At 42.3% G+C, this 70,893-nt stretch overlaps 3 protein-coding genes across 5 annotated transcripts in view; 2 read left to right on the top strand and 1 right to left on the bottom strand.

Annotated features, from left to right (window-relative positions):
• The window catches only part of TMEM263 (transmembrane protein 263), a 12,354-nt gene extending 3,811 nt beyond the window's left edge, over window positions 1–8,543 (top strand). For all 3 annotated transcript variants that reach the window (XM_042890028.1, XM_042890030.1, XM_042890029.1), the window contains 2 exons: window positions 1,634–1,703; window positions 5,956–8,543. In XM_042890028.1, the coding sequence (XP_042745962.1) occupies window positions 1,640–1,703; window positions 5,956–6,242 (351 nt within the window). In that variant the 5' untranslated portion in view covers window positions 1,634–1,639 and the 3' untranslated portion in view covers window positions 6,243–8,543. The remainder of the gene's footprint in view (window positions 1–1,633; window positions 1,704–5,955) is intronic.
• A 1,747-nt stretch (window positions 8,544–10,290) lies between these two features.
• MTERF2 (mitochondrial transcription termination factor 2) lies at window positions 10,291–15,517 on the bottom strand. Its single transcript, XM_042889946.1, has 3 exons — window positions 15,512–15,517; window positions 15,394–15,439; window positions 10,291–12,564 (listed from the first exon to the last, which is right to left on the bottom strand). The coding sequence occupies exons 1-3, from the start codon at window positions 15,515–15,517 to the stop codon at window positions 11,357–11,359; spliced, it is 1,260 nt and encodes a 419-aa protein (XP_042745880.1). The 3' UTR covers window positions 10,291–11,356.
• A 2,363-nt stretch (window positions 15,518–17,880) lies between these two features.
• Window positions 17,881–52,690, top strand: CRY1 (cryptochrome circadian regulator 1). Its single transcript, XM_042889900.1, has 14 exons — window positions 17,881–18,076; window positions 37,351–37,459; window positions 40,440–40,582; window positions 41,896–42,080; window positions 43,225–43,313; window positions 43,968–44,108; window positions 44,616–44,927; window positions 47,109–47,260; window positions 47,365–47,567; window positions 48,351–48,452; window positions 48,775–48,870; window positions 49,853–49,924; window positions 50,046–50,153; window positions 51,905–52,690. The coding sequence occupies exons 1-13, from the start codon at window positions 17,919–17,921 to the stop codon at window positions 50,147–50,149; spliced, it is 1,866 nt and encodes a 621-aa protein (XP_042745834.1). The 5' UTR covers window positions 17,881–17,918; the 3' UTR covers window positions 50,150–50,153; window positions 51,905–52,690.
• The last annotated feature ends 18,203 nt before the right edge of the window (window positions 52,691–70,893 follow it).

The raw sequence follows: 70,893 nt of genomic DNA, 5'->3' as shown, positions 1-70,893 counted from the left end.
GGGTTAAATTATTTTTCTGAGGCTTTTATGAAGAGTTGTTGGCGAAGTTCTTGGAAATTCAAGCAGTGAATTTCATCTGGGATTTTTTGGGAGCTGCAAGCAGGCTAGATACTGGGGATTCAAATACATCGTAGGGGTAGTTTTTTTAATCAATACAGATTATTCTCTGTACTAATTCATTTGTGTTTCCCTTGAGTCATTTTGAAAATTATTTTCACCGTTTTTCCTTTTGTTTGAGGTAAGGCTGGCTAGGTCTTCTTTTTAATAAGGAGACAAAAGCAAAGAAATGGCTTGGTGCTGAATCTGGTCTTTTCTCAGAACTCATTTCCCCTTCTGTTTCTTCCTAGGATCTGTCAGGCTCTTTTCAAACTCACTGAGTTGTGATTAAATAAAAGAACAAGGAATTACATAACTGCTTTTTTCCAAATTGCCTCTTAGCTTTCATGTATTTAGTCTCCCATATTGATGTGCTGTTAATCACTTTCCTGTTTCTCTGCTTCCACATCAAAGGACAGAAGGGCACCTGCTTGCCATTGCCATCAGATAAATCGTGCTGGCGGTAGATGCAGTTGCTCACTTTCCTGTTCTGCTCCTTGTATCAAGGTTCCCATGTTTCCTGAGCTGTGAGCCGATCCCCTCAGGGCTGATCGTGAAGACTTGTTAATGTTCAGTTTAGGCTTTCTGCTTATCCAGAGATCTATCACTCAGCATGTGGGTGCTGGCTCTTATTGCGCTGTTTTGACTTCACAGTTGCGCTGTGAGGGTTTGAGCTGCTCTTTTCCAGGCTGACTGTTCTCACCCTTGAGTTGTGGGTCTGCCTCATCATCCCTTCTTCAGATCCACCCTCCTGAGCTGCAGAAATGGGCATGGCAGGAGGGGCTGAAGTTCTTGTGCTGGTGGTCAGCGAGTGTGTGCAGGGAGGAGGAAAATATGGAAGTCCCCTGGCAAGGCAGGAAGGTAGAAGGATGTTGAGCTGCACTAGAAAGCAGCTTATGGTGGGTTTTGTGTGGTTTGGTTGTTTTGTTTTAATGTCACCTGAAGTGTTTTCTTTGGAATGCTTGCATATAGGTAAACTGCTCCAGTTGTGCTGCCGTCACCACATGGTGTGTGCAGTGCAGCTGCTGGGTATCTGGAATGTTTTCATTATGTTTCTTTCACCTTTTGTTGGTTTTTTTGTTTGTTTGTTTTTTCTCCTGGCCTTTATTCAAATCCTCCTGCAAGCACTCCTTTCTTTAAACTGCTGCTTCCTAGGTCCTAATGGGTCTTACAGGCAGACTGCTATTGTTTTCCAGCATCCACCACTATGATTGCTAATCTCTTTCGTAGCACATAATCAGAAGCTGTTGTATGGTGGTGGCTGCTTGATGTGTGCTTGGTGTAGGGTTGCTGCTCATGCTAAGGTGGCTGACCTGCTGGAAGGCTCCTCCTCAAGTACTGAGTCTGGTTGAAGAGTTCAACAGCACAGTCTCATAATAAAAAGTGCAGTAATCGGGCAGCAGATACCAGCTTATCTAGTAATGAGGAATAAATTCTTTGTCTGTGGAACTGATGCTGTATGACTTTTAGATTCACAAATTGTATTTTTGCTTTGGCAGAAGAGTTCTGTAGCATATGTGAACTTATGTTTTTTTAGGCAACAATGAATCAAACAGACAAAAGTCATCAGGAAGTCCCGTCCTACCTCCATGATGAACCACCAGAAGGTATGTATTAGTTTTCATAATACCAGGTAAGTTTACAGAAATTCTCCAAAAGATCAGATCTATTTTAAAAATGGATCTGCAAGTTGAACTCTGTTAACTGTTGAATAATAGTAAACAACTCAGTCCTGGTTTGGGATAGGCCTGGGTTCTTGTTCAGTTCTGTGTTGTCCTGATACAAACCATTGAGTTCACTGTGGTTAATAACTCTGCTGGTAAGTTAAAGAGATGGGCAGATACTGAAGGATGTAGTTTGCAGATCAGTTCCCAGAGGTCTGAATCAATCCATATATGAGGTGAAAAGAGCCCAGCTACCCTTTTGGATGCTTGCTGAGTTTGTAGTACTTGTGACTTTTAGACAAGATGGATCTGTCTCTATTTCTGGAGAAGTACTCCATGTTCTCTTTTTGTCCATGATAAAAATTAGTTGTGGTTCTCACTGGTTGGCTTAATCTCATGGTTTCATGAAGATGACAAAAAGAATGCAGGGACATCTTGGTCCCACAAACCAAATGAATTTTAAATGTCTTGTTATATCTGCAGAGGAAATAAAAATTCTGAATGAGCAGTATTCCCTTCTAGGCTGTGGACTGTGAGGATTTGGTTTGTGTAGCGTGGCTGGGGGCATACTGGATCCAAAACCACTCTCAACACAGAGGTCTTCTATGTTTCGTCTTCTCTCACCTTAATACCAAACATATGTAGAGGTCAGCAAGTCCTGATTGCTCTGTTTCATTATTCTTTGGTTTATAATGACACTTAAAAGCTTTAGTTGTTTGCAGGTTATTTTTTTCTCAGCTTTTACTTATTGTGTAACTGAACAATTTACTTCACTTGAACAGCAGAAGAGGTTCAAGTAGGATAACTTGCTGTATTCTTAACAGAGGAAGTACAAGGACAAGAAGATGAGAAAAAAGGGCTAAATACATTTTGGCAGTGCAGTGGGGTTTTTAAGGATATTGTTAAGAGCAAATACTTGTTAAGCTCTCGTAGGGTTGTCAAGATCCTTGAAGCATTTCTGAGAACAGATGTCTGGTTGGAACCTATGCCCTAATATATCTTATATTCAAGTCAAACTCCATAAGCTTATTTTCCTTTTTTGTTTTGTTTTGTTTTGTTTTTTTTTCTTCCTCCTTGAATTGTGTTCCACACATGCCAAACCACGTGTATAGAATTTGAGTGGTGGCCTGACTGGTAAATTATAATTGATTTTTTTTGTTGAAGAAGACAGTATAAAAGTGTTTGGTTTTTTTGTCTTCCTAGCATGTTGAATAGTTTCATAGAATCATTTTGATTGGAAGGGACCCTTGAAAGCTATCTAGTCCAACTCCCCTGCAGTGAACAGGGACACCTGCATCTAGGTCAGGGCGCTCAGAACTCCCCAACCTCACCTTGGCTGTCCAGTTTGTCCAGATTCAGAGTGTTAACAGCAGAGCCTGGTCATTGCTTGCATATGCAAGGTTTTATTTAAAATTTGTGAGTAACTAGGACTTCTGCATAGTAGCTTAATACAAAAATAAGCATTTGAGTATTGTACTTTAAGCAGGTGGAGGGGGTTGGTGTAGCCAGAGGGGGTGGAATGATACCCAACTAGTTATAATGGCAACACCATCCTTGAGGACTTGTTTTCCCTTTCGCTTTTGTTTCATGTACAGTCTTCAAGGTTTATAAGTTTAGTTGAAACCCTTGGAATACCCTTGAACATCCTTTTTTTAAAATGTTATACAAGGTCTCTGTATGCGATATGCTTACAGCATCACAAAAAGGTGGATGTGGATGGGACGCTACCAGTTCAGTGTTGGCCAAAAGACCAGCTCTGTGAACTGGCTGCCAATGTGAATTTTTAGAGGAAAGGCTCAATTCTGAAACCAACTTGTTGGATATTATTTTTTAATTTTATTTTTTAAAGGCAGAAGTAGTTCCAGTTTGCTCAAATGACGCTTGTCCAGCATGCTGCCTGGAGAATTTAAGGAAATGCACATGAGGAAGCTTTCTGCTCATACTTCTGTGGGTAGTACTGTTGTATTTTACCTTCTGCTTTGCAGGTGGCACCAAATTTGCAGGCTACATTCATTCAGACCTTTGTTCACTGTCTGACTGTGAGCAGGAAGGTGGTTTTGAGGTACTGTGGCAGTCAGCCCCTGTGCTGGGAATTCATGGCATTTTCTCCTTGAATCTAGGAACATGCTGTCTTTACTTTTCTTGTGCTGACTAGGATCGAGGAGACCAGGAATGCATATCCTAGAGTAGTAGTCAGCCAGCAATAAAACCTTTACTCTAAAGGCTTTTTGTATGTAAATATAAATTCTTGTCTCTGCATACTTTTGTTGTCAGTGTGTGCTGGAGATGTCCATAGTGAAGGCTACAGGAGTTACTTGGTTTTAAGTAAAAATCTGTCAATTAATGTTTCTAGTTTCCACAATCCATTCTGTTATCTGTGTCAATTTCTTGACAGAGACCAATATAAGATGGAATAGAAGCATTTGTAATATTTTTTTCTTGCTTCCTTGAGTTGCGCTATTCCTCCCGATGCCTTTTTGTGCTGAACTTGTCAGTTCTTGGATTTAGACAGCATCTGTTTGAATTACTCTGGGCACACCCTTTAACTCTCAACTTTTTTTTTTAATTAATTCTGACTTCTGGTTCAGTTCTTGACATTACCATGAACTCTGGATGTACGTAGGAAGTCATTCAGTCATTCACTGTAGTTTTCCTCATAAGTGCTGGGACAAACAGTGTCAGGTGTCAGCAGCTAAGAGAGCCTGAATAGTTACTGGAGAACAGAGACCTGATTTGCTGGTCCTCCTCTGGCACATCTCAGGAGGTACTGACAGGTCTTTGAATTTAGATCTAATTTTTCTTTTCTCCAGCCTCTCTGTACATTCACTGTCTTCTTCTGAGCGTGTTCTTTCTGTCTCAGACTCCTTCACCTTTTTATTTAAGGTTACTATTTCCCTAGCTCTGCCCATTGTGATTCTGCTTGCTCTCTTTTGCTTCCTCCTCTTGTTTTTTCGCTAAGAAAGGAAATCTATCCACTAAATTCCATGTTCTACCTACTGTTATTTATAAATCATGCATGTGCATGCAGAACTCAACAAACAGTTGGACTCCTATCCTTATTTCTTGTGAACTGCCTATCTCTTGCCATCGTGCTATCTGAAACTTTATACTGGTATCTGTGGTTAGTGAGGAATTGACAAGGCAAGAGCTGAGACACACCTATGCAACACTGCTGCAAAGACCAGAGATTCCCCAAGGTTCACACCAAGAATATATTGTAGGCCAACAATATTGTGTGCCAGTTTTTAGGTACAGTGAGTTATGTTCTGTGCTGAAATAAAATGTTATCATAGTATTGGAGCAAACCAAACTGCCCCAAAAGTACTGTTCTTTGAAGATGAAATTGTCGTTATGCAGTAGTGGCACGTGGATTTGAATCTTAGGTCACCTCAGAGGTAAAATGTGCATCTCCTCAGGATTTAAAAGCCTGCAGTTAGAAGTATGAAGTACTTAGTAAGCTTCAAAGGGGCTAAGTAGTGACTCCAGGAAGGCTTTCTATTACTTCAGTATTTTCCATTAGTTTGAAGCTGTGTAATTGTACCATAAACAGAAACTGTGAATTGAGTTATCCAGCATGCAGCAAGGAACCATTATTCAAAACACAGCTTAAACATAACATAAAGGAGAACCAGACTTGCATGATCAACAATGGGCAGGAAAAAAAAGTGATTTGTTTCTGTGTCATAGTGGGATTTCTGTTGGTTGGAGCCTGTCACTGCCTGCACAGCTGTTAATGCCTTTGGGGACCACTTTTCATGAGCTAAACTAGAAGTTATTTTGTTGTCACCTTGCCCTGTGGAACTGGAGGGGAGCAATGTTGCCTTGCCATTAATGAGATCCAGAAGTGGACTTCTTGACTGCAAGACTTGGCAGCATCAAAGAGGCTGGTGGTTGTACAGGCAGGGACTGATTTATTCACTTAAAACTATGTAGGAACTGCGTACCTGATGTTTCTAGGCCCTGTGTTGACTTGCATTTTAGAAAACAGCATTGAGGTGTATGTATCTCACTGCACTGCACTTTCCTCTTTGGAACAACGGTGTTGTATGAGCATTCAAGAAAAATAAACAGTAAAGTAAGTATGTACTGCGTGCAGTGGTTGTTAGACTACAAAAGGAAATACTTATGAATAACTCTTTTGAAAATGCTTTAATTGTGGCACCATGATTGACTTGATTGCCGTTTCCTCCCTCAGGTTCAATCAAAGACCACCCACAGCAGCAGCCCGGCATGCTCTCTCGTGTGACTGGTGGCATCTTCAGTGTGACAAAGGGAGCTGTGGGTGCCACGATCGGGGGTGTTGCTTGGATTGGAGGGAAGAGCTTGGAAATTACCAAAACAGCAGTCACATCAGTGCCTTCAATGGGAGTGGGGCTGGTCAAAGGAGGTGTTTCTGCTGTGGCTGGAGGTGTTACAGCAGTAGGATCTGCTGTTGCAAGCAAAGTGCCTTTAACAGGAAAGAAAAAGGACAAGTCTGACTAAAGCCAAAACAGAGACATACTTGATTTTCTAGAATATTACCTTGGTGGCATTAAAATCTTCTAAGATTTGGACCATGAGAAGCCACGTGTCTTAGACACTGTCTTCTGAAGAGAAAGCTGATTTCATCCAGAAAGGACAGAAGAAGCTTGGCTAGCACAGCATATGAAGATTTGTTACGGCCTAGTTTCAAGCTTTGTACCTGGTGGAATGTTACACTTGATAATTATAGGAGCGAGTGTGTGTGTCTGAAGGGGTAATGCATACTGAATAAGTCTTCTGCAGTTTTGGACTGAAATGTGAACTTAGAAACTTAAGTTGATAATCTGCCGTGCCATCAGTTTGATGAGGTGCCACTTACTGTCCTCAGTGGCTTCCGCACCCTCCTGCTAAGGATCCTTGAGCTGTGTAATGGCACCATGGGATGTGCCTCAATAGTTACAGTTAGGAAACAGTACTTGCAGACAGCCTGACAGTTTTCAATGACTGCACTCTGCCATTGCAGACTGGAAGCAAACAGATTGGAAATGAGAGGGAGATGGGAGGTGAGAATGTTTGACAGCATGGTGCAAGGGATAATGACACTTAACTTAATGCCTTACTAGAAAAGAATCTCACTTTATTAGGTGAAGCTTTGTAAAGAGCTCTCCTGTTGTTTCTGTGCAGTTCATTGAACAAGCTTCAGAGACTGTGGCTCAGATACCTGAAACTTGCTCAGTTTTTACTGAATACAAAACTGCTAAATCTCAGGTGTATTTAATGATAGGCATCTGTCTCCTGCAAGTGGAAACTTGCTTTGATCAGCTTCTGAGAGACACCAGAAAATAATGATGGCTTAATGGAAGTGAGCAAGTGGTTATGGTCATCTAACACAGCTATGTAACTTGAAAAATTGCTCTGTGTAGCTGGAAGCCACTGAAGAACCAGCACAACTGTTGTCTCAACTCCATGATGTGCCAGGTTAGCTTCTTGCTCTGTTCAAACGCAATAATTTTTTCACTACATCTTTATCTCATACTTAGCATTTTGAGTAAAATGCAGTACTTTTATTTAAACCAAAAAAATGGTATCTGAGCTCCCTTTAAAAAAAAAAAAAAAAAAAAACCAAACCATCTGAGTAAGCTGTTTACTGACAAATGCCAAACTTTGACACTCCTCCTATGGGAACATCTGTAGGTCCTCTGCAGTGTATGAGGCAAATTGCACTCCAAGGACACAGCTTGAGGTTGCCTTAAAGTAGAAGCTGCTGGTGATCTTTTTTTGTATGTGTGCTGACTTTGCAAATAAGAAGGCTGTGAACGTTGTATATGCAGTATTTTCTAAAAAGTTGTGTTCCTTCCAAAAACTTCTAAGATTATAAGCTTACTTTTCAGGTAGCTGTGGTTGTTCAAGGGTATATAGAAACTTTTTAGAAATTAAAGAAAAACAAAAAGTATATTACGTGTCTAAAACTTGCTCCTGTATTCATGGATGTTCAATGTAAACTGTGCACATGATGGTAGAGTGGTAACCCTGTCTTTCTGAGCCATTGGTACTTCAGCTGCAGTCTGGAACAGCTTTACAGGCGATCAGTAATGATTATGTATTGCTAGGTTCTCTGACTGGGGCAGTGGGGAGAGCAAAACCCTGCAGGTGGACCTCTGCTCCTTTTCTTAGTTGCACCAGTTGCTTATCTCTGAACTGCTGGAAGTGTGTCATGAGGTAAGGTCAAGCAATAAATGCAGTCCTTAACTATTTTTATAGTCAGAAGGTGACGGAATGCCGCGTAGTTTGCAGATCCCAGATAGCTGCAGGAATGAGCACCTCAGACACCAGCAGCAGTGGAGCTGCTGCAAATTATTGAGCCTGGTGTAGTTTCCAGTGTACCCCAGGGCACTACCAGTGAGCACTGCACACCAGCTGTTTGGGAGCATAGCAAGATTTGTAACACTCAACCCAACCCTTCACTGTTTTCTGAACACTCAAACATTGAACTTGTCTTACCCCTTTTCTTTTTATGGCATTCTTTAATTTTTATGCTATGAAACTTGCTGCAGAACAAGCGTGTTAGGAGAGATGCAATGTTAGAACTGTAAAAGGTTGCCAGCGCTTTGGTATGTTTTGTTCTTCGCATGTCCTGTAGTTGTTACTGCTGAATCTTGTAACTGAGATGCTTTACCATGGCGTATGGTTTTAATCTTTGAGAAAAGCTTTTTCGTGTATTCTGCGTATTTTTCATTCACTTAAGAAGGTCCCTTCTTTAAGAACTTGTTCTCACTGTCCTGACTCTTGTGAAACATTAAATTGTTGCTGTTTCAGACATACTGAAAGTTTCCTTAGTTACTTTGTGGAGAAAGGCTGACAACAAAAGGCAGATCAGTAAATGCTTTTGTCTGAATCTTCATACTGCATCGGTGGCCCAGGCAATCTGCACCTAAATAGCACCAAGCTGCTGTTAACAAAACCCACACTTACTGTGGTGTTGGCCGTGCACAGACGTAATGCAAAATCATCTTCACTGTTTGGTTTTTGTTTTGTTTTTCTCCTGGGAACTGAAGATTGGCGATACCCACTTTTAAGACTGTAGGAAGTTGAATAGAATATCAAACTTTTTTTTTAACTCTCACTTTCCCAGCCCCCCTATTTCAAAAGGGGAAATGTTTATGAACATGATTTGTATGCATGACTGCTAGTTTTGCAAAGAAAGGCTGGGCCACAGACTTTGAGAAGGTGGGGGATCAGCCTGTTCTCCCAGATAACAGCAATAGGATGAGAGGGAATGGCCTCAAGTCACGCTGGGGATGGCTCAGGTTGGATATTAGGAACGATTTCTTCCCAGAAAAAGCAGTGCTGCAGTGACACAGGCTGCCCAGGGAGGTGGTGGAGTCATTGTCCCTGCCGGTGTTCCAGAACTGTGTGGATGTCAGTGGGCATGGTGGGGTTGGGCTGATGGTTGGCCTAGATGATCTTAGTGGTCATTTCCAGTGTTAATGATTCTATGTTCACGATCGCTATAACAGCAGAGATTAAGAAGAGGATTTCAACACTGTAGCAGTCACTGAGTAATGTTTTGGCAATCAAGGGCTCATCTGAGGTTTTGTTATTGAATATAACTTGGGAAGAGCAGAGAGACAGGCCTCAGGCATACTTAAGGATGAAGGGCTGAATGAGTTTTGGCCGGCAGGTATAGAAAAGGAGTTTTTATGCTTTTGTTTTGAAACTTGCAGAAGGGAAAATGCTTTTGCAATAACTGGCAGTGACTGTTGAGGAAACAGGAAAATGACGTATTTCTTTCATTGCTACTGGGAGTACTTTACATGATGGGAATAGCAGTAGCAGGAATTGTATAACCGGACACCAGTGGAAATGCTAAATTTTTTTATGGAAAACATTCTCTTATGTCTCAGTTTTCTTTTCATCCTGAATGACTGCTTGTTTCTCGGGCTCAGCATTACAGTAGATGGTATTATGAATACCTCTGAAGAGCTGAAATGCCCCCTTGTGTCTGAGGGATGGAGGCTTTTGAATCGAAATATGGTGATCACAGTAAAAGCTGAGTGCTGGAGGACAGTCAAACAGTGACAAAGGCTAGCTGCTGCAATCTTTTCATATGGCTCTCTCTGCTCCCTCCTATAAATCAACTGTGTGTTTCGAAGAGTCAGCCAAGAAATGGCTTAGTAAGGCAGGTGAACATCTGTGGTGCCTGGTGGTGGTGTCACTTGAGTTCTGGCTGCCACCACATGTGCTCTGGCCACAGGGTGCTCACCTCCACGACCTGCTGGCATCCCGTCATGGCTTTGACCAGATTTTGCACTAGTTAATGTGGCACGCTGCGTGGCATCACCTTGCAGCTCACTTTCTAGATAAGTAATTCAATACCACTGTTCTTCTGTGTTTTAAAGCTCCTCTTCAAGAGAAGGAACCCTGGATTTGGATGGCCTGGCGTGGGGGTGTGGTTGGTTTAGCTCTTGATGCCAAAGGGGAATCTGTATAGAACAGCTGCTTAAGCAAGTCTGCCTTTATTTTTTACGTGTAATATTGCTGATTCTAATTTTATTGAGAGGAACTTTAATGGTGCTACTATTTTTTAATTATTATTCACAGCCCATAAATGAAAAGAAATAAAAATCCCCCAAGGATTTAAACACTTTAGGACAGGTACTATTTTAAAAGCCAGCACTTGTCAACAATTACAGTGATACATGAGAAACCGTCACCCATATACTTAGAAACTACGGCAGCTATTTGCAAATCTGATGGTCACTTTAAATCACCTGTGTGCTCAGACTCTAGTTCTGTTATACCCATACAAAAATGGGACTTTTCCCTTTCTCTTTTAGTCATGTGAGACTCATCTAAGTCACTCTGTAGCCTTTTCTCTCCCCATGCCTTGCTAGAAAAGAAGAAATGAACAACCACGTAACAGCAATAAATGTATTTCCTTCTGCCCCCCATCCTTTTGCAAAAGGAGTCAGTTTCTATAGTCATGAAAATTTCAAGGAGGTTGTCTTATAGTTTCTTTGCGGTATGGTTTGTAAATGAACACACTACGGTATTACCATAGCAGCTGCTAAATACAAATGCTGTATTCTGCCTGTTTTCAGACTATGCTGTAGCTGGGTCCTGCCACCCACAAGTCACATCTGCTTCAATTCTTCAATTCAGGATGCAGGAGCTGTAGCCACTTCCTGCAGCAGAAAGGAATGGAACTCGATATACATCTCCAAAGGCAGTGGACCAGTGGGTGGATTCATATTACTGGCAAAATAATCCTCCTTTTCTTTCTCAGATAAAGATTAAGCTAAGCACTACCACAGACAGTGCAGAGATGGAGCTGAAAAGCCACAGAAGCTAGAGGCCAGGCAGATAAGGAAATCAGAACCAAAAAGATACGTAAGATGCTCCCAGGGGGAAAAAAAATAATCCTTATGTAAAGGATTAATCAACCTTTCCCATAACCAGCATTAAAAAGCCACAATTTTATAATGAAGTTGTGCGTAAAGCCCGCTCCACGACAAAGGAAAGCATAAGGCTACAACCTGGTTAAGATGATTTTTGCTTCAACTCCTATCAAAGAACCAAAACTTCTTTTCTCTTTGATCATTCTCTATTGCATAATTTTAAGTACAGTTTTCAAATTAATCTTCAATGTTCAGAGGAGCAACAGGATTAAACATCGGTCTCTCCTTCTTTGATTGTATCTTACCATAATTTGCTTCAAAGTCTTTCTTAGTACCATTCAAGTTTTCTAGATTTCCACTCTTTATATTGTATCCCAAAGCAGAGAGTTTTTTAATCCTGTACTGAACAATTTGTGTTGTCAACTCCAGCACCATTGGTGTCTCTCTAATCTGCGCTATAGAAATTCCTTCCTTCAGCAGTCCCTCAAGTCTTTCTTCCAGAATAGGAACGGAATAGTAGAGAAGGGCTGGGCATTTCAGCACCAGTTGTTTGAATTCTTGATCGCTGCACTTAAAGACATTTTTGGAGAAAAGCATGCTCTTCTGCATAGTGGAGGGTGTAAGCTGAAAAATAAAACCTTTAAGTTTGGACAGCAGCTGTAGGACTTCGTGGTCGGTGAAATCACTCTTCTGTAGAAATTCTAAGTTTTCCTGAATTGCCGAGGAGGTACTTAACAAAATAAATGGATTTTGGCTCAGTAACTTCAGTATCCAGATCTTCATATTTGCATCAGAACCTCCTAAACTTAAGTAATTTCTCTGTAACGTCTCTATCATGTGTTTGTTTTTCTCAGCTGGATTGTGGAAGATATTGGGTGCGCTCGTCAAGAACCTGGTGATTATATTATTTTTAAGTCCCAGTTCCTGAAAAAACAGAATATTTGCTTTCTGGTTCTCGTGATACCCAGTAGTGAAGAAAGAATCTGGAAACTGCTCTATTAATTTAATCAGCTGGTCTTCCTTCTGGCATACCAGTTGCCACAGAGCTCTTTGAGAGTTCACCTCTGCAGGACTACGCAGCACTGCCTCTGGGCAGCGTTCCAAGATGCTGGCTATAGCAGGCTCATCAGCACCCATTTCTTGTAGAATTCTGGCAATTTCTGGAACATAAGCCACCTCCTGGAGAAGGACCCATTCCTTTCCTCTGCGTATTTTCTTAATATCGACGGACAGTCTGTGGAGGTCCTCAATGGTTTTTTTATTTTCCTCTCTAGGCTTTGTATCAGTTGTGTACGTTGAATGGATTAAGAAGCTTCTGTTTGTTACCTCAGGTCGTAAGGGCAAAAAATTCAACGCAGGGCTACTGCAGTGACATCTTGCCAACAGAAATGTGACTGTATCTTTTGCACTGCGAGCAACTCCTCTCAACATCATGGAATGCAGCTCTACGCAGGGAGAAAAAACAATGCTTTGAAAACACATTGAAGACAAATTATACCTCACAGTGTTCTCAGAGCCGTTGATATTTAGACTGAGATGACATAAGAAATTACTCTTAACAGTATTTTTTTGTTATTAGCACAAAAAATCAGCTTTTGTGCAGAAGGGAAAGAAAAGATTTTGGAAAGGTTAATGTTCTGATTGATGCCTCACCAGAACATAACGTGTGGATGCAACTGTGCTGCTATGGGGGCAGCACTCTGTCCATGATATGCTGCAGTCATACGAGAACAAAGCTGTCAGCTATTTCCTGCTAGTGACGGTGTTACAGCTCACTCACTCTGCAGTGGAAAAATGTTACATGCAATTTAATTTGACAGCAATTGTACTAAATGAATAAAAACAAAACAAAACACTAAAATACAGCTTAAAACATACTTCTTAGCTCTTCTTAATGTATTTGCTTAACTGCTTAGGCATTGTTTAGAGCATGATATGTTCCTTCATGTGTCAGAACACTCCCAGGTGCTCCTTCAGTAGCAGTTACAGCCTAACTGCCTTATCAACTCATTCTCCATGCAATTAAGGAAAGAATCATCAAACCCATTTGTGTACCTATGCATTTTTCATTAGCTGAATCTGTTAACAGCGGTTCAGTAATCACCCTGATAGTTGGGAGAGGAAGCCAGCATAGTGCCACATCTTCAGGCCTTTACTTGCCTCTACATTACCCTCTTTCCACCTTCTGCTTTCTGTCCTTGCCTGCCACCTCCAGTGGGCCCAGAGCCATCGTGCAGCCCTTTGGGTAGTGCACAGCCACTGTGCGGCTGGGGATAACCTAGTGGGGCAGCTTTGCTGGTGCTGAGTGCCAGGTATCATGAACAGCACAGGCAGTGCCCCCTGCTCGGCTAGAGGAGCTGCAGTGGCAGTCGTGCATGCATAAATATCACAGAGTGTATCCTTAACTTCCTAGGGGGTGGTTTTGTAACACCCTTTGGGAAGCACCGAGGTGGAAGTGAGAACTTCTGGTCTCTGAAATGCTTGACCTAATTGCTGCTGCTGTTAACACACTGAAAATTGTCCTAACTCAAAAGGGGGAAAGAAGATACAATTATGTTGGGTATTGGACAACCCTATTTATACAGTCACATTCAGCTCTTCCAAAGCATACTGTGCTTCAAAAAGTACCCACTGAGTATTAAGTAAGGCTTTTTTGGCTGGGTTTTTGTTTGTTTTTTTTTTTTTTTTACTTTTTTTTAGAGAGAAAAGACAGTTACAATCACCCAATCTGATCTCTTGCATAACATAAATTAAGAAGCTTCATGCAGAACAGCTATGTGAAACCCTTACAATCTGATTTATATCCATCTTTCACGAAAATTCATGATTTGTTTAGGGGATCAAGTGACAGAACTTCAGGTATGGTTAAACATTTTCTAGTGATAAAATACTTTTTTGTCAATAATGTGTATCACTGCTTTTAAGTTGACGCTTTTCAGTTTATAGTTTTATATTTATTTATTACGTTGCCACATCATAAACTAGTAGATTAAGACATAGAAAATGCTGAACTACACTCAAGCTTGCCGTTAGCAGAAAGCTGTTCACCAGTAACTTGGTTGTTAGTCATATTTCAAGTTTTTGAGGCACGACCTCACAGCTCAACTAAGCAGTATGTCATAACCCCAGGTTTAATGGCTTTATCTTCATACACTTTGTGGCTTGAGAATTACTGCCCAGTGAGCTCTAGCACTGAATGAGTGATTCTCCAAGTAGCTGTGAAAGCAACCCAAAGTGCAGGTAAGCCACAGATTTTTCCAGTGTTGTTTCCTTTTGTATCCTGAAAAAGTGACTTTCACCAGGACTGAAAACTGAAGCCTCTCCTCCAGAAGAGATGACACAACTGGCTGTGTTTGAGAACTGAGTGATTCTATTCCATTCACTGGGTCCAGTCAAAGTAAGCAGTCTCTGAAAGGTCAGTGCTTTCTGCATTAATGTTTTAGCTCAGCTGAAAACTGCCATCTAAATAAACTATTGTTAAAATTGTTTGGGGTGTCAGGTGATACTTCCAAAGTACAAACAGGGAAAACAACTAACCATTACTTTTATTTCAATGTGTAATCCAGCTGTTAGGCTAAATTGCCTTGTGAGTAATCAGACACTTACAATAGAGAGTCATCTAACAGATTAGTTATAGAGCTTTTTAAAAACAAGGCCAAATTCTGCAACAGTAAACTGCGCTTTTCTTTTTCAAAGTCTGACATGGAAATTCTTGTTAAGTTTGCTTTAGAGAAGCTTTAGGTTGTCTGGAATTATATTTGGCATCACAGTCATTTCTTCCTTGGTGATAGTGAGAATGGCAACCCTGTACATAGCGGGGGGATTGAAACTCGATGATCACTGTGGTCCTTTTCAACCCAGGCCATTCTTCACTTGCTAAACCACATCTGACTGCATACCCATGAACTTTTGTAAAACAGTGAGCAGATTATAGTGAAAAGAGATGAATAGATGATAATGTTACGGCGTGCAGCAGGAACTGAGAAGCTTAGCGGTCACACTTGGTGTTTGAAACGCATGTTGGAGTCTGTAGATGACAACAGCACCTGTTGTCACACAACAGTCCTGAGTATTTAACCTGTGCCTATGTTATGTTCTCATAAGCTCATGCCGGACAGCGGTTGATACCTGTATCGCAACGGGGTTTGCAAGTCTACGTATGGAGAGATTACAAACCCAAAAGGCAGCCCAGATGGACTGCTGGCTCTCACCCAGCTGCACCCCCTACAGCACAGCCCCCCTCGCCCACACGGCCCCTCCGCCCCGCGCCTGACCTGGCTCCTGCTGAGCGCTGCGCGGCCGCGCCGGGCCCGACCCCTGTCAGCGGGCGGGGCGGGGCGGAACGAACGGAACGTACCATAGCGTGGGGGGGGGCGTGCGGAGCCGCCGTACCGCCATGGCGCGCACGCGGACGGCTGTGGGGTGTGGATCTCTCCCGTAAACAAGGACTTTGCCATCCTGCAGCTGCAGATTTAGCGTGCTGAAGTGATGTCTTGGTGCTTTTTGTTCTTAGAGTGCGGTGAATGCGCTGCGTGGTCTCCGTGTGGGAAATGGCCTCAGGTTCCTGAGGAGAAGCACGCTGATGCCTTTAGGGGAGGCTTCTGTAACCTCAGTGCGTGTCTTTCCATGTGATCGCTGCACTTGTTACAGAATGAAGCAGGAAATTCATAGATGTGGTCATCGGGCTAGCAGGGGGTGCTGGTGGTGTTTCAGAAGCTGAACACGCTGTGCTGGTGAGGATCTGCTTCCTCTGGGTGATTTGAGCCGTGTCTGCCTCGGATCTCTTCCGAAGTTAGAAAACAAATCAGTGACACACAAACCATTTCTACTCGTAGACACGTGAGCACTTTCATACATAAATTACTGAGCTTCGAGGCAGGGGGGAGATCAACTTTTTATACAGGTAGATAGCAATTAAACAAGGAGGACCAGTTTTAAACTAAAAGGAGATTTAGGTTAGTTAGGAAGAAATTCTTTACTCAGAGGGCAATGCAGTGCTGGCACAGCTGCACAAAGAGCTGTGGGTGCCCCATCTCTGTAGACTCAAGGTCGGGTTGGATGGGGCCCTGGGCAGCCTGAGCTGGGGGGTGGCAGCCCTGCCCACGGCAGGGGTTGGAAGCAGATGATCTTTAAGGTCTCTTCTAATCCAAACCGTTCTGTGATTTTACTGTTTTTCAAATTAGCATGGGATCCGCATGTTCGTATCCTCCAGAGCATTAAAATTGCCACTGTTGGCTCTGGAAACCCTTCTGTTGTCTGTTGTCACGTTCAGTAGCCTGTGTTAGATCTAAGTGTGAGAGAACTGCAGAAGGGCCACTCTGTGAGCCCAGTTCGGGCTGTTTCCCACCGCGCTGCTCTTTCACAGTCAGTGTTGGTCAGTGTGTACCACACAGCAGCATACAGTCATGTTAAGAACAGGGACCTGAAGAGCACTCCTACTACTTAAGGTATCGTATACTTGATGTATGTACTTCATGTTCAATTCCTATCATGTCACACCGTTGTCTTATCCTTTTCCCTTTGTGACCCTTCCCTCTTGATTTTGTTCTCGTGGCCTGCACTAAATGAGCCCAATTAGCAAACAGTGCTCCTTCAGAAAGTTACCCGCAAGAGAGCACAGCAGCGAGATGAGTGAGATCTTTGATTAACCATGGCTTTATTTCTCTCCTTGCTCAGAGAGCCTCTGGAGCTTACACACCTTAATTAATACATTCTTCACCTCCCTTACACTTCTGACCCGCAGCCCAACGGCCTACCAAGGAAGGTACGGTCAGAAGGTGCTTTATCCCAGGGCTTGGCACACTGCAGCTGTCGTTCAGCCTGCAGTGATCACGGCTCGGGGAGCGGCGGTTATGAAACCCGCGAGGGAGGGCTGCGGGGAGGTGAGGGCGGACTGCCGCCTCTCTGCTCGGCGCCTCAGCCCTGGCAGGGACCGGGACGAGAGACCGGGCTCCGAGCCGCTCGGAGAGAGAAGTTCCAACCTTACAAACAAACACCGCGTTGCGAATAACTAGCAGGCAGCCTCGCTGTGCCCGCGTACTTGGCAGTTTTGTAATCGCCGCTGGGGGAGGGGAAGGGGTGGGTGCCGTGCGGGCTGGGCTGGCTGCGTAGGCATTACATAAGCGGCCCGTCGGTGGGGACGGGGGAGGCGGAGCGGGGATCGGTACTCCGCCTCGGTGCCGCCAGACCCGCAGCGAGACGTGAGGGGTGGGATAGGGGTGAGGGTGAAAGCGGGGGACGCTCGAGGGGAGCAGCGCGGCACCGCGGCGCATGCGCGCCGCCTTCAGCGGGAGCGCGCGGGGCGCGATATATAACAGTCGGCGGGCGCGCGCCCAGAGGGCCGGCAGCTCCTCAGCGAGGCGCCTAGCGGCCCAGCGCCACGCCGCCCCCTCGCGCCGCCCAGGTTGGGCGGGAATCCCGCCGCGCTGCGCCACCTCCCGCCGCGGCCGGCAGCGAACACACTTCAGAAACGTGAGGGCCGGCGGTCACGTGGGGGCGGAGGCGGAGGCGGCCAATCGGCGGCGAGGGGCGGGACGGAGCGCCCGGCGGAGCCCCGGAGCAGTCACAGGGCGAGCGGCGAGGTGGCGGCCGTCGGCGGCGCGGCACGAGGAGAGTGCGCGGCTGCTCCCCGTCCCCGAGCCGTCCTCTCCCGCCGAGCCGCGGGACTCCGCGGGGTGATGCGTCCCCGTCGGGTGGCCACCTCCGCCGGATCCTAGAGCGCTCGCGCCGCTCTGCCCCCCGCACCGCGCGGGGCGGCGGCCGCCCCCTGCTCGCCCGGGCGCCGGGCCATGAGCACGGCATGGGGGTGAACGCCGTGCACTGGTTCCGCAAGGGGCTGCGGCTCCACGACAACCCGGCGCTGCGGGAGTGCATCCGGGGCGCCGACACCGTGCGCTGCGTCTACATCCTGGACCCTTGGTTCGCCGGCTCCTCCAACGTGGGCATCAACCGCTGGCGGTGAGTGCGGGCCGGCCGCGGGCGGGGAGCTCTGGGCGGCCGTGCGGGGAGATTCGGAGCGGGGCGGCCCCGCGTTGCGCGACGCCGCGCGGGGCGAGGGACGCTCCGTGCGCGCCATATAAGGAGCGGGTAACGGCTGCCCCGGTGGGGCGCTCCGGGCGTCGCTCGGCGGCTGCGGCCCCGTGCGCGTGCGGTGACCGCGGGGCTCGGCACCACCCGTCCCGTCGGGAACGCGGCGCGGGGCTGAGCGCTGCCTCGGACCGAGCGGGCGCGGCGTGACGGCACTGCGCCACGTCATGACCGGGGACGGAGTTGGGATGGTTCCGTGCTCGGTTCCGCTTGGTTCTCCTCGAGGATGGTTTCGGACCCCGTTACTTCTCTTGCTTTGGATTCTACTTGTGGTCTGGTCTCTGGTTTTCAGGGGATAGAAATACTAAGGTTTCTTAGGTTAACCTTTCCTGGATGGACACTTCCACTGGCAACAATAAGGCTCATAGCATTCAGTAATAACTTCAGTTATCATTTCTTCCATGTCCGAGGTCCATTACGCATTTCTATCACAGTGGCTTTTTGTTTGTTTTGAAGGGAAGAACTCCTTTCGCATAATGAGCCCTAATGCTCTCAGTGTTGATCGTTATGGACAAAGTATGGTCAGTGCTTAAGTTTTAAGAGAACCCGGGCAATGGGAACAGGCCTGGGTGCTAAGGGAATCACATGTCTTAGGAATACTTCATAGGCTTCTGATGTGTTTTGCAACTGAAATACTACATAACACCAAGCCATTGGGTTGTGTTCTGTGAGCTGTGAATGGTGGATAGGTATGAATCATAGAATGGCCTGGGTTGAAAAGGACCACAGTGATCATCTAGTTTCAACCCCCCTGCTATGTGCAGGGTCGCCAACCAGCAGACCAGGCTGCCCAGAGCCACATCCAGCCTGGCCTTGAATGCCTCCAGGGATGGGGCATCCACAGCCTCCTTGGGCAACCTGTTCCAGTGCGTCACCACCCTCTGGGTGAAAAACTTCCTCCTAATATCTAACCTAAACCTCCTCTGTCTCAGTTTAAAACCATTCCTCCTTGTCCCATCACTATCCCCCTTGTAAACAGAACATGAGCTTGGATTTTAGCAAAAGGAAGCTCATGTCTGTAGTGCTACAGACCTGGTTCTTTAGTGGCCATTTAATACGAGCTTCAGCTAGTGCCTTCCTTGAGTACCCTTGTGTAAAACACTTCATCTGCTTTGACTAAATTGTTCACTTTTGCAGTTTTTGGTGTTCTAAAAGACAGTCCTCTACACTGCCTTTTGTTTTTGAAGAAAATTATCTTTTTCAATTGATGGCTAGGGGGATTGTTTTTCTTTGTTGTTTGGTGTTTCTAGAAGAGAGAGATTTTTGTTTTCTTTTTTTGGAGGGGAGCCCTCACCACCACCACTCCTTTTTTCTGTATGAACAGAGGCCTACAGAAGGAGAGTGAGTTCCTCTCTGCTATCCCAAGCACTTTTCAGACAGCCTCCTGGGACTTGTACAGCTCAGGGCACATGCTGTACATGGCTTTGACTAGAAGATCCCTCTGCTTTCATAGCCCAGTTTTGTAAGCCCTTCCCTCCCCCCTAAGTCTGAAGAAATACATTAATTTTTGTGAAGTAGGTGACTGACAGAGCTTTGTTTGTTAGAATGAACACCATCAAATCATATTTAAATGAACGCTTAGTAGTTTGGAATGGGTCCATTTTAGGTTCCAGTGGTTTTAACGAGCTATTTTTAACTGATGGCAATGCACACTCTCATAGCATGCACACCCGAGACTTATGATGCGATTTTTTTGGCTTGCCAGTCTTGTTCTGCACTTGTAATTGATAACCAAACATTTTATCTCCTTGGTCACTGGATGACTGTTGGCAAGATGCTTGCATGTCTGTGCTGTAGGGTGTTGCACTGGTCAAAAATGCATATTGTTTGAGATTAGGAGCAGCAACCTCTCAGCATTTGGAAGATGAGTCAGATTTAATCTCTTGCAATAGTTTTACCGTGATCTTTCATTGGTTTGGGTAGGTTTACACCAAGAGTTTATGTTATGCTGAGTTAATGGTTCCAGTGACCTGAGCAAAACTCTTGTTGGAGGTATGACTAACAGTGAACATGAGGAAAATGGTGTAAGAACGCTAGGAAAACAGGGGGTTTATCTTCTGTTGGAAACAATATTGTTACTCTGCAGACTCAACAGTTGTGGCTCATTTTGAAAATGTGTTTTAGATTTTGCAACCTTGAATACATTTCTGATGAACTTTTCTCTTTAAACAGTCATGTAACACTCATGAACTAATATTTTTGTGTAACTGCACTATTGAGCAAGCCTAATTACCAAGCAGTCACATGGCCTTACTGACCTCCTTTCTCCTGGCATGCAGCCTACCTGTTCTAAAATCATGAATGCTATGTAACAGACATGAGGGCCTTCATCAACTTGTTTCATTTTTCTGGTTCTCTTCAGATTCTTATTATTGTTCATTCTCTTGAGCTGTTAAATAAATCATGATGACGTACTTCCATTGAGACATGCTTTTCCTGCGTAATGAGTTCTCCTATGTCATTCACAGACTAAGTCTTGTGTGAGAGTGGTTACCCAGTATGAGGAAGAAGGCAATGGAGAAATGCTAGGGAAAAATGCTAAATAGAAAACTGCTCAGATTTTGATAACTGCCCTTAAACTTTTGGCACCAGACACAAGTGTTCATCTAATTGTGCCTGCAGAATAGGCAGAGAATGTAACTTAAATGCTCAAACAAGTAACCATTACCTATGTAAGAAAAAATGTGCTGGCATGTTCTCACAGACTTTTCTGTATTAAGGAGAATGGAATCTCGTGTGAGCGACATGATTGAGGAGAGGGTTTCTTTAGCCCTAGTTCTGTACAAAATGGCACCTGATCAAAATATGGAAAAAGAAATGCAAACATTCCGTTAGTTGCTGGATAAGGGTTTACTTTGGCTAATTATTGACTGGTTTTAGTTTGGTTTTTTTGAGTCTGCGTGTATGTTTTTTGATATGGTAGTGTATTTTACAACATGGATAATGTAATCTTGCCAATCCTTGAGCTTCTCTATTTAATCATTCCTGGAGACAAAAACTTTCTTTTTTAGAAGAAGAGAAATAAGGCGTTTCATATACCTTGTAGTGAGAATATTGATATGTTCAACATCTCGCTAAGTTTGTTGCTGTTGTGCCAGCTAGACCTGTTGATTTAGGAGAAGGAAGAGGTGTGATCTTTTTTGATGCTTATACCTCGAACTGAAGACCAAGACGAACGTTTGATTTCCAGGACATTCACTGCCATTCATGGGAATCGAAGATTGTTTTGAAAATTTAATACTTGAGCATCTTTTTGAGACATTGGTTCACATTTGCTGCGCTTCACATCTGGTTTTGAGAATACGCCCATAGTTTCAGGTCATGAAGGAAGTGGTTTGCCCTCTGGATGCTCCCTAGCAGTTTTAGCAGGTACGCAAACACAAACTCGCTTTCCCACACTGAGCATTTCACCAAATTTAACAAATAATAATACGCGGTTTTTGCCTGTCTGAACAGATACGCAGACAGACAGAGTGCAGTTTAATACTGAAATCATTCAAAATAATTTTATTGACAGTTTTTTTCCTAACACTCTCGCATAGAATAAACAGGCCTGATTCAGTGAATGTCCCTCTGTTTTCACGGTCCAATGCTTAGGATTAAAATCTCATTGATTTATGAAATACTGAACATCCAGGCAGTCATCTAAAGTATATGCATAGATGACAAGACTTGTGGTCCTTCTTATACCAAGCTAGATGTGCATCAGCCTCGGGAGAAATGTTAGTTTATGTATATTTTGTAGATTCTTGGGGTTCCTTTTACATGAGCCGATCTCAGCTGCTCTAGCTCACGTTTACGAGGTCCTCAGGTGAAGCAGGGTTTTCGTGCTCTGTTGCAGACATACCTGTCGTGCCTTTCAACAGGTTGTATCAGTGCCCGTTCAGTGCGTAACTTGCAGAACTTTTGTTCAGCCAGCCCTTTAAATTGAGGGTGATTAACCTGTAGATTTCTAAGTATTATTTTGGAGTAGTAACTTGTTTTTAGAGGTCACTCGCTTAGGTTAGAGTATTATGATACCTCCTGTTAGATTGGGGAAACACTCTGCATCCTACCTGTAAATTGCCCACCTGCCCTCTTTCCCAGAAGGGCGCATCTACCTTAAAAATGCCCACAGTGCAGCGATTCCCTCTATAGTTTTCAATGTCACATGATTTAGTCCTGCAATTTGCAAAGTACGTCACTGAGCCGTGCTGACGTATGTCCTCGCAGCTTTAATCCCACACTGCTGATGAAAGGGCTGGTTCCACCCTCTGCCAGCGCAGCCCTCTAGTGAACCAGGTTAGCTCATTGGGCTGTCGAGGACAGCTTAATGCCTGCTTTTGGTAGGATTAGATTGTGCCACAACAAGGCGGTGGTAGCCGTGGAGAGGCAGGAGTGGGAGGGACAGCTGCCTTCCTCCCATGGCTTGGTTGGGGATGGAGATGACAGTGTAACTGTAGCCTGTGACGTTTGTGCGTGGTAACCACTGGGTGTTTTTCAGAAGGTGATTATTCTTCTTCTGTGGTGTCTCCATTTGTTGACACCCTTTGAAGTTTTATTGTTGAAAATAAGTACTGGCCTTCTTACTGTGTGAGGAGAAAGCCAATTTATTTTTTTTTTTATTGTGCTATCAGAAGGTGAGAAATAACTCTGCTGGCTGAGAAATTACCCTATGCTCGCCTGTTTCTCATGGTGAATAGCTTTGTATCACCAGATTCTGTAACGTAACTGTTATTAAACCAGGAGGCAAGTCTGTGCTGGTTGCTCTGGGGAGAGCGGGTGGTACTGCAAACCAAATCTTACATAAAGTGCTCAATACATTGTTTTTTCTGGGTGGTGATTTTAGGCCAGAATGACTCCAGTCAGCCTTTATACAATGTGCTTGGTGGCTGCAAGAAGGATCTTGCAGGAATCTAATTCCTCAAGTAAAGCAGTTTTGGAGACCTGGTTTTATACTACAGATCTACAGGTTTAAACACTGCAGGAGAAGATCTGAGTAAATTATTCTTGATATGTAATAGGAGCATATGGACTTTGTGACTGAGATCAAGGGAGATGTGCTCTAGAAACAAGTCCATACGATTACTTGTCTTCTTTGGGACTAGAATTTTTTTGTCTTACTGAAGTATCAATAAACTGCATTCTTTACTTGATTAGGGGGAGGTAATATGTCTGTAGCTTAGAATCACAGAATCACAATGTTGGAAAGGACCTACAAGATCATCTTGTCCAACCATCCTCCCATTACCACTGCTACCACGAACTAACCCATATCTCATAGCTCCTCGTCCAGGCGCCTCTTCAACACTGCCAGGGTCGGCGACTCCACCACCTCCCTGGGCAGCCATTGCAGTGCCTGGCCACTCTGAGAGAAAAAGTTTTTCCTAATGTCCAACCTAAATCTCCTCTGGTACAACTTGCAGCCATTTCCCCGGGTGTAGCGTAGCTTGTGCTGCTATGTCCTCTGGTCATGGAAAGGAGAGGATGACAAACCACACTCAAGTGCTATCTGTGCAGACAGCTTTTTTATGCAGTCAAGAATACAGATTTGTTTTTAACTGATAAACATGTATCATTATCAATGATTTCTGCATCAGTTCTTGAAGACAAATTTTTACTTTGTCTTAAATTTTCATGTAAGAAAGTGTATTTCCCTCCAGCCTGTGAAAAATGTCTTAAATGCTACAAATAGCAGATACTCTTGAAACATATTTCATTATGCAAATATTGCAGGAGAGCTGTTCACATTGTGCCACCTGAACCGTTTCATTTATGACAGCTAATCTACAGAATGAAAGCCTTATTTTCAAGGAAAGTGGTTCTCTTCCATACCCACTCAGTTCCTGGCAGGCTTTCAGGTCAGTTATATAACGAGAGATGGGAGGAAGGTCAAGCTGCTGGTGAAGTCAGCCGTTTTTTCAATGTAGAAGTGGCACTGAGGTCTGTAATGTATTAATTTGTATACTGAAAGAAACCCTTCACTTCAGGGCTTCTTGTGATTCTAGTGTTCCCATAGCAGACTCAAAAGGCAGAAGTCAGTTAAAGCCTGGATTGGTTGTATAAGCCATGTAGAGTTTGTGGCTTTGTGTTTTATAGGCTTAGTATGTTGCATATTACCTTTTAGCAGATTTGATAGCAGTTCCTGTGGTTACACCTAGAGAGGACTTGAACTGTGGGGTATTTTGGTGAACACTCTTTAAGTTTTCACAGCTTTAAACGTGGGGCATGGTTAGTTCATGTGCTTCCATGTACTTGTGGCTTTCAGGTTCTTTGCAATCTAGGACAACGGGTGAACTATAATTGCAATGTTCTTCTGACCCCAAAGCCTCCATATATTTTTCAGGTCATCTTTAAGCAGTCGCTTCCATTACTTTGGAGTTTAATGTGCATGTGACTGTTGCTTTTCACAGGGAGAAAGGATACTAAAGGATAGTGCAGAAAGGACCAGGGAAAATAGGTCAGTATTGCAGAGTTATGTTTTGAGTGTGTAAATGGAGACAAGTGCAGCAAGAGTCTGTATACTTTTGGAGCAGTTATGAGCACTCTAATTGCTCGCAGTTTAAAGAAAATGTTAGCTTTGTAGGTGTTGCTGGGGACAGTAGCAGAGTTACAGTTGATGTAACTTACTAAAGTACGCATATTTTTTTTCTTGAATGGTGAACTGAGATCTATTTTCTTTTTAATTTGCATTAGTGTTTGAAAGATCTGAATGTCTATATTGACTGTCTTGAGTAGGAAATAGGGATTTCATACTGTGACTTCAGAAAACAATTCAAGTATCAAAACTGCTGGTTATGATTTCTTGAAAAGTGCTAACGCAACAGATTTGTTGCTATGGGATGGAACTTGTTCAAAGTACCAGAGAGGGAAGGGACTTTGTCAGTTGGACATTGATCTGGATAGTAACTATTTCCGGCAAATCTGATTTCTGAAGTGATGAGCATGTCATGTTTGCTTTTGAGTTCTGCGTTGCTTCTTCCTGTCAGGAAGTCAGGACCTGCTTTGAAAACTTCCATTACCTCCATGCTCTTTGATTCCTCTCCTGTTCAGTCACATACATCTTGCAGCGTGAGTTTGTATGCTTGTGGCTTGCGCACCCACAAAAAGGGAAAGCTGCAAAGTTCTTGTGCTGTGGGTTTGATTCCTCCCAGGATACAAACTCCTGTCCTTTACAAATGAAAACCAGAAATACTGGGTGGGTGGGGAAAAAAAATCCGGAAGCTCAAATGTGGAAGCTGTAAAGCATGAATGTGGATTGTTATTGATTCTTTGCTAACAGAGAGGAAATACCTATGGCATGAGCTACTTAGAAACAGCTCCTGGTATGAATACTCGGATTTTTGTTATCTTTTTCATCATGCTTGCACTTGAAAAGTTTGGTTGGTAACTATGTTGGCTGTAATCTGCTGTATTCTGTAATGTGTGGAGCTAGGTGCTACATCAAGCACCTAATGTCCTGCAGCTTGGGTTGTGTAAATGTGCAAGTGCTAGAAGGAAGTACTGACCATGTGATGTCTTTTCCCAAGTGTGGAACCCATGGTCTGGGAAATGTGTTGATTCTTTTTGCAGTAGAGAGCCTATGCGTGCCAGCAGTTGTGGAACTTTTTTTTCCTTAATGAAGCTGCCAATGCTCTGCTTACCTTGTAGGTAAAGGATAAACTGCTGCTTGTCTTGTGTTGGAATAGCAGAAGAAGGATCAACAGAAAAGTGAGACAGCAGCCATTATAGGGGAAAAACAAGTACACTGATAGGTAACTCTTCCATGTAGGCCGCTTCATGCTGAGCGTGGTGTCAGTCACAGTTATGCTATGCACTGCGCCACCATGGCAAGCTTATCTCAGTTTTGCAATCTCTGCAGTTCTGAAGTACAGGAGAAATGTTTAAAGAACTGTGGCACTCCAGCTCATAGAGCAGCTGACCTTAAAAATAGCTTATATTTGTTCTCCAGTACATTGGATGAATTGAAGAATGGAGAAAAATCTTTGTGGTGATCTGTTGTGAGTTTCCTCTGAGCTGAAGGTTTGATTTTTGCTAATAAATTCCATGGTATCAAGGGATTTTTTTTATTTTTTTATTTTTTTTTTTTTCCTCTTCTCACATTTACCATTTTTGGGAATAAACAAATGACTTATTCTACGAGTGTATTTATGTGTCTGGTTGGGTTTCAGTGACTGTCTCTTAAAACTGTCTTAAATATACAAAGAGAATAACACAGCTTTTAGCGGAGATGGATGGCTGTTTTCCTTATTGCTCTCATGGGAGAGGCATGACCATAAATTGAAAAGTTGAGATGCGCTTTTAAAATAAAATATCTTTGTCATCCAAGTTTCAGAGGGGTCTTTGGATGGAGGCGAGGTTGCATTTTGGTTTTGTTTCTCATGAATAGTTGTCAGGTGACATTCATGACATCTCCACCATACTTTTAACTGCCAGCTCTGAGGCTTGTTAGTTTGCCAAAGAAATCTTCTTCAGTTCTGCATTTACTGACAGTCTTACCAGAGTTCTGTGATTCTTCTATAGGAGACAGCACAACAGACCTTGCAGTTTTGGCACTGGAGGTCAGGCTTTCAACCTGAGCAGCATTACTAGTGATCAGATGCTGCTCTTGCAGCAACAGCCTTTCTGTTGTTTTTTTTTGGTTTTTTTTTAATGATTTTACATTTTTATCTTTTACTGCTACATCCTTCTTCCAGAATCCTATCTTTGCAAGTGCTCTGGCTGCTGTTGTACTGCTCATCCAGTGTGCTGGTAAATAAATATTTATTTCTTTAATGTTCTGCTTGAGGAGAATAATATTTGTAGGAGTACAATCATTACATATGATTTGTTCCAAAAATGAAGGTTTAGAGAAAATTCAAGAACTTTTCCACTTGCAGTGCTGCTGTCATCGGTTCTGGTTTTCATCCTTCTGAACTTAGAATGTTTAAGACAGCTTAAGGTAAAGCCTTTGGAGGAATGTGGTGCATGTGCATTGTTTTCTTGCATTTGTAGCATGAGAGATGTGTGTCAGAACCTTTCTACTAACTGAGTTTTTAATTAGGATGTGCTGGGTGGTAATACATAGCTTGCCTTTTGTTGGATTGTGTTGACTTCCCCTTGAAAGTGATATTTTCTTGTGCTTACCTCATAAAATTTAACTTGAGCGTAAGCTTTTGAACTTGGGGTTATATAGGCTGATCAAAAATACCACTGTGCAAGTCAGTGTCATTGAAATGTGAATCTCTGTGAGCTTAGCACTACAAAGATGATCTTTATTTTCTCCTCGAGGTTAGGATACAGTTCAGTGGAGTACCGGTAATCTTTTTTTCCTTTGTTGTAAGGATAATGCCCATCCATGGCAACAGCAAGCAGGGAGTTAAGTCTTTTCAGTGTTACTTCCTGGGTTTGGTTGTATCCTTGTATGTTCCTACTGCACCCTTCCTGCAGGGTTGAATAAGGTTCAGAAATGCGTTAGTTTACCTGTCATTGACAGAAGTTTTTTGCCTTTTGTGCAGATTTAAAATGATCTTTAATGACAGCTCTAGATGGAGTTTATTAGTTTCTGAGCAGCCTGTCTATATAGAAAGAGTGCTGCCAGACATTGGCGCTGCCTTGGAACACGTAATTCACAAGTAGCTGTTCGTTCTGACAGCTTCCCTTTCTATTTTTTGTCAGCTCCCAATTTTGCATATTGGCTCGGTGCTTTTTGAGTATTAGATTTCGTTTAACCTTTTGGTGGCAGTGCTTCTAAATACAACATAGGAACAGAACCCATCTGCTTCTGGTAAACGCTCACAGCTTTTATCTGTCTTTGTTAGGAATAAAGTTCAACTGCAAGTTATAAATCCTCTCGCAACCCTTCGGAAGTGAACTAGAATTACAGCTCCTACTATAACAGTTACATATAACTAGAAAAGTAGGTCATTGTGGCAGGGAGTAGTCCAAACAGCCAACTGGTTGCTGCAGCAACGACCTACTTTAAGAAACTATTTTTGTTGATTCATACCGAAATGTTCTTACAAACGGCATAAGGAAATGATCAGGTTATGAGCAATGCAGTAATGGAAGCTGCGGAGTTCGGAGGCTTCTTTTTGTTTCTTTCTTCCCTCCTTTTTCCCTTCACCTTGAAGTGTGGGGATTAAAGCAAATAAGGTTTGTTTTTCCTTCAGTTTGACCTCCAGTGAAGAAGGAAAATCTCTTGTGCAAGGCTCTGCATAGCAATAATACCCATCAATGGTGATTAAGCAAGTTTTTAGTTCAGAGGCTACAAATGTTCCCCTATCATTTTCATCTATGGAAACAGCTTTAAAGCAAAAAAAATACTACATGGTTTCTTAAGAGAGGCATCTCCTTCCTGGAATGCTAGCAGTTTGCTTGATATTTCACTGTACTTCTTGGTTTTTAAGCGCTTTGTCTTCATTGAAAGTTATCCACTTTTGGGAAGGTGGGCTTAGAGCGTCCTGTCCTGTGCCTTCCATTTGTGTGTTTACATTGGCAGCGCTCCCTTCTGCATCTTCTGTGGTGCAGTTAATTCTGAACCTCGCACAAGCAAACTGGAAAAAACTGATAGTGTGGAGGATTTGTTTTCCAGCTGTCTGCTGTTATTCTTTCTACAGTCAAGAATCAATGATAGTGTTGTTCTTTGGCAATTCATTTGCTTCAAATGAAAGCAATGGGTAGACAGCTAAAATAGGAAAAAAAACAGTTCTTATAAAGACTGCATTTTTCATAAAATAATTCATCTGAACCATCTTCTTGAGAGATGGTTGACTATAACTTTTTAGTGATGTAGTACAGTTAAGTGGATGCTGCAGTAACTTAATTTAGATGAATTAAATTCAGTTTCTTTAAGTGAAGTATTACATGTTGGCCCTTGTCCTTGGTGTTGGTCCTAAACCAACAGGCAGGTTGGATAGTGTTTATCTAGATGTTTATCTAGATGTTACTCGATTTTATTATTTCAGCTATTATCCCGTGAACTGCATTTTGGTTTTGTATGCCAGCGCTTATGTTACTGAGCTCAGTGCATCCTTTTTGTCAGTTTCTGACTTTGATATGTAAGGCCCCTGCGGAGTGAAGGGAACCATTGCTTGCTCATACAGGGATAGAGCGGGGGGTGCAAAAGAATATTTCTGAATTTGTGCAGCTTCATAAACAAAGCTGTTATTTGGGGCTTTTGATGTTTCTTAAAAATGTAGATTCTTCCTGTGTTTTTTTTTTTTTTCTTTTTTTTTTTCTTAGAAATGTGAAAAGATTTCTGTTTATTTACCTTGTATTTAGAGGAGATTTCAGTTTTCAACAACCTGTTCAGAAGCTTTTGGCCATGCTGGTTCATTGGAGTAGCAGTGGGAAGTGAGGATGATGCTGAATGGCTGACCAGCATGACACCAGCAATAGATGAAATCTGGTTGCTTTTAATGAAGAAATTCACATATTTTCTGTCTTCCAAGCATTTTGCTAATTCTTGTGTATGTTAGTTGACTTCATCTCTATCCTTAATCTATTCATTTGATATAATAAGTTGTTCTGGTGTGGGAAACAGAGACTTGTGATTTATATGGTGTAGTTGAGAAATATATTTATTTTACTCACTGTTTCTTTTTCTGGTAAAATTTATAAAATCTTATTAGCAATAATTGTAACCTTATAAAGGTCAATGTAAGGGAAGTTAAAGTGAGGGTCAGTATGGGACTTGTCCTTCTGAACCAGGCTGCGGGACGGTGCCTTGCTGTAGCTTCAGTCTCTCTTATTCTTTTGAAACAAGCCTTGGCAGTTATTTTCTCACAGACAGCGTGGATTCTGGAGAGTAATGTGACTGAACTACTTTATTTAGCAACAGGAATAAAAATAAGGCCAGCTCTGGTTTAATTACATGAAGCCTTATGAGCAGCTCATTTAAATAAGGCTATGTGGGTACATGAGAATAGGGAGCTGTAAGTTTATTTAAGCGTGAGCATGGCTGTACTGTCAAGTAGCTACATTTTATAGTTTGCTTTTAGGTCCTATTTCCTCAGCTGTCCACACTGCAGATATGGCTGCTTGCTCCTGACTTTTCTTCTATGGAACCAAGTCGTTTCATTCTGAAAAGAGTCAGCATAAGGAATTAAGTCATGAGGACTTCAGCAGATTGGGATTATGAAGCTGGAGAAAAGTGAACACAGAGTACATATGTTAGAGTGGAAGACTGTAGAGAAGAGACTTGAACTGTGAGCCTGTTCATCTCTTATCACCAGAAAGCTGACCTTTGTAACCAGTAATTTGAGTTGCTTGTTGCTTGTTAAATGGGAATGAGTCTGGATGAGTAGTAGGTGTTCTTTAAGTGTGGAGCTCAGATCCAGATCTTTACAAAGACTAGATATGCTATTTGCTGTGAAGTAGGGATCACAAAATAGGAGCCAAATATAGGTTGCTTTTGAGGAGGTTATGCATGTCTCTTGAATTAGGACACCTTTGATAGGACATCTCTTGTGTACTCCTTTCCTTTGGTTAGTGCTACCTTTGAAAAGGTAGCTCACTTGTGAAGAAATTAATGAGAATGGTACGGATGGAAATAGAAGATCTATGTCTTAGCGTAAGGTAGATTAGATTCAAATTATTTTGTTGTTTTATTTAATAAAATGATATTGCATATTGTAGTTGTATTTCCACCCAACTCCACATGTGAGATCATAGAATCACAGAATGGCCTGGGCCACAGTGTTCATCTAGTTTCAACCCCCTGCTATGTGCAGGTTGCCAACCACCAGATCAGGCTGCCCAGAGCCACATCCAGCCTGGCCTTGAATGCCTCCAGGGATGGGGCATCCACAGCCTCCTTGGGCAACCTGTTCCAGTGCGTCACCACCCTGTGAGTGAAAAATTTCCTCCTTATGTCTAACCTCCTCCTAATATCTTAGTTTAAGACCATTCCCCCTTAGTCCTATCACTATCCACCCCTGTAAACAGCCATTCCTACTCCTCTTTTTACCCTCCCTTCAAGCACTGGAAGGCTACAGTGAGGTGTCCCAGGAGCCTTCTCCCAAACTGAGCAAGCCCAGTTCCCTCAACCTTTCTTCACAGAAGAGGTGCTCCAGCCCTCTGATCATCTTAGTGGCCCTCCTCTGAACCCGCTCCAAGAGCTCCATGTCCTTCCTGTACTGGGGGCCCCAGGCCTGGACACAGTACTCCAGATGGAGACTCAGAAGAGCCGTGTAGAGAGGAACAATCGCCTCCCTCTCCTTGCTGGCCACCCCTCTTTTAATGCAGCCCAGAATACTGTTGGCCTTCTGGGCTGCAAGTGCACACTGCTGGCTCATGTCCAGCCTGATGAGATGGTCTTTGCTGCTTAGCTTCTAGAAGATCCACTGAGAAGGACTCAACTTGAACATGTGCTGAGGTTAACCACTATAAAGCAATACTTACTGTTTGAAACCCCTTCTTTCAACCTTTTCTGAGGAGTTTAATGTGTTGTTGTGTTGTTTGCTTTTCTTTAAGAGCATATTTCACATCAGTTATGCATACCACAGCTCTACTTGGGCTTGGGTGCATCTTGTCTCCTTCATCCATCACTGCTTTGCTTTGGCTTAGAGATAATAACAGTTGTCAATCCCAGAAGAAAAAAGGCCAGCGATGCAGTTCCTGGTCTGTGCATGGATCAGCTCATACCAAGTTATGAAAGGTGCTGAAGTCCGGAGTTGCACTGTGAAGGAGCCATTCTTTCTCTGCTGTCTATAGGACAAATCTGAAGGAGATTAGTTAGCTCTGTGGCCAGCTCACTTCTGTATCCCCTGATGAATAAAGACAACTTTTTCTTGCTCTTGTGTATAAGCACACTAGCAAAGGTATTACTGTGTATCTTTTTGGGAAATTAAGTCATATACTGTATTCATTGAAACAACGTAATATAATAAGATGTGCCTCTATGTGACCTTGATTTGGTAACAGGAAAATACTGCTATGGCAAGCTGCCAAAGGATGCTGTGGAGTGTACATAACAATTAAATCCTGTCTGAGCTTAATCTTCTTATGGTTTCATAAGAATATACTGCTTGCACTAAGATGCGTTGGTTAGTGATAAACAGGAAAACGCACTGATAAAATATTAAATATATCAAATTTGAGGTACTTCTCAGTGTTTTACAGTTGCAGTATTAGATGAAATCTTGTAGAAGCTAATCGGAGAAGTGTGTTTACCTAAGTGATACTGGAATTTCATAATGATCCAACTGAGCGTAGGGAAAAACAGAAGATGTGTATGAAAGGCCAAATCTCTCTTTCCATGCGTAAAGACACATGTTCACACGATCTGTTAATGCAATCGGAGCCTAATGCTGCAAACTGTACTCATTCAAATAGAAAGGTGTGGTTGATGCTCTGCAGTGTGTAATATTCTTTCTTTTTATTGAATCCTATTCTTTATGAAAGCGGCATCTGATAGAAAAGCTGAAGAAAAATTGAATAGGAAAATAAAGGCAGTGACCACTAGGCTGCAAAACATAGTGCTGAGAGACAAAGCCTAAGTGGTGATTGAATGCCACAGTGCTGCAAATCTCTTGTGTGACACTGCTTTTCTTTGTTGGAGAGATGGAAATTAAGGACTTGGCCTGACGACTATTGGTTAGAAAGGAGGCATTTGGAAATACTGGTTCAACAGTATTTTGGATGGATTGCTGGAATTTGTGCAGTCATAGGTAAAATATTTAGCGAGTGAGGAATGGAACAAGTTTTAGTTCGTGTCAGCCCCTTCCTGCTCCCTGGCATTACCAGAGGGGTGGAACGCTTGGTTCAGCTGAAGAAACATGGGTTGATGCTCTTACCTGCTGAAGTAATCTGTTCAGCCTTTTTAACTAAGTTAGGTTGTGCGCTTCTTATATTTAGTCAAAGTGATAAAGGAAGTGCTTTCTCACTTTGAAAGGACAAAGTTGTTTCAGATTGCAGACTCAGGAACACGTGACCTGTTACTATAGAGAGCGATTTATTGAAATAGCTCCTAATTGCCACACTTGGGGAGAGAAGTATAATAAAGTTCAAGCCTAGTAACTGTTACTTCAAAGCTGGTGTTAGGAAACTTTGCTCCGGGAGTTCATATACTGAAGAGAGATTACTTTTTAATGAGATTAGAGGGTTTCATGCTCATTCCAGTTCACAGACTAATTTTGAAGTATGTTAAGCTGAAGAGGGAACATATTTTTGATGGTTTTGGTGAGAAAACTCAAATAGGTTTGCTGTCTGTCCTGGAGTGCTGCTCCCAATTCTGTTTAGATGCCTGCAGTTGAGGAAAATGCCCGCATCTTGCTGTCCTGCATTGTACTCATGCATGGAGTTGGTTCTTCAGAACCACCATGCTCACGTGTAGTCAAGTGCTACCATTCAAAGTGGAACCTGGAAAGTAGTTCTGTAACTGTTCTTTCCAGATCCCGTAATGATGCACTGTAACAGTGTGTAGAGTGCTGAGAATTAACGTTCTAGTGTTTTTTGTTTGCTTAATATGGGGGAGGTGCATGTTGTAGATACCTTATTACTCCTTCCCTGACATACATGCGTACGTTATCAATGGAACATGGATTTGTTAAGAGGTGCATTATAATGCTTTATATATGCCAATATTAAGGAAAGCAATGGGCTTAGAGTTTCCTGCTGGAGCTGGTATGACTGTCAGCTTCCTTTCACGTAAGTGCATGTTAGATAAAAGCAGGAATCCTGAAATGTAGAACTTTAAATTCGAAGTAATTTGTGCCCAGATGTATCTAAAACTAGATGTTAGCATGCCTTTAATCGAACTTCCATACACATGAAAAAGATGGGTACTGAGGTCATGATGAGTTGTTGATTCAACTGCAAATTTATTAGTGGTGGTCATGCCTAGAAATGAGCCTTCTTAAGTTACTGCTTCTAATTGAGCAAGGAAAATCACAGAATCATAGAATGGCTTGAGTTGAAAAGGACCACAATGATCATTGAGTTTCAACCCCCTGCTATGTGCAGGGTCACCAACCACCAGACCAGGCTGCCCAGAGCCACATCCAGCCTGGCCTTGAATGCCTCCAGGGATGGGGCATCCACAGCCTCCTTGGGCAACCTGTTCCAGTGTGTGTAACCACCCTGGGAGTGAAAAATTTCCTCTTAATGTTTAATCTAAACCTCTCCTGTCTCAGTTTAAAACCATTCCCCCTTGTCCTATCGCTATCCCCCCTTGTAAACAGCCATTCCCCCTCCTGTTCATACGCTCCCTTCAAGCACTGGAAGGCCACAATGAGGTCTCCCAGGAACTTTCTCTTCTCCAAGCTAAACAAGCCCAGTTCCCTCAACCTTTCTTCATAGAAGAGGTGCCACAGCCTCTATGTAAGTAAATAAAAAAATAAAAAATAAAAAAAATAAATTAAAAAAAAAAACCAAAACCAACAAAAAACCTGCATAAAGGGTTTTTTTAATAAAATTTCTCAAATTTTAATGAGAAAATGCCCTTCAGATGTGGTATTGCATGAATATGGTTGGTGAAAACAAAATAGATTAGTTTCATCACTTGCAGCACATCTTGTTAAAAACATCTGGACCAGATGGAAGGTTCAAATAGGCTTAATAAATTGCACGATCATTCTGAATAATCATTTGCTGTAAACTGAACCCTTGTTCTCCAGTTCAAAAGCAGTGTTCTTTTGCACTGCTGTTACTACAAATACCACAGGGTCGCTAGGGCTTAATTTGGTTTTTATCTCCGAACAGTGTGTTCTCAGTGACAGTCGTGCAGCCTAAGCTAGGACTTGGTTTGCTTCTGTTTTTGTTTGGGGAGAGGAGATAGCAGGGTGTATAATTTCTTCCCTGCCCCCCCCAGCTCCCCTCTCTCTTCCTCCATGTATTTGACAACTCCAGTCTAGACTGTTGGTTTTTCACATACGTGAAAGTTTTATAGAGATAGATAGATAGTAGGGATAGTAGAGAAGATTTGTTAAACCAACAATATAGAGATTAAATGGTATTAAGGGCAAGTTTAGGGACCTTGGATGTGAATTGAAGACTGGGTCAGCGCATGTAATCTTCTTGAATAGGATTTTGTGTCAGTCCAGACTAAAGTTGTATGCTGTGGTTTGTTAGGAAGAAGGTGGGTTGAGAAAATAGGGGGAAGTGAGATGTAGATAGGATAGGAAAAAATGATTTCCTGAGAGCGTTTTTTGCATTGAAATAGCTGTGAGCATTTTATTTGGTCAGTTTCCTTTAATGCCTTTCCCCTATATTCTGTGATTTGAAGTTTAAAATCAGAAATAAATCTGCTGTAGCATTCCAAAGCCACCTGGGACACTATTGTTTGTGTTTGTAGTGGGGGTGAAAAATTTGTCAACGTGTATATTCTTGGGAAGCAAGACTGAGAAAGATTGAAATGGACAAAATTCATGATAAGAACCTGTAATTCCAAGTTCAAAACAAAAATGACAACAACAGAAAAACACTCTGTACTTTCTGGAGTAGGCCTGGAAGCTACTTTGGCTTACAAACTTAGGGCCCACATTCTCTTTAAGTAGAAGCGTATGCAATTCTAGTCCGGAATCTAATATTAAAATGACTTCTTATACAGATGTTTCTTTTTAGAGCATATCTTTCTTCATTGTCTAACTGCCTTGGAGGCTTTTTCGGATGAAAATTTAGCAAAGTGAGAATTGGGCATCATTTTTTCTTCCTGTCATTAAACACATAACGTAGTTGTCAGAAAAGAAGCTGCTGTGCTCTTACACACGTGCTTCCTCTGTCACTTGCTTATGTTACCCTTTCAGGTCAAGTGAGCCATACATTTCTGGCAGTTCTTGGTCATGTGCATACTATTTTTTTCATACATTACCTCCAACTTTTTAAGGGAAAAATGTTAGTCATCACTTATCTATTGTAAAAACTCTTAAAAATGTAAGAGGGGAGACAAGTCGTCTTTCACAGTTTCAGTAGGTCTACAACTGTTGCATGTTATATCTTATAGTCTATAGCATTTTAATTGCAATGGGTTATTTGGGTGCCTGGTCTTGGTACCACACAGGGCACATGCAGCTCAGTGGGCATCTCCACATAATTGCACCTGTGCTGCCACATCCCCAGAGCCACCTTGGCAGTGTTGTCCCTCAGTTGGTCTCAAGCTGTTGTGCCACCTACCTGTAGTGGTGGTGTGGCAGGTCCTCATAGGAATGATGGCCTCCAGAAGGAAAGTCTCTCCTTTGCCTCTCAGGGTATCACTTTTGGTTGATGGTGGGGAATCCGGTGACACATGCATGCACAAAACTTAGCAGCTGCCCTGGTCAGCGCATGATTTGCTGTACAGTAACATCATCGTGGTAGAGGGTTTGAACAGCTCCTGATTAAAACCTTACTTTTATCACATAGGTAATGTTGTGGGGAAAACACTGAGCTGGTGAGGAGACTGGGATGCTCAACTGAGTATCCCCATCATCTCTAAGTGTCCACTAGCTGCAGTTTTCTTGTCAATTTTTTTTGTCTCCCCCACAAACAATCTTCACCATTAGTTACCTATAGTTACTGCATCCACTAATAATTCTTTGGTGTGTAGATCTGCCTCAACATCATTTGTGCAAATGCCCGTTTGACCTGAAGACATGCAGATTTGCAGAACCCCATTCTCTCCCCTTTTTTTCTTGTTTCCTGATTTGCTCATTACAAATGCAAGGGAGGGTAGAGCTGGTTTGTGACATTTCTCCTTAGAAAGAGAGCTATTTTTGTAAGTGAAGGCCGAAGGCGTGCTTCTCACCATCTAGGCTCCTGACATGCTGTTTTTAGTAACAGTTCAGGCCCCTGTGTTGTAAGGGGCACTTGGATTAAGTTTCATTGCTGTATGCCAATAGCTGATTGTCTCTTTTTTTGTGGTGTGCTATTTTTTCCCCCTTCAGGGTGACAAGACACTTAGAGATTCAGTTAAGACTTGATTATGTTTTAAAGTGTTCCAGAACTGAATAGCATTGAGGTGAAAACTTGAATGAGAGCTCAGTTTGATTTTTTTTTTTTTTTCTTTTCAATTATGTGCTGCTTAATAAGAGCTATTGAATTACTGTAAGCTAAGTGTAACTAGGATGTGGACATGCATGCATCATCAAAATATGCATGAAATATGGAAGATCTGATAACAGATGGGCTATTCCTCTTGATCCCTGTTTCTACTGTAAATTTGTTTGGTCTACCTCAGAAAGCAAACATTTCTTTCCATTTTTTTGCAGGTTTCTGCTTCAGTGTCTTGAGGATCTTGATGCCAATCTACGGAAACTGAATTCACGTTTGTTTGTTATTCGTGGACAGCCAGCAGATGTTTTCCCCAGGCTTTTTAAGGTAAATGCTAGAAATACATACAACTGAAATTCAGGTTTCTTGTTACCATACATTTTGTTTCTGTCCATACATATGACTGTCAAACTGGTTTCAACTGGAAGTATTTCCTGTTCTAGTATACTGAAGTGCAAGTTGCTTTCCATGCAAATGCTTAAACACTTTTGCAGTTTCAGGGCTTTTTTTTAATATTTGGATTTCCCTCCCTCTCTACTGTGCATATCATCAACTGACCCAAGTTCTTCTTAGACTATACAGTTTTAATTTTTTTTTCCTCTCCAGAAATAGGATTAATTTATCATGTTTTGCTATGTATAGGTCCTGGTCTAAGTTTTCTTTCTGGGTTCCCTGTGAAAAAAAATGCATGCGTGAATGCAGAGATTCAAAGTCTGACCTGTAAAAGCAGTGCTTGATTTAGACCAAGGTGCTGGTGTGCTTTTTAGCCATAAGAAGTGGTTCACTACATTTTTCACAGGAGATAGGCTTGATCAAAATGCAGGGTTAGCTCTCTTGTTTCTATATACTTCAGAATATTTTTCTGAAGTAGCTTATGCGTAAGTTGCAGTTGTTCTTGATGAAAACGATGAAGCTGAACTTAAAAGTTGAGAATTTTCAATTTTATTTTGTCAGATTCCTGTTCTTTACGTGGTAATTAATGATATCAAACTCCTTTCATCGTAAATTGCTTTTTAATTTTTTTTTGCAGGAAAGAGTTTTATCAAGAAATCCAAACTTGAGAAATTGCTACTGATAGTAATTTCTTACCGGATAATAGTGTCCTTAAAGTAATACTATAATAGGATAGTGGAAATGAACCATAGAATCAAAGAGTGGTTTGGGTTGGAAGGGACCTTTAAGATGATGTAGGTCCCAGCTATAGGCAGGGACGCCTCTCTCTGGACCAGGCTGCTCAAAGCCCCATGCAGGCTGGTCTTGAATGCCTCAAGGCTGGGGGCATCCACAACCTCGCTGGGCAGCCCGTGCCAGTGTCTCACCACCCTCACAGTAAAAAATTTTTTCCTGATATTTAGACTAAATCTGCTCTCTTCCAGTTTAAATCCATTTTTCCTCGTCCTGTTCCTACACACCCTTATTAAAAAGTCCCTCCCCAGCTTTCCTGTAGGTCCCCTACAGGTACTAGAAGGCCACTATCAGGTCTCCTTGGAGCCTTCTCTTCTCCAGGCTGCTCAGTGTGTTTGCATACTGATTTTTAAAAGGTTTTATGGAATGACTGGATTGAGGTGATTGAACAAGATTGGAAAAAATGTCTTTTTCTGCAAAGACTATTTTCTCAAGAGATTTAATTATCAAGTCTTCAACACCAGGCTGGACAAGTAAGAGACATTGTTTTATCTCTTGGGCGTGTTAGTCTTTCAGCTGAAGTCTACCTTGAGCATGTATGTATGTATCTCATACAGTTACTCTCGTAGCCTCTTGTGCCAGAGCAGAAATCTATACATCAGGTACTTGCCCTGCAATGGGTGATGTGCAACCTTGAATCAAGTTTTTCAGATCATTCTCATTAAATGTCTCATAAAGGTGATCAACAGTTCTGACACATTTTATCTGGAAGGTGATATCTTCAAGCCAATAATGATAGAAGGTAGTGGAATTTCTGTAAGCTCTTGTGTCAGAAACCTAATCCAAGATGCCTGGGGGTGAATATTTCATGGCTATTTTTTTTAGTAGGGCTCTCCTTTTCACAGGTTGAAGGTTAATATTTTTCAAAAGACAGAGCACTGATATATTTTAATTGTTATTAAGGACTAAAAGGACTCTAGGATTTTTGGTAGAGCAGGAGAGATTTGTGTTCTTCTTTCCTGCCCACTTTCAATCCCTACGAACACCTTTGCTTCTCTTAAGACTTAATTTAGTGTCACCCGTTCTCAGCACTACTGCTGGTATTGCTACTGAAAGCACAGTAGGTTGTCATCTTCTGGAGTAGTGCACAGAGACAGAAGTGCAGTGTGGTTCTGGCCCTTGGGTGCTTTTTTTTCATGATTTCAACGTGCCAGAGGAAAGAAGGGTTCAAGAAAATGTGCTGCCAACTGTCAAATGGATGGTTTCTACACCACCAAATGTAAAATAAACATTGTGTAAGAGTGAGTGAGGCTGCTAAAGGGTTTGGGGCCTGCTGTGTCAGTGTTGGCAGATGTAAGGGTGGAAGGATGCCACGTATTCCCTAGAGGTGTTTATTCTAAGTACTGTACCTATGCTCCATCTAGGTGAGGGCTAAGGAGTCAAGAAGTGAAGCAGTGGCCTAAGTTAACAGTGTTGTATCCCTGTGCCTCTGATGTAAGTCTAGCTCTCTGAAATAGTCTGGCTGGTGTGTTTAGGTCTCCTGATTAAGATAACTGGGTTTAGAAGAGTGTTTCTTTATAGTTTGATGGACAAGATGTCTTTGAAGGATCATTTGTGCACACTTCACCTTACCTATTTTCTGCTGTTGCAGAAACTGCAGCTTTGTGAGTGATGCCTTCCTTTGGTTCTTTTCCCCTACTCATTGCTGTGAGCTTAATTACAGCGTTTGTAGGACTTGGAGGCTGGAGAGTTTGGAACAGGAAGGAAAAAGAGAAACTTCAGCTCTGCTGCTGAAGTTAACAGGCATATGTGAAGAGCTTGCAGAGCAGCAAGATACCACTACTCAAAAATGTCCAGAAGACAGCCTGTGTCATCTTTTCCTTCTGTTATGACTCTTAAGTATGTGGATCCTAAAGTTAAAGCTGAATTTTCAAAGCTTCTGTGGAAATGTAATGGGGCAGATCAATAGAGGCTTTTTTTGATCTGATTCCAAACTAGATATCAGAATGTTGGCTGCTTTTTTTGTCAGTCAGGGTATCTATATCTCTGTATTTTGTACCTTTGTGTATTTTATCTCCACAGACAATAGCTGGTGTTACAACATGCCCTTTCCATTCTTCTTCTCCTCACTCTATCAATCAGCTGGTTTGCTGAAGGACCACATATTTGTTTTGTGTTTCAGGAATGGAGCATTGCAAAACTTTCTATTGAATATGATTCTGAGCCATTTGGGAAGGAGAGAGATGCAGCAATTAAGAAGCTGGCTAGTGAAGCTGGAGTGGAGGTCATCGTTCGAATTTCTCACACGTTATATGACCTAGACAAGTAAGTTACCATTACCTCTGGTTTTATAAAAAAGTATGGCTTTTATATAGTATTTTCTATACAGCATGTGCTAATTTCTATATAGAACACTTTTCATTCTTCCTAACTACACGTTTGTTTTATATTTTTTATTCTTCCATCTATTCATACAAATTTTATTGCACACTGAGCAGAATTTTGCATCTCCAAAATTGATACAGAAAACTATGAAATGCAGCCTTGATTCTGTGTTCTTTTTGACAATAATGTTAGTTTTCTGAATTAATAGTGAAGTGGTGCAAACAACTGTCACTTCTGACAACTGGTATCTGTTTTTGTTTAGTTTTAGTTTGTTCTGTCTCAATTTCATTTCTATGCAAGTTAGCAAAAGGTCCTCAATTTTTTTTTTTTTTTCCCAAAACTGTTTTCTATAAGTTATGCACCCAGTGATGCTCTGGGGATTGTTTGATATCCCTGTGTTCTGTTACTTAATGTGGTGTTTATTATTCCAAAGATCTATTTAAATGGATTATTGTTAGCTCCTTATTATAGAAACATAATCTGCAAACTGTTCAAAAATGTGACTGGGCTTCTCTTAACAGTAAGTAATTTGTTATGGTAGATGCTGGTTTTAGTGTCATAAGCCATGTGTATGGGAAATTGCTAGATGCGCTGGGGGGAAGGGAATAATTACACTGATCTGAAACCAGTGGCTGTTTTTAAATCTTAAATTGAAAATCCACCCCTCTGTCAAAATTCCTTCTCATTTCCCCCTGCCCGTAAGTGAGCAGTTGATTCTGTTTACTGCTTTAAGTTATTTCTTGAACTGTTCCTGTTTCCAAGATTACAGATTTGAGGGTGGGCAGTGCAGAAAGTGAAAACTGTGTTTTGACAAGTCATTGCACATAAATGGCAGCCTAATCTTTTCTCAGTATTACTTCAGCTGTAACACTGAACTCTGCCCTCAATGCCAGAGTAGAATAATGGTATATTTTTATGCAGATGGATGCATCTTACTAAGATCATGCTAACTCACCTATGTTGCTGCAGTCTTCTCGTTCTTAAGGAACTTTCCTCAACCCAGAAGTTAAGATTAATTAACTTGGTTTTGAACAGTTGATTTATGTTTTCCCAGTGAGAACAAAACGATGGTTTAGAATTAAGGTTCAAATTGTCTGGATTACCATGTATATCTGTCTTTATAGCACAATATTTTTTCTGCCTGTCTAGATGTATATATTAAAAACAAACAAACAAAAGAACAGCCAAAAAAAGTTATAGCATCCTGTTGTCTAACATACTTTGTTTTTATTCTTTTTTCCTTTTAAAACCAGAATAATAGAATTAAATGGAGGACAGCCACCTCTTACATACAAACGATTCCAGACTCTAATTAGTAGGATGGAACCACTGGAGATGCCAGTGGAAACTATAACCCCAGAGGTAATGCAGAAATGCACCACTCCAGTTTCTGATGACCACGATGAGAAATACGGTGTCCCGTCGCTTGAAGAGCTAGGTAAGTTCTTATGCTGTTTAGATGTTGAGGAAGGAGTAGAGAAGGAGCCTACCACTGAAAGCGTAATATTTAAAATAACCACATGAAAGAGGTTCTATTTCTGGTTAATTGTTAGCTGGTGGCAATTACGACAAACAAATAGAACAAAAAAGGATAATGAGCTCTGTGCATTTTAGGTGTTTTGATTAAATGGGAGGTCAGGCGGATCGAACTACACAAAGTACTGTTGAGCTTCTTGAAGTACAGCACAGCCACTTTCTCGAGATACCAAGTCATCAAGCTGCTGCAGTCTTTTATTATTTCTTTGCTTTATATGTGTTTGGTGACCTTGTGTTTTGTCATCGATCACTTTACAACAAAAAGTATAACTTAAAACAAAACAAAGCTCCAAAACCTTGTCTTGAGATACCATAAAAGATGATAATGAGGCAAATAATTATTTTAGAAGATTCTAAAGTCTCTTGTTTGTATAAATTTCAACATCAGAAATATATACAAACAAATGCAGCATGACCACCAAATTTCTAAGAAAAGGTTCTGCACAAATTTTGGCTGTGCTCTTGCTGCTCTGTCTTTTGAAACCTTCTTCAGAAAGATCTCACTAAACACATTATCTCATGTACCTGGTGTAGGGGAGAGGGAGGGGAAAAAAGCTTGCCTCTTTTTCATCTTCTGCAGCAGAATTTCTAATCGTAATTCCAATCTGTTACGTATGTCAGTCAATGAAACATAGGAATGTTAGTTCTGAAGGTAGCATGGATGCTACTAGTGAGGTAATAAAAAAGTAAAAGTCGTAGATTAGAGATAACCAATATACTGCAGAGCTGGAAACATGAAAATAATTTGGAAAATGAATGGAAGGTCACTTTGGGCAAAAACAAAAGTAGTGGAATTGAAGTAAAATTATTCAGCATTAAACTTTATAGTGGAATGTAAAAAATGCATTTTCCTGCAAGTTGGAGCTGTTGAACATGGTTTGGTAAGACTTGGTTGTGAACTGCTATAGAACTTGTACTTTGCCACATGTCCATCTTAGGGCTGTTCTCAGCATGTAATAATATGCCATCAAGTATCAATACTTTAGAATTTATTGCCCTTCAGTAGAGACAAACAAGGACTTTCCTTGTTTTAATTTGTTTTTCAGGTTTTGACACAGATGGTCTGCCTTCTGCAGTATGGCCTGGGGGAGAAACAGAAGCTCTCACACGACTGGAAAGGCATCTAGAACGAAAGGTATATTTCATAATGTTGTGAACGTGAAGTATCTGGAAAATAGAGTTGTTCTCAGTAATGAAACGTAAGGAGAACTGAACAAATTGGGTTTTCTTCTTTTTAACTATCAGCCCCCTCCCCTCTGCAAAACACCAGAAAGAAACAAAAAATAACCCTTCATACTCAGGGCCTTTGTATAATGGTGTAAATCAAGTTGCAGTTTCTTAGTTTTAAAAGATGACACCAAACTGTCACTACTTGAACTTTTAGAGAAAGTCTGTCATGCTACTGTGTGTTTTGAGAAATGGATTTGTTTCTTCTCTGGCGATAACCTTACTTGAAATGCTTCTCATGCCTTTGAAGGGCAGTTCCTCTAAAAGCTAACGTACTGTGAACTGTCGCGGTTTCCTCTGTGTTTAAAGAAGGGATAAGTAGTTCTGGAGGACAGTTCACACCTTCTTCATTGAGGTGAATTATTTACTAAAGATTCTGCTGATTTGAGGAGAGCTCCTTGAACATTTGATCACCTTAGCTCCAACATGATGTGATCACCTGTTCAGCATGTGGACTTGGTTACTGTTTGTGCATGATTTCTCCCTGTAAGCTTGCTAACTTTTGTTACCTGCTCTGTAATCTGATGGTAGAGTGTTTTGGGTCTATTTTATTTTTTTTAAGGCTTGGGTAGCAAACTTTGAAAGACCACGTATGAACGCCAATTCCCTTCTGGCAAGTCCTACAGGGCTTAGTCCCTACCTCCGCTTTGGCTGTTTGTCCTGTCGACTCTTTTATTTCAAATTAACGGACCTGTACAAAAAGGTATGATCCTACACCGTCAGCTACACATTCATAGAATCACCAAGGTTGGAAAAGACCTAAAAGATCATCCAGTCCAACCGTTCACCTATTCCCAATAGCTCCCACTAAACCATGTCCCTCAACACAACATCCAGCCTTTCCTTGAACACCCCCAGGGTCGGTGATTCCACCACCTCCCTGGGCAGTCCATTCCAGTGCCTGACCACCCTTTCTGAAAAGTAATACTTCCTAATGTCCAGCCTGAATCTCCCCTGCCGTAGCTTGAAACCATTCCCCCTGGTCCTATCACTAATGACACGAGAGAAGAGGCCGACCCCCAGCTCACTACAACCTCCCTTCTGGAAGTTATAGAGAGCAATAAGGTCTCCCCTGAGCCTCCTCTTCTCCAGGCTGAACATTCCCAGCTCCTTCAGCCTCTCCTCATATGGCCTTAAATTCTTAAATGTTGTGATTATTTTTTTTCCTCTATCTTTTCCTGATAAAATGTTTTCCTTTGATAATCTTCAGGTAAAAAAGAACAGCTCCCCTCCCCTCTCCCTCTATGGCCAGCTGTTATGGCGTGAATTTTTCTACACAGCGGCAACTAACAATCCACGGTTTGATAAAATGGAGGGGAATCCTATCTGTGTTCAAATTCCGTGGGATAAGAATCCTGAGGCTTTGGCCAAATGGGCAGAAGGCAGGACAGGTTTTCCTTGGATTGATGCAATTATGACGCAGCTTCGTCAAGAAGGATGGATTCACCACTTAGCTCGGCATGCTGTGGCATGCTTTTTGACTCGAGGTGACCTCTGGATTAGCTGGGAGGAAGGAATGAAGGTATTCTTTCTCATTCTTGGTTTTGAATTTTGATTTATATTTATACATAAATTTTGTGGCTGATGCCCCATCCCTGGCAACTCTCAAGGTGAGGATAGATAAGACCCTTGGCAGCCTGCTCTAGCTGTGGTGTCCCTGTTTGTTGCAGGGCAGTTGGACTAGATGGCCCTCAGAGGTCCCTTCCAACTCTAAGGATTCTATGATTTTAAGAAGTATAGTTAAACCCTGTAGTTGAAATTTTGTTTATAGTCATGTTTCATGAACTGTTCCTGCTCACAACGTATGTTGGCTTCCCTGCTAAGGAAGAACACAGGAATTAAAGGGAGAAGACTAAGAGCTGAGAGTGTCCCTTTAGCTACTTCTGTCCCTTCACCTTATGTTAGAAGGATCAGTATGGGCAGTGCCATTTAGCTGTATTTTCAGTGCAATTGATTTCCATGCAAATACCCAGGAGATGCTGAAGTTGAAAGTGCACGCATCAGTCCTCTGAACAAAAGAATGTGGTAACTTAATCTTATCACTTCAATCGAAAGTTCTACTTTTTTTTTGGAAGGGTCACCCTTCTTTCACTGGATGATGATAATGATAGTGACAAATATTTTTTTATTTTATGTTTTTTATAAATGTACTTGTCCTCCAAATTTTGAGCTTGCATTTTATATATGCATCCAGTCTTATGAAATTTCATCTCCCTTAATAGATCAGCTGCAAGTAAACACACTTCAATTAAAAGGGAAGTCTTGATTACATAAGGACGTAAGCTGTCTTAGGAATTTTCCTTTTACAGTTCATTGAAGATAAATATGCACAGGTAATTCAGCCAGATGAAAAGGCTGTGTTTTACAGATGAGTGCTACTTTTGAAACAGTGCCTGTGTACGGACGGACCAGACTTGTGCAGTCAAAGGGTGTTACTTCAGTACATCCATAGCTAGCAAATGCTAACCTGGCCTTCTGAGGAAATGTGATTTTAGGTCTTACTGCATGGCAGCATCTAGGGGAGCAGTTGAGTGCAAGCATTTAATGTTCATCTAAAAATCTTGCTATGTTGTTAGGCAATTACTTGAAAAATAGGGTTGTTTTCAATCAACTCATGCTTAAATATCTCTAACTGCTAGAAAACATTGCAGTGTACACCAGGTGTTACAAAAATAGCATGAATACTTCTCTGTATAGAGAGAGATCTTGGTTAGTGTTATCTTGTTTTAGAATCTTAATGTGAAGAAAAATGATGATGATTCTTTGAAACATTTGGATGCAGTGCAAGTTTGAAAGGGAAATGAGGACTTGGAAAAACAGGCTAAAGAAGTAACTATTTGGGAAACTATTTTGTACACTCCTTTTATAGAAATACTCCCAGGTTCTCCTTCAAAGAATAAAGTTTCTTTCTTTTTAGCCTGCATCATTAGATCATGTGATCAGTGAGCAGATAAACTTTTTAATGCATGATGGGCTTGTCTATATTAATTAAAAACAAACAAAAAATGCTAGAAACTTGAAAGCTTTGGAAGGATTGAGCTTCAAATTTAAATCTATTTCCTCATATATTATTTTTAATACAAATAGTAATGACCACAGAAGATGGTTTTTGTCTCGTTGGTTCACACATCTGTAAGTGTGTGTCCTTGGATCACTAGATTAACTAGTGGCCTTCAAGAATACAGCTTCTGAATTATTTTTTTGTATCTTGAAACTCTGGATTTTCACTTGTTGGCCTCCTCACCTAGTGAATGCACACGCAGAGGTATATAGACTGGCAGTCAGAGTTGGGAAAGTTCCTTGTGTTTCCTGCTTTGTAGAAATGAGCAAAGCTTACTCAGTTGTAACGCGAAGAAGCAGCTCTTCCAAGAGCAACAAATGCACTTATAGGCAAGCCATCCTTTGAGGGTATTTTTTTTTTTGAAGGTTATATTAGCAAAGATGTACAACTTTCCAGTCTTCCCTTTCTGAGATGTCTCCAAGTTTTGTTTACAGGGTAAAAATCACAACGGGCTATCACACTTTTGTTCTTGAGTTTGGCATTTAGGTAAGTATTTGCAACTGTGTACTGAGCGTTCTGCGAATGTTGTGCCATTGGAGAGCTGGATTGCCTTTGGAATTGAGGACTCCCATTTGTTCTTGAGAAGCAAGTGTTTCAAAGATGTGCCGTGTTCAGACTAACCTGTTGCCCTAATTTCTTGAGGTCTTTGAAGAGCTCTTACTTGATGCAGATTGGAGTGTGAATGCTGGAAGCTGGATGTGGCTGTCCTGTAGTTCCTTCTTTCAGCAGTTTTTTCACTGCTACTGTCCAGTGGGTTTTGGCAGAAGAACTGACCCAAATGGAGATTACATCAGGTAACTCACGCTCCAGAATTTTCAGTAAATTCACTGACATTGCCAAATAGCTCAATATTTAAAATGGATTGTTTTCTTTTTCTTTTTCTTTTTTTTTTTTAAAGACGTTATTTGCCTGTACTTAGAGGTTTCCCTGCAAAATACATCTATGATCCTTGGAATGCCCCAGAGAGTGTCCAGAAAGCTGCAAAATGTGTCATAGGAGTTAACTATCCCAAACCAATGGTAAACCATGCGGAAGCAAGTCGTCTGAATATTGAGAGGATGAAACAAATTTACCAGCAGCTTTCACGATACAGAGGACTGGGTATGGCTGTAGGCTATTGGCTTCATTTATTTGTAGATGTATCTTGTCTTCCAGCAGCTAATGATTTCATCCCATAGATAGGTGTGAACTCAGTGTTGCAACCAGGGTTGTACAGCCAAATAAATGAAAATATTAAATACAACCAAGAGGGTCAAAAGAGCTAACGTGGACTGCACAAATCTTGTCCAGAAAATTTTCTCTGGATTTATGGAAACTTCTGGTTAATTAAACTGACCAGCATATGTTCTTCTGAATATTATGTTGCTCTTGTACAGCTCAGTTTTAACACCATTGGCTAGAAAATGTTATTCATAACTTCAGTCATACGATATATTTTTCAAGTGCTGTTATTCAGATAAAACTACTGCAGCCTCTGTTAACATTCTGCCTAATTTCAGTTAGGAAAGACCTTTGCCTTTTCTCTGGAAAGAAAACCACATGCATGTAGATTGTTCAGGAGGCTGTAAGTAGTCTTTATTCAGATAATACTAGATATTGAATCGGGATACACTGCAGTCCAATGCAATCTAGTGGCACTTGTAACTAATATATACTAGAAAATGTATGCAGAACATTATGTGGAAAATGCCTGCTATGTAACTGAATTACCTGTGAAGATCTCAGCAGCAGGGGAGAGAGAGAGATGTTATCGTATTATAAAGGATACTTGGACTACTTGGGATGAGGATGGAGAACTGCCTGCCATGAGTACAACGGATGCTACCTTTAATTGTTTTGTTTGGTTTATGTCTTTATGGCTACATATCTTATTTTGTTGCTTAGGTCTTCTTGCAACAGTGCCTTCTAACCCCAATGGAAATGGAAATGGTGGCCTAATGAGTTTTTCACCAGGAGAAAGCATTTCTGGTTGCAGCAGTGCAGGAGGTCAGTCATACTGTTTTTTAATACATAGAAATACTGGAACTGAATAGCTGAAATGTCTTTGTGTAAGGCCCTGGCACTGTGTGTTGTAAGACAGCTGTTTTCACAAGACAGTTTCTGGAGCAACTTAATTGCTTCCAGTTTTATTCAGTGTTGGTAGTATTTGTATACAGACAGTTTTAAATCTCCAACTTTTTATTACATTTATAGAAAAATTTTATTCATGTTTTTCCTTTTCTCAAAGTAATTTCTCAACACATATCAAACAGTTGGATTTGCCAAATTGGAATGCTGTTGTTTTGGTTTTTTTTTCCTGCTTCACTAGGAGCTCAGCTGGGAACTGGAGATAGTCAGACAGTTGGAGTTCAGTCATGTGCCCTGGGAGACTCTCATACAGGAGGAAGTGGAGTTCAGCAGCAAGGTACTGTGGGAGTGCCCATCTGTACAGGATCTGCAAATCTGTGCAAGTAGGGAAAAAAATGGACAGAACATGAAAATAAGATGGATAATTTTTTGTGGAAGTTGTCTAAGCTTGAGCTGGCCTTGTTTCTGTTCTTGAAACATAAAAATTGTTTCTTAGAGTGAACTTATCTTTACCTCTGAAATATCAATATTGTTCTGGATAGGTATGTTTGGAAGTGAAGGGAATCACAAGTGTGACTAAACGAAACAAAAATTACTGAAATGTATTCTAGGTTTATTTTAAATGAATGACACTGGAAGATGAGTTCACTTTGTATATCTGACTGCAAAATGCACGTTACCTTTTCCCTGATTTCATTAACACTCTTCCATATATAATGAAATTCCACAGGTTTTTTTTTTTTTTTAATTTGCTGGAAATTTTTGTAATGCGTAAGCAAATTTCTGGTCACTCCACAGAAACGTAAAATGTGGCTTGTAGTGGTCAAAGTTGCAAGCTAACAGAGCACAACTGTATTCCCAGTGTATGTTTATTCATCATGAAAGGTTGTAATCTTTGTTTTGTTTAAACATGCAGAACATAAGCAGAGTACGACAGAACAAGAAACTGCAGCTGCTCTTGCTAATTTGGCCTGCTTTTTCAAATAGCTTTTATCTATTTGTTTTGTTTTTCTACAGCTTCATTAGGCTGAGGATTTGTTATTATTTCTGTAACCAAATAGTTTAAAAGGAAGAGGGGAACTCACAGTGCCAATGCTAAATTTTGGAACAACTTACAATATTTTACTGTGTCCGAACAGACTGCCTTACTCTGTTTGCTACAAATGCAGTGTTTGACTGTGTGCACTTAATACGTTCAGGACAGTCTGTCTGAGGATTTTTCTTGATTGAGAAGAAACTGTACTTTTTGTTAGTGTTAGTAATGTAACTACACTTTCTGAAGTTCTGAATTTGATTTGTCATCTACTGTATCTGAACAGGTTACTGTCAGGCAAGCAGTATCTTACGCTACGCTCATGGAGACAATCAACAGTCACACTTAATGCAACCAGGTAATTAAAAGAAAAAAAACAACACCAAAACCCAAACCAGCCAAACAAAACACCTTTTCCTGAATTTATAGAAGTACAGTAGTAGTGTCTTGAATTATACATACTGATTTTAAATTATCAGGAAGAGCATCTCTTGGTACTGGCATTAGCGCTGGGAAACGGCCAAATCCAGAAGAAGAAACTCAAAGTGTTGGGCCAAAAGTCCAGCGGCAGAGCACAAATTAAACTGGTAAGAACTGAGAATACTTATGGGGAAAAAACTAATGGCTGTTGGACACTTATATGAGGTGTTAAGGAAAGGAAGATTGTTAAACTGGTTTCAGACACATTAGCAGAGATGCTTATATAGCTTCAGTTACTTTCTGCTCCTCCTGCATCTCGCCTTAAATTGTGCCAGCAGCTTCTAACATGAATCAGAAGAGTAACACAGCCTACAAGGAAAATCTCAGCCTGGATTAGTCCTAGATGTGCAAATGGGCTAAGGAGAGCAGATCTGAGAGAGACATCACAAAGAGTGTGAAACACTGTTGTAATTATTGGATGAAAAGACCTAGGGATGAAACAGATTTGATGTCTTGAGTGTTTTCCATTGGTCTGCAACCTGGGCACGATGCTCAGATTGGTAGTTTGTCAAAAAGAACTATGATGAAAAGTACTTGAATCTGAGGAAGACGTTCCTAGATACATACAAATACATGTGAAAGTGTGTAGAAAAAAGCTGCTTTTTTTGCTGAGAGAGTTGGATTTTTGTGCAATCATCAACATAGAGAAGTTAACTGGATTTTGTGTTTTGGGTACAGTTAATGGTATGGAGAAAGGAGAGCAGACGTAAAATGCAGATGTAAAATCCTTTCTCCCAGTGAATGTGAATTGAAAGGAACAAGGGAGATACTCTGTAAGACATGTTAAAGAGCAATTAGAAGAGAAGGCAAAGAGTAAAAGGCTATCTGCAGGAAAAGTGGACAAGTTTAGATGGTAGGAGAGACTGTATAGATGAAAGGTGGTGGACATGTCATTGCATCCTTAACTTTCAGAAAAGAGGTTTAAGATTTGGTTGTTACAGTGTTTGAAGAATAAGGATTAAAACATAAACGTGTTAGGCTGTGGTGGATTTGGAAGATAGGAATTCCATGCAGCAAGCATAGAAAATGCAGTCAGCATCTCCGGAGATAAAAAGAGAAATTCAATCTACTTCATTTGGTTTTGACAGGAAGATCTAATTTTGCTTGTTACGTGGTGTCAGCACTTTGACAAAGTCATTGCAGTGCATTATGAACAATTATATTGCGCTGATTTGATTCAGTGAAGAACAGTGCTTTCATACTGCCTGCCACTTCTTTCTGGAAGAAGATGAAAACCAGAGTCTGATCAGGCTGATATTGTGGCATGTACGTGAAGGCCTGTAAACTGCACTGCTGTGTTCTCAAACCGTATTTTGGTATTCTGATGGGCCTGAGTGGAATGCAACTCCAGAGTCCATGTTTCAGTAGACATCTAATCCTTAGTATGTGCACATTAATTCAGCATCATGGTTAGTGTTGCAGCATTGCCTATGTGCTCATGTCTATATAGAAACGCCTTTAGAGCGAATGCTTGGTTCCCATCCGAGCTGCTTTTCCATTGAGAGACGGGCTGGAGGGTTATCTAGTTTGGCAGAGGAGACTGCTTTTGGTATGGGCATTGAAAGCATTCTGGGAAAAGAACATCACAGTAAAATACAAAAACCAGCCAGGAAATTCTGAAAAGCAGTGCTGGTAAAAAGATGTTGATGTTCAGAACAGTATTAAAATACAGAATTTGAGATTGACTTTTTTATTCCCTGGTCTCTAAGAAGAAAGAAATGAGTATTTGAGCTACTATGGGGGGGACAGAGCTTACTGCACTGAGAAGAGGGGAAGAGTATTGCGTCCTTGAACTGTTTCTACCTTCTTCAAAGCCTGCGTGACAAACTGCTTAAGAATGTTTCTTTTTCTCTTGTAGCGTTATTAGAAGAGGAGATACCACTTAACATGCAGGACAAAGTCTCTGCTACTCCGTATTGGAACTGAAGAGTTGTGGGAGTACTCGTAATAAAATAACATGCTTTTTCATAAATTATTTTCAATTGTTCTCAGTTGTTGTAAAGTCCAATTTTTGGAGCACATTATTTCTAACTGGCATTTCTATGGTTTTTAACTTTTTAATGACTCTTTCACAAAGGACAAATTGAGTTTTGTATATAAAGTATTTGGTGAAGTATTTGCTAACTTAATGTAAATACAGGCATTCTTCATTAGCATAGACCCATCGATATATTTTTGATAACCTTTCATGTATATGGTATTAGGAAGAGCTGTAGTGATGTTCTGTAAAATGGATGGACATAGAAAGCTTTGAAGTTTTTAAACTGCCATTATTTTTAGATTCCAGAATTTGACTTCTATATGATCAACTTCATATTTTCATAACGTAAGTGATTAGCACTGTGTTTAATCAAATACAGTAGAGTTGTAATCTTTATTAATCACACCTGTATATAAGTCATATGCCAATTTTTTGTCAGGTTGTAAAATTTTGATGTATATGTCCAGTCCTTGTATTTTGCAGTTGCCTTGTTCAGTAACGGCATACATTGTTAATAAAAAAGAAAAACTGTATGTATGGATACAAATGTCCTTGTGTGTGTTGCTCTAGTACAAATATTCAAGCAAAATGGGGAAAAAGGAGTGAAGTCCAATTTTTAGACTTCATCTGGAAGCTGTGAACAATAAAATACATTGAATTTAACTCAAGTTTAGTGATACTGAAGGAAAACACTATCCAAATAATTTGGGCTTTTGTTGAAATTGTGTATGTATGTGTTCTGAACATCAGATGTTTTTCATCATTAAATTCATTAGGTGTTTCTTCATAATCTAGTTTGGGTTTGTTTGGTTTGGTTTTTTTTTCTATAAATGGAATTGACTTGGTAGCCTGGCAGTCTTTCCTGCACTGAAGCTAACTTGCTGCTTTTTGAGGATGCTGATTTCTCAAAAAAGCAGCAGGTTTATTAGCTACTTAGTGAATACTCTTCATCCATCCAAAATGTGCAAAGAAGTTGGGCCTAAATGTTTTCTTAGGCCATTAAGATCTCTGAAGAAGCAATGTGAGTTAGCTGACTTATTTACATGTAAATTGTACTAACTACTTGAGTGGAAGCACAGATTCCTTCTCATCTGGAAGCAGTTAATTATCTGCTCTTAATATCACATGACTGACTCATGGTCATGGGGCACTTTCGTGTGTTTTAAAATTCACACTCGACTCAGGGGTTGACAACATACTGTGTTGGGTGCAGAATAAGTTGCTGTGATGCTGGCTATTCATTGATATTAGATGGTAACCGAATTTTTATTTTACAAAAATTAGACTTACAGCATGAGTTAATATAGTTGCATACTGATTGGGATACAATAACAAAATGAAAATTACTATTAAATAGTGTTTTCTTGAGGTAGAGAAATCTTTTGATCTTCAAAGAAAAATCTTAACATAGAATGGAGAAACACTTGCTAAGTATTTTCCACAGCCAAGTGCAAGTGGAATTAAGAGGTTTCTTAGTAACGTACGGAGCAAAATAAGCAATTCTTCTGTTTGCTTCAGGTGGAAGGGAAAAAGAAAAAAAAAAAAAAAAAGACTATGATAGTCTTAAAGAGAGAATGTTTTAGGCAATGACTTATTTTGTTAAGAGAAGGTGCTATTGGGCTTTTCCTGTTGGCTTCTGCTAGAAGAAAACCATGCAGTTTAGGTGAAATACTCCACCTCGCTTTTCTGAATGTAGGGGTGAAGAAAGTCCTGCAGAGCAACTTAAGGTAAGAAAACACTTCAGTATCACCTTTCACTCTAACAGTCTGCACATTCTTCACATAAAAATTTAAGGCGTTCATTTCTATGGTAACTTAAATCCATCCCCTCTTTAATTGCTTAAAAGGGTTCCTCTGGTTGGTGCAGACAAGCCTGTAGGTTTCTAAAGGAAAACTTGTGATGTCATTTCAGTTGTGTTCTCCCACTACTCCCCCTTGTGTTTGTTGAGAAAGTTATAAGCCCAATAGCGTTAAGGGCCGCAATAATATCCATCTGTGGGGAAATACAGGTGGTAGGTGGATGGGCTCATTGCGCTAGATGATCCTGGAGGTCTTTTCCAACCTTGGTGATTGTATGATTTCTTAGCAGACTTGGCTGGAAACAAAACCCTGGGACAGAATCCCACGTGCAGGGATGACTGTAGCTGATGAGTGATGAAAGATGAGTGGCAATTCAGGTGTCTGAAGGGGCTGAGTGTTTTCTGAAGGCCTTGGTGGGCCTTTTCCTAGCACTGGTGCCTCCTGCAAAAGGTCTGCTCTCATTTGAGCTGTGGTGGCCCCACGGGGGCAATCTTTAATTCAGAATGAGCAGAAAATGCAGAGGGAGTTCCGTAACTGGGCTTCCCGATGTAAGATGCTTGTTGGATGTCCGTGACCTGTTTCTGATGAAGGGAAACATTCACACGAACCGTCCCATAACTTGGAAATCCTCTCCTGGCAGGAGCTTCTAACAGCGGGAAGACACACTTGCCATCTCCCTGTTCATCAGAGAAAGGGGTGGAGTGCAGCGAAATCCCATCTTCTTTCCTCCCACAGGTAAAGATTTCTTCTTGCGTGCCTCGTTAGAGCTGGGAAGGGCCTGCGGCACTGCGAGCTGCCCTCGGCCTGAGCCGGCGCACCGCAGGCTGCTGTTGCCGCGCCGCTCTGTAGATGGCGCTGTGGGAGCTGGAGCGGCGGGCGCGGGGCTGCCGCGGCCGGGGAGGGGCGGCGGGATGAGGAAGCGGCCGTTCCGCGTCGCCCGCTCCGATTCTGCTGGCTGCAGGGGAGGCGGGAGACGTAGAGGCGGCAGAGTTCGCTACGGCAACAGGGGCGGCCGCGGCGTTTCCGACGGGGAAACCGATTTTCTTCTTTTAAAGTTGCTGTCGGGGAAAGTTATCGCCATCGGCTTGGCTGCTCCGAAAGTAATGCCTCCTGTTTTCTCGTGCCGATCCACGACATCAAAGAGAGGCGTTGGTGATACGCCAGTAGAGGTTGAACCTTTCCACCGATACCCCATTACACGTTGTTGCCGTGTGACGAAGGGCAGCAGAAGGGTGATCTGGCAGAATGGTGCCTGACACAGCGGTGCGTATGAAGCAGAGGTGTGGCACTGAGCTCGTCTGTGGGGAAAAAATGGCACCCACTGGCAGCCATCGATGCGTGCTGGATGTTAATGGAGACTGCCCAGGGGATGTGAACACAGTGCAGCGGCAGTGGTGTGTTTCAGTAGGTGAAAGACAGGCCATGTTCCAGATGGCTCTGGTGGTCTTAGGGCATGCTGCCCTACTGGCATCGCCACGCTGTTTGGTTTTGAGCTGGGTTAGATTGGATTGGAATGGAAGAAGCAGGACGGAAAGAACCTTCCTTCTCTTCCTTGTGCAATTTCCTTATTTCCACAGACAAGCATTGCTTGGGAAAGAATTCCTCCCTTACAACACCATACAGACAAAACACCTCTTATACGCTGTCTCACCTTTCAAGTTGATTGTTTACTGCAGTTTGTTTCTCAGAAAGTAAAGAAATTCAAACACGGAAAAAAAAAAAAGATTCTGGGTTCTACCCAGAGGAAATTTTTAGCAGACATAATTGTAATTATACCCCTATTGCCAGACAGGAGATGATGTTCAAGTGATCTAGGCTCCTGAAGTGCAATTGTGTGTGTTTCAAATGCAAATTGGACTCAATATTAAATTTAAAAATGCAAGTAGAAGTTCATTTCAATGATGTTTACAAAATGCAAGGCAGAACAGAGAGATGGAAGATGCAGAAAAGAAGGAAAAGATATAGGAAAGCGATGTGTCTCCTCAGGCTGACACTGCTGGGCTTATGACAGCTCTTAGTGCAAATGCCATGACTGAGCAGGGTCTGTTAGGATAGAACAAGGGGAAATGGTTTCAAATTAAAAGGGAAGAGATTTAGATTGGATATAAGGAAGAAGTTTTTATGATAGGGGCAGTGAAGCACTGACATGGGTTGTCCAGAGAGGTGGTGGATGCCCCATCCTTGGATTTACCCAGGGTCAGGCTGGAGGGTCTCTGAGCACCCTAATGGAGCTGTGGGTGTCCCTGTGCATTGCAGGGGAGTTGGACCAAATGACCTTCAAAGGTCCCTTCCAATTGAAACGATTCTGTGACTTCAGAATGCTTATAGAGGAGCTGCAAAATGCCTGAGTACAGCCCACATGCAGGATCACACCCCAGGACCTTCGGTTAGAGGCAGCTCATGCACCAGGTGAGTTATCCTTATCTCTGCTACTTGCATCTGGCACAGGAAGATAATCCTGTTAACTGTGGTTGTTCTGACTGGGAGTAGCTGGCAAGCAAGTCCATAAATATTTAATAAAAGAGCAATTTACAGACAGCAATTACAGAGAGGGAGGATCTTCTTGAGGTCTGTTTTGCTTTCTAGGGCTCCAGTTCACGTGGTCATCGCAAGACCTTTAATTACTTGTCTTATATGTGCTTCTTAAGTGTCTTTTATCTGGTATGAACTAGCATCCCTTGTCTTGACTACCTTGGTAACTGTGCCCTTTGATACGTAGGCCTTTTCTGAGGGGGCGAGAAAAGGGGAAGCAGTGATGCTTTGCAGGTACTTTAGGTACACAGTAGTACAGTTTTCTTCTGAAGTGCTGTCAGGGAGTGCTGCTTTGGCACTTAATGAGGAGAGGACTGCTCTTCTGCCATGCTCTTGGTGCTGGACTTCTTCCTCAGCATCCAGAGCTCACGGGGCTTTTTCTCTGCGTTGCATGCTGGTGAGGCTAACTGAGCCATGAGGAGGCTGTGTGAGGCCAGGAGTTGGATTCGATGATTCTTACAGGTCCCTTCCACCTCGGGATATTCAGCAATTCTATGAGGCTGGGACTGTTGGTGCTTACTTTGCTGCTAGGTGCCTGCTGAGAATTTTGGTGAAGCGAGACAGCTGGAGCATCCAGTTTGGCAATGGGATGGCATGTGAAACCCTGTTTTAAGGACTGAAGTCTTGAGCCATGTAGAAAACCAACTAACAGCCAGTAAGGGAAAAATTACCTTAGTGCATGTTTGACTGTAGCATCTGAAAAATTTACTGCAGTTTCATGCTCAATACCATAAAATACTACGTGAAGTAATGATGTCTGTCAATTGGGGGTGGGGGAAGATTGGAATGTTACGTTTATGACTAGGCAGCATCTGTACTGTCAGGCATTTTGTCCTGTGCTTACAGGCCTAATCAAGTGTGTTCCCGTGGATCCAGATAAAGAATAATGCAATTTTGAAACTGCAGCGGTACGGCTCAATGAACCTTTATTCAATTTACATTTTACCACCACTGGCAGAAAATTCTGGGTGGATTTTTAGGATGTGTATGCACGTCCCTTTGAGTAAGTGGGCAATTAGAGCACATCGTAAGAGAAATCACTCTCCTCCTTCTGTCCTCATTAATATATGTGGAAAGTTGTGACAAAAATGAAGCCATGGGAGATGTTTCATGTGCCAAGACTTTCGAATTTGCGTACCCAACCTCAGGATCTGAATCCAGTTTTAGATGGTCTCTAAATAATGAATGACAGAAAGCATTGTCACTCTCAGGTTTAACCAAATTATTTCTCCTCTGAAGTGGCTTGCAATGGGAATTTGCAAATGCACGGTGGTGGAGCTGACTTTGATTAGATTCCTGTGGAAATCAGGCCTTCTTTGTGAATCTAAAGCTTTCTTTCATTGAACGTCATTCTGCTGTCTTTACTCATGTGGAACAACACCTTACTGCTTCATTGCTGAGCATTTAGTATGTCATCCACAAAGGACTTAGGTGCACAGGGCAAACACTTGGATGCTTGAGATGCTCAAGAGTGCTTAACTTTGCTTGAGTACACGGCAGGATTTTGGAAAAAACACAGGTAGCTGTGCAGGTACCACAGATCTGTTTCTGTGCTCTTGTAGAAACTAGGACTCCCTTTACCTGCGCATCGGCTGTTAGACGTGCTGAGAGCACATAATCTCCCCAGAATGAGCTAGTAACAAAACACTCGAGTGTGGGGCTATCTGTGTCTGTAGTTACAGAGCTCACCTCCCTGCCATTGGGGAGACTTGGCTCTTATCTCCAGCCGCCCTCCTAGATGCTCCAACTTCAGACATGCTTCTCCGAATGTGGAGTCAAGCCTCACTTTATAGGCATTTTGCATTGTTTGGTGGGTGCTGTTCTGAGTTAGTGTGATTTATGTCTCACTATCGCTCCTAAGAGAGCTGGCATTGTCGTATGGAGTGCGTTTACAATGGAAAGAGATTCCTGCGGCTTCAGTGAAGTGGTGACGGATTCCATTCCCAGTGTATCTTAGCTATTTTTATCAGATGATCTGTGGTGGGTTTCTGTCTCTGCAGCTATCAGGACATGATATGCTTTAACGTGGCAGCAGTTATGAACCCTGAGTTTCTTTCAGCTCTGAGAAGGAAACTGAGATCCCCTCAGCCTAGAGGAAACTTTTTGGTATGCAATGACACTCATTTCCAGAACAGTCTCTTCTCACAAGACGTGTATGAATGGGTCCTTTTTGCTCTGATTGTAACTGCAATTGCGGTGTCTCCACTGGATTCTGAAGGCTGGGCAGGAGTGGGATCTCTTCCCGTTGGGATTCCTTCCATGGCGTGCGTTGTGAAGAGGAAGCTCTGGCAGAATTTCTCTCTGATCATCCTCTTTCATTTCTCTCTGCAGCTCTCAGACCGACTCCACACACAGCAAAGAAGACTTTGCTTCTTCTAATTAAGAAGAGAATTTTGAAATATCTGCTGAATTCTTGACCTTCAGAATTCCCTCCGCCAATGTCCCTCTGATCTGAGCTCTCAAGGGCTTCCACTGTTCGTGTGAAAATAGGTAGGGTGTAATTTGCAAATATTTATTAAGCTCTGTTCTGGGTTATTGAAACTGCTGTTAATTGCTCGTGATTTCAATCCAGACAGCTGGTTTGTTTTTCTGCACCACTCCCACAGGAGAAGCTGCATTACTCAATGCCTCAAACCCCCCAAAGGCTTGCTGCTTTGCATAGCATATTGTCTATCTACCACATTTTCAGTAATACTTGACTGAGTAGCAAAGGCAACTGTGGCTTGTTCCAGGCCAGACAGAGAATAGACAGTATGTAAAGCTTTTGACTTTGGAAATTTGGGAATGATTGCTTTGGGAGCTGACAGGGCACAAGCAAGAGAGGAAGCAGAGCTGTCTCTTGGGGCTCTCAGTAACTTGGTGGACATAGGTAGGAGGGCAGACATTGCAAAATCTCTTAAGTGGTAATCTGAGGTTAGTTAGAATTCAGCTTTGAGTCAGATCGACTCCCTGAAGGTCAGGATAAATACACTTTACTTCTGCAGAGCGTATTTCACCAGAAAAATATGTATGAGTGGGTAGATCTCATCAGGCAACTAACAAGCAGGAGAAGACACGACACAGAAGCTGGTTAATACTTTTCCTGAGAGAAATGTATTAAAAAACAGAGCTTCAAGAGCAACTGGGAAATTTCAAGCAGCTGCAAAGAGGAGGAGAGATCATTCAGGGCACAATAAATCAATAAGGTAATCAACAGTCATGTAATTGTACTAGTGTTAGAAACTTGTCTTAAACACAGCAAAGAACAAAAAGACAAAAACAGAAGAACCTACAGTGTACACACATTATGTATATGTCTGTGTGTGTATAGCTCTGTATATAATAAAATAGAGGATCAGTGTAAGTGCTCTTGAAGGGAGAAGATTGATGAGTTAGATATTGTTGTGGAGCTGAATGTCTCATTAAAGACAGTGAATGAAAAATGGTTTCTGTAAATGGAAAGAACTGAAGTGATATTCAGGCAGCAGGAGATTCAAAGCACTCCCATATGAGTAAAAGCATCACTCAGGTTATATCTACAGGATCATCTCACATCCCTTACAGACACGTGTGCAGTTGTCTCCAGATTGCAGTGCTGGGCAGTCCTGGCTCCAGGGCCGTCGGAGCCCCATCTGTATGGCTGAGGCTCAGCCGCAGGAGAGAGATCAGGATTATACAGCTGCAGGCAAACACACACCGTGGCATTTAATAGGAAGGGCCCAGTAACAGTTTCTGGAGTCAGCTGTGCACGCTTGGCCTGATCAGGCTATGCAAGTTGGCTTGTGCTTTGGTTTGCAGGTAGGGTTGGCCAGGAGAACCCATGCAGCTAGTTTGTGAGCAAATAAATGAGTTCAGCTCCATGCAAAGCCCCCTGAAGCCAGAAGATCCCTGGTGGTTTATGCAGTGGTGGCAGTGCTGTGCAGTCCTCGTGGTTGCTCAAACTCAAGGCTTTGGGGCATTTTAAGCACGTACCAGACATGTGATTTAAGTTTTTTTCTTTCATCTGGGAATGTTGGTTTTGAGGCACTTTTAGATGACACTCAGTAGGCTACACTGAGAAAAAAGCAGCATATCCAGAGAAGGGACTATATATAAAGAAAGCTGGAAAAAAATGGAGGAATCAATAGAAATGTTGGTAAGTCTTACTTGTGACACATAGAAAAACAATGAAATGAAAATGGTTTAGATGGAAAAGGGACTTACTTAGATCATTCCTGTTAATAGCCACCCTGTGTCTGTTTATATTTGAGATAGTACACAGGGTGAAGCTTCTTCATTCCGTTCAGCTAAAATGGCTTCATGCACCCTTAAAAAAAAAAAAAAGAAAGAGATTTTTGTAGCCAGCAGTTGTATTAATTTGGGAAGGATGGTGGGAGTCAGAAGAAGAGGCAAACACATACATCTGCTCTGTATGAAAGGTATTACATCGTTCATTCCTCATTTACTGCCATCTAACACCATTTCTAATGGCAAATGGTAATGACTGCACAGCTACAGAAAATACTTGAGGAGACAGAGTGCACCCACTGAGACCCTCCAGCCAAACTGAGGCTCCCCATAAGATCTCCATTAATTAAAATCGCTACAGATGGGCTCCTAATTGTAGGAAATGGAACACAATACCTGTAATTAACTCTTCACTCCAAGGCCTTTTTTTCCCCAGCCTCCAAAGGGAGTGGCTGCCATTGTTTGGTGCCTCCTTGCTGCAGGCCCTGCTGTCCCCCCAGGGTGATGTGAGGCCCCTGGGTGGAAACAGCCCTGTCTCATCACTCACACCCCACTGAGAAGGTTTTGTGGGTCACACCACACAGCATCCACTAGTGCAAAGCCCATTGCTCTTTGCTGTGCAGGGAAATGCTGGATACTCAGTGAGATGACCTCTGCCAGACTTTAAGGCGAGCACCTCCTCACTGCTGCTGCATAGGGAAAGACACCGAGCTGGGGAACAGGGCAACATGAGGGATAAGTGAAGGAAGCTTCCATCCTTCTTGGCATAGCATATGGGCTTCGGGGCTGAGTTTGTCTTGCAGTGTTCTTGGGAAGTGTCCAGCAGCACATCTGTCTATGGGGAATCCCAGGCAGATCTGTGGAAATCTTATCCTTTGTTCCTGCAGCTTGGTCTCTTCAGCACAGCTCTGAAGTGTTGCCTTTTCTCTCTGCACGTGTAACTGAAGGCCTTGTTCAGTCTCGCACTACTTCATGTCCTGGGTACTTTTTCCTCTTCCATCCTGCTGTTATCTCTCATTATCACTTTCCTTTCCACAGCACTAAACTGTATCTGCTGTCCTGCCTTTTCTTCTTCCTCACAGAGCATCCCATCAGTCCTGAGACTCGACCAGAAGAGCTGAAGCTAGCATCTGTGCTCCTCCAGTGTACTTTGTTGAGTAGATCCATGCTTTTTTGGTTCACCAGCAAGGAGTCACCTGTATCACACTGACCTGTAGGAGTGCATCCAGAGGAGTGTCACAGAAGTGCTCCAAGGGATGGCACACCTTCCCTCAAGGACAGGCTGAGAAAGGCAGGGCTGCTCATTCTGGAGAAGGTTCCAGGGAGGCCTGAGAGCAGCTGTAAAGGGGGGCTGTAAGAAAGAAGGGGACAGACTCTTTAGAATGGATAAGACAAGGGGAAATGGTTTCAAACTAAAAGGGGAAAATTCTATATAAGACAGAAGTTTTATGATAAGGGTGGTGAGGCACTGGCACGGATTGCCCAGAGAAGTGATGGATGCCCCATCCCTGGAGATATCCAAGGTCAGGCTGGAGGAGCTCTGAGCACCCAGATCTAGCTGTGGGTGTCCCTGTTCATTGCAGGGGAGCTGACCTTTAAAAGTCCCTTCCAACTGAAATGATTCTATAATCGCATGTAGCCCAGCAAAGAGGAAGGTGTTTCCTTCTTGCCCGTTGTCAGAGGATCCTAGCAGGATGGATATTATGCTGGGCTTGAAGGAGTCAGAGGTCAGTGGACAGAGGGAGGCTAAGAGCTGTGAGTTAAAGCTTTCAAAGCCAAGCTGAAGTTCCCACTTTGGCTGCTGGAGAATAGTCTGTAAAACTGCAGGGAGGGCTGCTCTGCAGGGTTGGGGGCAGGCACGCTGTCCTCCCCCAACTGCTCACAGTGACTGCATTCCTTTCATCTCTGTGACCTGCTTATAAATGCCTTAACAGTGTATTTCCCTTTATCTGAGAAGAGGAAAAGAAACAGTGTTATTCTGCTCTTTTCTCTTCGGTCCTTTGCAGTTCACACCTGTCTTGTCTCCTGTTTTTTCCTTCCCTTTTGCTACAGCATGAGGCTTTGTGGCATGGTGATATGACAGAAGAAATCTTCCTGAGAATGTGAAACAGGGCCGCACAAACTGAATATTGTATTCCAGGCCTAAGACAGAGCAGCTGGGGAAAGGACCATGCTTCAAGCTGCCCTGCATCCCTGGTTGTCTCAGATGGATTTGCAGGGTGTTGGATAAGGATGGCCCCGTGTGTGGGTGATCCCTAAAAGTACGCTGACTGCACTGGGTGGACTTCAGCACAGAAATCTGAATTGACTTATTACTGACCACTACTGACCAACCCAAAGAATTTTGTCACCCTTTGAGGAAGAACATCAGCTGGAGAATAAGCATGTGGTAGAAGAGCTTCAGGGGACCTATGGACCTGAAAGTAAATACCCGGGATCAGTCCACTTGCTAATATTGGTGTGTACCTCAGAGAATCCACAGGTCTTCGTGAACATACAGCAGCTCTTCAGAGGGTTCACTCTTCTTTCAACTCCATTCTGCCTCCTATGACCAGCAAGGGTCTTGGTGTTTTGTCTTGGAGGAACTGCTGCAGAGATCCGTTCCCTTTCTACCTCTTCGCATTTATTTTACATTATTGTGTGAGTACCCACTCTGTACAAATCTTTGGGTGGTTCTGCTGAAGATGTTTCCATGCTGTGCAGCACAGAAAGTTGTTTTACTGCTGCTTCCCACGCTTATCAGGAACTGAAGCCAATAGTGATTGTCTAATCACTCATACGCTCTCTCTGTTCTGCAACAGCGTTGTCAGAGTTTGCTATCTATGGCAATTGTTGTGTTTGTTTCATTTTTCCTGATGTCTAGGCTGAGTTAGCTTTAGGAACAAAAGTCTGCTTTTAATCAGTATCTTAAAAAATAAGTTTTTCCTGGAAATAACTCAAGGAATGGTATCACTGGCGTCGCTTGCTCCTTGAGACAAGCTTTCAGCTGCTGTGAAACACAAAAATCTGCTGGCTCTCCTGCAAAGTTCCAGGCCTGTAGATACTGAATGATTTGCTTGTTCCAGCCAGCCCAGCCACCCTTCAACACGCAAGGGCTCACGTGTGGGGTTGGCAGTACCTTTGAGTGTGAGCTTCTTGTAAATACCTTAACGATATATATATGCTTTTATCGGAAAAAAGGAAAGAACAATCTTATTCACTTGCTTTTTATGAAGTTTATGAATGCTTCTCCATCTACCAATACATACAGGTACATCCAGCTTGTGATTTTTCTCTATAAGGTTTTGCTAGGGTACATCAAGAGATGCTTCAAGTAAAGTGCTACCTCAATGAATGTGCCTTGCCAACCTGCAAAATGCCTTATTTCACTCTGTTAAACTCACTTAAGCATTTCCTATCTAAAGGAAGGGTGTACCCTCTGTGGCTTGCACCCAACAAATTTGTAAGTGCCTCTTTTTTTTCTTCCTTTTGGTTCACTCTCTTTGTTATTGAGCCATCAAATGTAGTGATCAGAATACTGAAAGGTTTATTGCATTGCGCGTGTAGGAGTGTCAGACTAGAAATATTGATTTGATTGTTCATTCAGCTTGTAAGAGTTCACCTTACAGCCACATTGAAGTCTGCTTTTCTACTGCTTACTTAGAGAAAAACAATTCTGTTTTGCCCTTCCTAGCCAGGAAGCATCCTGCTGGCTTTTCATACTATAGGCTTGCCAATAGGCTTTTTGTCACTGATTTATTTTTTTCCTTTACCCTTAATCTTGTAAGGTAGGTTGTAAGGTAGGATGGTACAGTCTGATTATGTCTGTACTGAAGTCAGTGCACAGTGTTGTTGGATTTCAGTGGTTCCAGATTAACTCATTAGTTGTACCTACATTTGCAGGGAGGCAAGGACTGTGAAGCATGCCCAGATTATACCAGTCCCAGTATGGACACAGTCTAGTTTGATTTCCTCCACTATAATCATATGGGAAATCACTAGGTATGGACTCAACAAATTCCAGAAAACCAGTGCCCAGCCCAGCAGCACTCACAGTGTTCTACTACTGACAAATTGCAGTTGGTGTAAGTGTGAGATGGAAATACAATAAAACAAATGCCCCAAAGAGATGGGTAGTTCTGGCTAGTTTCAGTTGTTACTGCTCATCACCTTGAGGGCTCTGATGTTCCCTCACACCAGCAGTACCCAATGCCCATCACTCCTTTTTCATGTTGCCTCTAGGGAGATGTGTGCCATGAAAGACACACATCTTTAGGAGGATGTGTTTATAAATGTACACGTGCACTAAGTCATCGTTCAGCCTCTAAGGGGAGCTGGGACTCTGGAAAATGCAAGAAGACCAGAAACACTGGAGAACAAAGGTACTTGCCATCAGTTAAATGTGCTGGAAGAGAAAATGATCTCATGGAAATATTTCTGCCATTCTTTTTTTCCCCCCCCCCCCAAAAAATTCTGGGGCCAAACGTGACCCATTAATACTTTTAATTTTGCCTACTTCCAACAGAAATATTGATGCATAGAAAGGCACAGAGTGACAGCTAACAACTCATCAGTTGTCTTTTATGAATTTTCTCTGCCTTTCAGCTCTTCTGGTTAAATATTCTTTTCTTGGAAATGCTCTCCTAGTGTGTCCTTGCTGGTTAGTTATAATCCTCTCCCATTGGTTGTGAAGTGTCTCCTGCAGATCAAGTGCAGCAAAGCGCTGCTCCTTACCCAGGCAAGCCTCTCCACAGCTTCCCTGGGCTCAGGGTAACATTGTGCCCCCATGGAGCTGGGCATCAGGTCCCGCTAAGGTTCCCATGTCTGCTATCAAACAAGGGAAACCACGGCTGGGAAGGGACTCTTTCCTTGTTAGTGCTCAGATTCTCCCTGCAGGCTTAGTGCAGGTGGCTCAAGTTGGGAGAAGACCCATCTTCAGTTGGGTTGATCTGATACAGTGGCATTCATGGAAGAAAGAAAAGGAAAACAAAACCAAACCACGTGGCTTCTCCAGCTTCACTGAATGTGGGTCCAACTCAAATGTTAGGGAAGTCCATGTAGATAAGGTATACCACTTTTCCCTAATCAAGACAAGGCATTATTCAGACAAGTTTAGTCAGATGCAAGCTGTCTTTCCTAAAATCACGTTGCATTTCATCTCCATTTGTTTCTGCATCTTTATTATTATCTTCTTCAATACCCGTTTTAAAACTTTGTATATGATAGAGGTCAGACTAATGATCTATACTTTCAAAATGGTTTCTTCCCCAGCTCAAGATCCTACCTAAACTTTTTAAAGCTCTTTCAGTTATTCAGGTGTCTGCTCAATCTCCACTATTTCTACGTTGTTAACACTGCAGTGTTCAGGGAGAATAGGTGTAACCTTGTATTGTCTGTATACACAGGTTCTCTGACTGGTCAACGTCAAATTACATTTTCAAAGAAACTGAACATCATGCAGGTTAAGTTTTTCTCTATTTTCACCCTTAAATCTGTACAGATTGTGAAATAGCCTCTGCTCTGCATTGCAGTCATATCAATAGTTAACAGATGTAGGCAATGTGTTTCATTTACTTGAGGCTCTCTGATCAATAGAAAGTGTGTCACTTTTTTTTTTTTTTTACTTTCCTATGCAAAAATGTCATCAATTATTAATCAAAGCAGACCAAATTTCATTGAAGATCTGACTTCCTCCAGCAAGATACTGTATCCTTAAGTGTTAAAGTGCATTAAATACTGCATGCTGGAATAGTTTTTGATTGTGATGTGGAATGGATCTAATAGGAAAGTGTAAATGAGAGTTATATGAGCTTCAATATGGGTACAGAAAGCATGCAGAACAGATGCCATAGCAATGATCCTGAAGGCCCTCAGGGCACATACAATCATAGAACCATGAATGTTGGAAGAGGCCACTAAGATCATCCAGTCCAACCACCAGCCCATCTCCACCATGCCCACTAACCACATCCCTCAGTGCCACATCCACATGGCTCTGGAACACCTCCGGGGACAGTGACTCCACCACCTCCCATTTCATCACTTCTAAGGATTTCTCTGTAGCTGGGAGGATCAGCATGGGCGTTCATGTCTGTGCAGGGAGCCAACAAGCCCCAAATCCACACCTATGGCCCAGCCCCATATGGGGATGCCAGAAGCCAAATGTCGAGGCTGGGGCTGTCTTCCATGCAGTGGTCTCTTCAGCCTGGTTCTTAAGGAGATCCTGAGCACCCCCAGCCTGCTGGCGCTGTGCTGGGCCGTGCCAGGAGCCGTGCTGCTGAGGGAGCCATGATGGTTGCAGCACTGGACCTAGGCCTTGCTTCAGCTTCCAGCAAACAGCTTCCAGTATTTATTTTCAAGCTGTGTTGACTTTTAAAAAGCTCAGTTTGAGCCATGGCTGTCAGGAGCATTATGCTCAAATGTGAGATGAAATGACTTAAAGACTCATTTAGAAGGACTGTGAACCCTGTCAGAACTGATAACCAAGGCCTTGCTTGCCTTATTATTTTCCCATGCTCAATTTATTGAAGTGTGCGGGGAATGAGTTGAAAACGAAGTGCTGTGTTTATGTGACATATTTAAATTGTCTATCAGTAGCCTCAGACACTGCGGTTAGCTATTAAATAAATCATTGTTAACAGGCCAATTCAGAGTGATCTATTTTGGTATTTACACTAGTGGCCTAGGAGAGGAAACAGAGGCTGTTTGCAGGGAAAGAAGGACCCATCCGTCCCAGGGTCCTCCAACTAAGGTATCAAATGCTTCTTTAAAATGATATTTTAAAATATGATATGGAATGAGTTTCCAGCTTCTTCCAGGAGTGGAAGGCAGGCCAGTTTCTCTGCTTTGCCATTTCAGTTTTTACATGATCTATGTGTTAATTTTGAGCTAAATGAAAGAACAGTGTGTTGGTTGGATATTTTTATTTTATTTTTAGAACATTTTTTTCCTTTAATACGATTGGAATCTATGCCTTTGGAAATCACCTGCTGCCAAGCTCAGCAGATGAAGCTGGACAGCCTTGCCATTAATTGCAACATGGCCAGTAGAGACAGCACTGCACGTGATGCCCTCACAAGCTCTGTGTTTTGTGTGTGTGTGTGTGTGTGTGTGTGTGTGTGTGTGTTTGTGTGTGCATGTGCTGGTGCTTTCCTTCTTGCAGCAGCAGCTCCTGGAATCGTGAGGGTGCTGCTGTGTTTTGTACCTGCTTGGAGGCTCCCAGCCTGGGGGCTGCCAGAGTGTTCTTGTGTAAGCAAGGTCTAATGTAGTGATGCTGAGGTAGTTTTGGTTTTGGATCATGCTCTGCTTCTCAGTCATGGTGTTAATTATTTAATTGAGATTTCATATATGTTGAGAAAAGTGAAAGTTCTATTTTCTTCTAGCTCATTTAAGGCTCCCTTTTGCATCTTTTAATGCAGTGCTGTAACATTAGCTGGAGAGAGCATGCTGAGGGGGCTGTTTGCACTGAGGTTTACATTCCTAGTGCAAAATAGATACACAGAAAAAACATTTTCATTACTTAAAGAAGAGACTAAACTTGCTGACATCCTTCAGATTTCACTTCAATTCACAGCAATGCCCAATCTGATGCAGCGAACCTCCTATGATGACATCAAGCTGAGTGGTGCAACTGACACAACAGGAGGAAGGGATGCCATTCAGAGGGACCTGGACAGGCTTGTGGAGTGGGTCCATGAGAACCTAATGCAGTTCAACAAGGCCAACTGCAAAGCATTGTGCTTGGGTCAGGGCAATCCTAGATATGAGCACAGACTAGGAGAAGAAGTCATTGAAGCAGCACAAGAAGCAGCACTGCTGAGAAGGACTTTGGTGTACGAAAAGCTTGCCATGAGCCAGTAATGTGTGCTCACAGCCCAAAAGCCAACAGTATCCTGAGCTGCATCAAAAGAGGGGTGGCAGCAGGGCAAGGAAGGGGATTGTCCCCATCTGCTCTGCCCTTGTGAGGCCCCATCTGCAGTACTGCGTCCAGGCCTGGGGCCTCCAGTGCAGGAAGGATGAGGTGGGTCCGGAGGACGGCCATGAAGATGACCAGAGGGCTGGAGCACCTATGAAGAAGGATTAAGGGAGTTGGGTTTGTTTAGCTTGGAGAAGAGAATCCTCTGGGAAGCTTTAATCATGGCCTCCCAGTACTTGAAAAGGGAGCTTAAAAGCAGGAGGAGGACTGACTTTTTACATGATCTAACAGTGATAGGACAAGAGGAAATGGCTTTAAACTAAAGGAGGTGAGATTTAAGTTAAATGTTAGGAAGAATTTTTTTACTCAGAGGGTGGTGAGGCACTGGCACAGCTGCACAGAGAAGCTGTGAGTATCCCATTCCTGAAGATGTTCAAGGCCAGGTTGGATGGGGCCCTGGGCAGCCTAATGTGGTAGGGAGCAGCCCTGCCTGTGACAGGGGGTTGGAGCTTGATCCTTATGATCCTTTCCAACCCAACATATTCTAGGATTCTATCTTTCAGGACCTCTTTTGGTGTTCCCAGTAAGCCCCTCAGTGGCCAGAGATAAGATATAAAATGTGAATACTCAGAGATGCAGTCTCCCTGTAACTGTGCATTTTTAACGCAAGAACAGATAAAGCTTTCTGCATTTACATCTTGCTATCTCAAAGAAGCCCAACCACTAAGGTACAAAAAAAAACCAACCGAACGGCACCACTGGTTTGCTTTCCCTCTACATAAACATGCTGACTTGCACCAGGTGAGATCTGAACACATGTGGAGAAATTCAGAAGCTGCATCTAAGCATCAGAAGTACCTTCCTCTGTATTGATCCTTCTAAGAAGTGAAACAAACTAGTTAAAAAGAAGAAAAATTGCTCATCATGAGTATGATGTATCCTTCATACTTGCCAAGTTTCCCTGAACTTCTTCTGACAAGAAAAATGCACTGGGAAAGAGTCCCCTAAAAACCCATCTCAGTAAGATCAGGCATGCACACAACACCTCTGTGCACATCACTTCCTGTAAACCTGCTGAGTTAAATGTTTGCCTGGATATTTCTGCTGTTCCTCTCACCCTGTGGTCTGTCAGTGTTAGCAAACAGGGTCTCATGTCTGTGTGCACAGTTACCCACTCTGCCTCCCTCCCTCCCTCCCACTTAGCTTTTATTCTGGAGAGTTCACAAAAGGAGAGGGATAAAAAAGTACTCGAGCTTACTGCATACCTACAGTGTACTGGTGAGCAGAGATATAGCTCAATTGGGCAGCTGTGCTCATCCCCATTCCCAGACAGGAAAGCTCAGGCACAGAGGCCCTTGAGAGGTTTGTCCAAGGCTGGAGAAGTTCTGGAACAGAAATAGGAAGAGAAGAAAGCACATCTTGTGATTGCACAACCATGGCTCTGTCCCTGGAGGCCAGCATCAAGGAAGCCATTGGGCCCTGGCTGAAGCACTGGCAATTTTGTCCCCTCTCCAGCTGGTAAGTGAATTTAAACAGACTCATGCCACTCATCCTGGCCATGGTTTAGTGATGGGGATCTGTAGTCAGCTTGGTGGTTGGACCTGATGATCTTGAAGGTTGCTTCCAACACAGAGTTATTCTATGCCGATTCTATGATGCTCCTTGCTGCCCCTAGAAACCACAGTACTAGAAGGGGCAAGAACTGGCCTCTTCTGCCTTTGAGTTACTAGGAAGCTTCATCTATTCCTTTGAATCATGACCCAGCCTTGCTGCCTGTCAATTATTTTACTTGGTGCCACAGGGGGCTGCATCACAAGGGCTGCAATGTGCCCCACATGCCCTCTCATGCCCAAATATACAGCCATGGGCCATGCTTTAAGGCTCTGGGCAGATAGAAGGAGCAGTAGATATGCCAGTACCTGCAGAGCATGCCTGCTGTTTCCTGCTGAATTGGGGCCATTTGTGGGGCATGGTGGGAGCAGAAGGGTGCTGCAACCCTTCTGTCCTCTCTTGTCACTCCCCTTCTGAGGGGTTTGCATCTTGTCCCTGTCCAGAGCAGAATTTGGGGACTGGAGACAGCAGACAGAGCACAGAGCCGTGGTAAAACAGAGCTCTGTTCTTCCCTCTTTACACAAACAAAAGTCCCATTGAAAGCAGACAGACACTGAATCTAATGATTGAAATATATATACGCGTACATATAAAAAATTGGAGTATTACTGTTTCAGCTGTACTCTCCCTTGATTTTAATTTTCTTTGTGGAGTTCAAACATAGAATGTTCCTTCAGTGCTTACTTTCAAAGCCTTTTCTTTTGCCTATCACATCTAAACTCCCTTCGATTTTTCTCCCAGCTGTGGAAGGCAAGGACAGTGAGGGACAGAAAAGTCAGAGGCTGTCTTACAGCACTGGCACCTTTAAAGATCATCCTTGAAAT

Source organism: Lagopus leucura, unplaced genomic scaffold (assembly GCF_019238085.1).
Source record: "Lagopus leucura isolate 7727_CA_CO unplaced genomic scaffold, USGS_WTPT01 Super-Scaffold_100159, whole genome shotgun sequence".
Lineage (NCBI taxonomy): Eukaryota > Metazoa > Chordata > Aves > Galliformes > Phasianidae > Lagopus > Lagopus leucura.
Note: the sequence above shows the minus strand (reverse complement) of the source record. Positions and strands in the feature narration are given on the sequence as shown.

What these genes read in the sequence shown, in the direction of transcription:
- CRY1 (XM_042889900.1), top strand. Translation starts at nt 17,919, where the DNA reads ATGGGGGTGAACGCCGTGCACTGGTTCCGCAAGGGGCTGCGGCTCCAC. An exon ending in AAAGGCATCTAGAACGAAAG is followed by an intron (nt 43,314 to 43,967) that starts GTATATTTCATA and finishes ATTTTTTTTAAG; the next exon opens with GCTTGGGTAGCAAACTTTGA. An exon ending in TTCACGATACAGAGGACTGG is followed by an intron (nt 47,568 to 48,350) that starts GTATGGCTGTAG and finishes TTTGTTGCTTAG; the next exon opens with GTCTTCTTGCAACAGTGCCT.
- MTERF2 (XM_042889946.1), bottom strand. An exon ending in CAGCGCTCAGCAGGAGCCAG is followed by an intron (nt 12,565 to 15,393) that starts GTCAGGCGCGGG and finishes CTCCCTGCGTAG; the next exon opens with AGCTGCATTCCATGATGTTG.